Below are 70,538 nucleotides of genomic sequence, written 5' to 3'. Positions count from 1 at the left end.
TCTACACTGGGTGTGGCCCATAATCTGTATCCTGTAACCCCGCCCCTCCAACCCGGCTGTGACTGATTGGTCCAGGAATGCCTACCTGTTCCGAGCGGGCCAATCAGATCCTTAGTCTGGGGATTGTGGATCCGGCTGGTCCCTGACCTAAGAAGTCAGGTAAACTTGTTGACTCTTAAGCAGCTGCCTTCACTTTCACTGCTGTTTGCACAAAAGAAGAAGCAGGAAGCTGTGTATAGGGTAAGAGAAGAATAAATCAGCAATGAAATGATACGTGGAAAGGAGGAGAGGAGCTGGCCGTGCTTCCGGTGATGGCCACGACTGCTTTTCCTCCCATACGTTTATCCTTCGGATCAGTACTAGTTTTGTTTCAGTTGGCCTGAGAAATTGCTGCTACTTGCAGTCAATAGCCTTATTGAAGGCACTCAAACTGAAAAACGTCAAAGGAAAGGAAGTACCGCCAAGCCCCTGAATGTGTTGGTTTTATTGTCATTATTGAAAGTGGCATGTCCCAAAGCACAGAACTGAGTAATGGGAGTGTCCCCAACGGAGGCATGAGGTCATCTGTCACTTTGTCCTGAAAATACTTTGCCTAGTGGAGAGGGTTTTTCCAAGAAAAGTTTTGCTTAGAAAAGGGTTATTAAACTTGGATTTGTCTCTTGGTGTGCTGGCAGATGTTTGTCAACTGGTTCTTCAGAAATCCAAATGTATTACATTAGAGATGTACGTCTGTTTATTATAAATTCTGCTGACATAAAGGATGTGTAGAACACAATTTACAAATAACAGTGTATGAATTTTTTATTTGTAAATTTCATATAACCAATTGGTTTTCACAAAATGCTTTTGTTAGTTTTTGCCAAATTCTTGTATCCATGGGGTCAACGTATGGTTGTAATTCAACAAAAATTTAAAATGGAGTTGCATTCCAGCCTACTAACTCTTTTCCCAGTACATTTACTGCCATTAAATCTAATTCACAATTTACTGTTACACTCGTTCTCACTCTCCTACAAATATGTATATTCATTCAACTAAAACCTCTTTCAGCTTTAGCATTTCACTTAGTCTGCAATATTAACATTTTGTCCATCGCTTTTGTTTGTCTAGAAACTCAACAAAACAATAAAAAATCAAGTTCTGCACACAGAGTTGGGAAGATACGTGCAGAAGCGCTCCCTATGTCCAAGTCCCACCATACAGATATAATATACTGCTCACAAAAATTAGGGGATACTTCAAAATGAATATGAAGTGATAAAATATCCTCTAATTTTTGTGAGCAGTGTAGATGCAGATTACTGGAGTTTTGAGTATTAACTTTATTTTAATATAATTTAATTGTAAGTTTATACAATTTAATTTTTGGCCTGACGTGTGGTGGCGCAGTGGATAAAGTGTCAATCTGGAACTCTGAGTTGCCAGTTCAAAACCCTGGGCTTGCCTGGTCAAGGCACATATGGGAGTTGATGCTTCCTGCTCTTTTCCCCTTCTTTCTTTCTCCTCTGTCTCTAAAAATGAATTAAAAAAATTTTTTAAACAATGACTATTCAACAACTGGTATGCAAAATTTCTGAAACTTCAGCAACTGGCTCTTGTGAGTTGCTGTGAACCAGCTCTGGAGCACTGCTGGACTTGTCCCTACCCCAAGGCATCCCATGGGACAATGTCAACAAAAGACACCCTGACCAGAGAGACTGTGAAGTTCTTTGCTCTGGGAAAGTTTGAGCAGGGTTGTGTCTGGGAGGAGAGGGAGAAACTTGAAACAATGACTTTATCAAATTCAAGGGCAGGACACATCAACATAGCTAGTTTGGCATGACCATTTTGATTCTTCCGTATCAAAGTGTGAGATTGTTATTTTTTATTATTAAGTGCTCAACAGACATCCTGACCCTTGGCCTGACTCTGTGTCTGAGACTCACCCCACTCATGATGGTCAGTGGTTGGCTGTTTTCACTCCAGGCACCCGAGGGCAGCCCTTCTTGTTTGTTAGGTTTTTCCATCCACATCACAACTTGCTTGTCCTCTTCTCCAGGGCCAGGCAGAATTTTCACTGATTAATATTTTCACATAAGTCAATATGACAGGAAAAGTTGTTTAATTTTGTAAAATCTAATGCCACCTGGCCTGTGGTGGCATAGTGGATAGAGTGTCGACCTGGAGTGCTGAGGTCTCACCGGTTTGAAACCCTGGGCTTGCCCGGTCAAGGCACATATAACAAGCAGTCAACGAACAACTAATAAAGTAAGCAGCTATGAGTTGATACTTCTCATTCCTCCCCCACCCCTTCCTCTCTCTGTAAAATAAATATACATAAATAAGATCTTTAAAAAAGTGCAGTGCCTTTTATATTCTTTTTCATCTTAATCACATGTCACCTCCTGGCACTGAGAGTTTTCTCAACAAATACATCAAATTTAAAAATCTGAATATGTGTTCAACACCATGAGCTGATTATGACCCAGTCTTTACTTCAAGAAGGCTCCTCTTGGGGATCCTTGCACCTCCTCTTAATCTCATTAAAGGTATAGTTCCCACTTGGAATCCTGAGTCACAGCCAGAGGTATCTGAAGCCATTTGGTCACATCAGATGGGCAAACTGAGGCCGAGGGAAGGGCAGGTGCTTGCCTAAGCTCACACAGCTCACGAACAGGAGAGAAACCAAGCTTATGCCTCCAAGATCAAGATTCATCCTATTAACTCCCTTATTAGAGACAGGGAAACATGCCTAGAGAGAGGAGGCTGAGCACAAACTCAGCAAGTGAGGGGGCCAGGAATTCTCTTGGCAAACCCAGATCTCCTCAGGACCCCCCCTCCTTTCTCATGAGGCCTGAAGACTTGTGATGCCTCCTTGGTGTACTCACAAGGTGGGGTCAAGACACAGGAGAAGGGCGATTGCGGGGGTCCTGTCTCAGAGCCGGTGGAGGAATGCACCAATTGGCCCACGAGGGGGCACTAAAGAGCCACATAGGAGAGTGGTCAGCTCCCTGAGCCTCCAGCTTTGGTTTACCTTTACTTGGGTCAGACAGAAAATCCCAGGCCCTAGGAAGAAAAGAACTGGCTGAGGTCACCTTGAGAGCCAGAGGCAGAGCTGGCACTTGACCCGAGCCTTCTGACACTTCTCAGGTAAGTGCAGCTGTCCTTGGGTGGCTGAACGTGGCCTGAGATCACGGCTTCTCCGTCCCTTCAGGATCTACAGCTCTCAGTGGAGGACCTCCTGGGTTAGGCTGTTCTGAGCCTCACCCCTGGCTAGCATGACATCGCACCTCTCCCTGGGACACCAGCCAGTGCTGACCCATACCCTGCCTCATCCCTGCTCTAACCAGGGGCCCCCATTTTCCCCGCCGCCCCCTGTCATCAGCACAGGCCTTTGTGGTTATGGAATCGTTTTTGCCTTCTCCGCTTACCTGCTTTGTTTGCGTGGAGAAGAGGCTGGGACTGGGGTTACCCAAGGTGGGCTCCAGTCAGCTGCTTAGCCTCAGACCAGGTTCACGGCTCTTTGTGCGTCAGTTTCCTTATCTGTAAAGCAGAGATGATAGAATCCTTATCTCACGGGGCGTGGAAGATTAAATGAGATGGCACACCAAATCCTTGGGAGCTTTTTAACTTTTTTTTTTCTTTTCATTTTTCCGAAGCTGGAAACGGGGAGGCAGTCAGACAGACTCCCGCATGCGCCCGACCGGGATCCACTTGGCATGCCCACCAGGGGGCGATGTTCTGCCCATCCGGAGGGGGGTCGCTCTGTTGCATCCAGAGCCATTCTAGCGCCTGAGGCAGAGGCCACAGAGCCATCCCCAGCACTCGGGCCATCATTGCTCCAAGGGAGCCTCGGCTGCGGGAGGGGAAGAGAGAGACAGAGAGGAAGGAGAGGGGGAGGGGTGGAGAAGCAGATGGGCGCCTCTTCTGTGTGCCCTGGCCGGGAATTGAACCTGGGACTCCTGCACGCCAGGCCGACGTTCCACTGCTGAGCCAACCGGCCAGGGCCTTGGGAGCTTTTTGCTAGGACTAAAACCTGCGCCAGCATCCTGGGAGAGAGGTGAAATGGAGATACAGAACTGAGGCTCAGAGAGGTCATGTGCTGAACAAAAATAATGTATGCTCTCCAGGCCATGACTCCCAGGTGTAACGCATAGAACTTGTTTTTTTCTTCAATCCGGGGTTGTGTGTAAGTTGGGGTGGGAGATGAATTTATATAGAGCTAAGGCTTGGGAGGGGTCCCATGTGTTTCCCAGTCGTGTCCACGTGGATCACTTTGGCGACACTATTGTTTCTTTTGCTTTGAGTGGCCCTTGCAGGGCCATCTCTCTCCATTTCTGGGTTATACTAAAGGCCACAAATATCATTCTGCTGAGTTGGGGGTCACACTGTGGTTTGGGGTCATTTTGGTAGGTCCCCCTCTGGGCTCTGGCTGCCATCCACAGGGCCCTCACCACTAACTTCATCCCTTTCCCTTCCAGCCTGGGGAGACCTCTAGTCTGCCTAGAGACCATCTGCTTGTATTGGGAGGGGGAATAGAAGGAAAAGGTCAAAATACCAAGAGACACACAAACAGATCAATTATGTCAATACATATTTCTGGGAGGCCTTCTGTGTGCCAAGCATCGTTGTAGGCCTTGAGGTCGCAGCTCTGAGCAAGCAGACATGAGTTCTTCTCTCAAGAGGAGCTGGAGGATGCAGACAGGGATGGGCATAATGGCTACCATTTATGGAGCTCTACTCTGTGCCAGGTCCTGTCTCACTTCATTTACTCCTTCCAACGACATGACATAGTGCTGCTATTATCCCCATTTTATAGGTGAGGAAGTGGAGGCACAGAGAGCTTCCATGACTTGCCCAAGCTAGTTGATAATAGGGATAGAAATCTGACCCAGGCATTCTGAGAATTAAACAAGGCCATGGCGTTGCCCTGGCTGGTTTGCTTAGTGGTAGAGCATCGGCTGGCATGTGAATGTCCTGGGTTCAATTACCGTTCAGGGCAGACAGGAGAAGCTCCCATCTGTTTCTCCACCCCTCCCCCTCTTGCCTCTCTCTCTCTCTCTCTCTTCCCCTCCTGCAGCCATGGCTCAATTGGAGTGAGTTGGCCCTGGGTGCTGAGGCTGTCTCCATGGCCTCTGCCTCAGGCACTAAGAGGAGCTCAGTTGCTGAGCAATAGAGCAATATCCCAGATGGGGAGAGTATCACCCCCCTAGTGGGCTTACCGGGTGGATCCTGGTTGGGGCACATGCGGGAATCTGTCTGCTTCCCTTCCTCTCAAATAAGAATAATAAGAAGAGAAAACCAAGGTCATGGGGTAAAGAGGGTTGGCTTTGCATCCAGCTCAAGAGGACACTTACAGAATTTCCTGGCTCGGGAGCTGGTGTCTGAGCCGAGACATGCCTAATAATAAGAATCAGCCATGCCTAGATCTGGGGGATGAGCATTGCAGGCAGTGAGTACAGCACGTGAAAAGGCTCTGAGACAAGAACGAACCTGCTTTACCAAGGACTGGAAAGAAAGCTGCCATGGGTAGGAGGGCGGGAATGAAGGAGGGAGAGCGGTAGGACGTGAGTGAAGGAGTCGAGGTGCCCTGATTGGCAATATAATAAAACTCCGCGAGGGGTTTGTAGACATCTGAGTCTCTTCCTTTGAGCTGGGCAGGGCCAAGCCCTATGCCTATAAACTCCAAAGTGTCATTATCTCTCTGACCCTGCGGGCAGCTGGGGCATCCCCTTCTGGGCCTCTTCTAAGTTATCACTGGTCCCCTGGTGACCATCCAGCTTTGGGGTGGGGGGGAGCAGGGGAAAGGGACCAAGGGTGTGTGGGAGTGAAGGACCAGAAGTGCTGACCCCTGAGTCAGAGGTCCTGGGATCTGGCCCAGTGGTGGCAAAGGCACTTTGACTGGCATCATTGAGGTCACCCAACTTTGATGGCCTGGCTCTGATCCAAACTGTCCCATTGGTTCCTCTTAACTTCCTGGCTTAATCTCTCCCAACCTCTGCCAGGAGAGGCCCCTGTCAGGGCACTAATTAGCACCTCCTCTTCTGGATTCTCGGGCTTTCTCTCTGCGCCAGCTCCTTCCAGAGACCAGGCATTGCCCCTCCCACCCCTCCCACTTCTCCCAGATGCCGGGTGGGGGTTTAGCTGAGGCGAATGCACCACATTTCCCAGGGTCTCTTGGTCCTGTCCATGAGGAATTTGCACTGATGGGTGTCTTTGCCCAAGCTGCTCCCTTTGCTTGGACTGTCCTTTCAACTTTTGTTAACATTGGAAATTCTTCCTACCTTATTCTTCAAGGTAGACAGACTAATTTCTTTTCATTTTTCTTTCTCTCTTCCTTGCTTCTCTCTCCATCCATCCCTCCCTCCCTCCCTCCTTTCCTTCCTTCCTTTTTATCTATTCATTCATTTCATTTATACATTTTGGGCATTCATTCATTGGACTTCACCAGGCCCTGGGAGCACGGGGGTGGGGGGAGAACAGACCCTGAGGTCGAGGATTGCATTACCCTGTGTGAGAGGCAGAAGGTAAACAAGCAAGATCAACTACATAATTGGCAGATCCCCATGCAAAATAAAAATGCAAGATCCCCTGTTAAAAAATTATTAAGAATTTTAAAACAGCAGAGTGACAACAGAGTATCAAACTAACCGAAGGCAGTTCCTTAGTACGGGGCCCTTCTGCAGAGGTCACACGCCCATGAAATTGTCCCTGTAAAGAAGTGATTCCATCAGGCCTGTGTGGTGCTGTGTGAGTATGGGAGGCATCCAGGAGGAGGAGATGTCCACAAACTGCCAACCTCAGTGTCTTTCAACGGATGAATGAAGAAACAAAATGTGCTATATTTACATAATAAAATATTATTTGGCGACCCTGGCCGGTTGGCTCAGTGGTAGAGCATCGGCCTGGCGTGCAGAAGTCCCTGGTTCGATTCCCGGCCAGGGCACACAGGAGAAGCACCCATCTGCTTCTCCACCCCTCCCCCTCTCCTTCCTCTCTGTCTCGCTCTTCCTCTCTCGCAGCCAAGGCTCCATTGGAGCAAAGTTGGCCCAGGCACTGAGGATGGCTCTGTGGCCTCTGCCTCAGGCACTAGAATGGCTCTGGTCGCAACAGAGTGACGCCCCGGATGTGCAGAGCATCGCCCCCTGGTGGGCGTGCCGGGTGGATCCCGGTTGGGCGCATGCGGGAGTCTGTCTGACTATCTCCCCGTTTCCAGCTTCAGAAAAATACAAAAAATAAATAAATAAATAAATAAATAAATAAATAAATAAATAAATAAAATATTATTTGGCAATGGAATGAAGCACTGATACATGCTATGATATGGATGAGCCTTAAAACATGTTAAGTGAAAGATAACACAAAACGTCACACACTGTATGATTACATTATATGAAATGTGTAGAACAGGTAAATTCATAGAGACAGAAAGTATATTAGCTGTTGTTAGGGCTTTTGGGGGAGGGGAATGGAGAAAGATTGCTTTTTTATTTTTTTAATTAAAAATTTTTTTTTACTTTTATTTTTTTTCTAACAGAGACAGAGAGAGAGTCAGAGAGGGACAGACAGGGACAGACAGACAGGAAGGGAGAGAGATGAGAAGCATCAATCATTAGTTTTTCATTGCGACACCCTAGTTGCTCACTGATCGCCTTCCCACATGTGCCCTGACTGTGGGCCCTCAGCAGACCGAGTGACCCCCCCCCCCCGTACCCTCACCCCCCCACCCCCGCTCAAGCTAAGCTGGTGAGCTCTGCTCAAACCAGATGAGCCCGCACCCAAGCCGGCGACCCTGGGGTCTCGAACCTGGGTCCTCCGCATCCCAGTCTGATGCTCCATCCACTGCGCCACTGCCTGGCCAGGCTATATTTTTTTAACATGTGGAATTCTATACTATATGGGATTCTGGGACTAGTTTTGTTGTTTTTTTTTTCTTTTTAAGATTTTATTTATTGACTTTACAGAGAGAGGAGAGGGTGGGAGGGGAGAGCGAGAAGTATCAACTCATAGCTGCTTCAATTTTATTGTTCATTGATTGCTTGTTGTATGTGCCTTGGCTGGGTAAGCCTAGGGCTTCGAACCAGCGACCTCAGCATTCCAGGTCGACGTTTTATCCACTGCGCCACCACAGGTCAGGTGATGACTGCTTTTTCAAAAAAAATTTTTTAATTGAATTTATTGGAATGACATTGGTTAATGAAATTAAAATTATACAGGCTTCAAGTGTGCAATTCTACAATACAGGGAGTGGCTGCTTAATGGGGGTGCTGCAAATGTTCTGTTATTAGATGGTGACGGTGATTGCCCAACCTTATGCATGTTCTAAAATCCACTGAACTGTGTACACTTTAAAATAGGTGAATTTTATGGTATGTGAAATGTATTTCAATAAAGCTATTTTTTACTTCTTTTTTTTTTAAAGTTGTAAATCTTTATAATGGAATTTATTTATTTATTTATTTATTTTACTGCGACAGTCAGAGAGAGGGATAGATAGGGAGAGACAGGAACGGAGAGAGATGAGAAGCATCAATTATCAGTTTTTCATTGCGACACCTTAGTTGTTCATTGATTGCTTTCTGATATGTGCCTTAACTGTGGGCCTTCAGCAGACCAAGTAACCCCTTGCTCGAGCCAGCAACCTTGGGTCCAAGCTGGTGAGCTTTGCTCAAACCAGATGAGCCCACGCTTAAGCTGGCGACCTCGGGATCTCGAACCTGGGTCTTCCACATCCCAGTCCGACACTCTATCCACTGTACCACCGCCTGGTCAGGCCAATAAAGCTATTTTTTAATTAAAATTTTTTTCCATTGATTTAGGAGAGAAGAAGGGAGAGAATGGGGTTGGAGGGAGAAACATCAACTCATTGTTCCACTTAGTTGTTCCATTTAGTTATGCATTCATTGATTGCTTCTATGTGTCCTGACTGGGGATTGAACTCACAATCTCTCTGCACTAGGAAGATGTTTTATCCACTGAGCCACCCAGCCAGGGCAATAAAACTGTTTTTAAAAAAATCATAGATATAATGTGGCATAGAATTAGGGTAACCAACTGTCCCTGCTTGCCTGAAACTGAAGGTTTTTTTGGGGAAGGAGACTTTTCATGCTAAAATCAGAAAAGTCCCAGGCAAAACAGGACGAGTTGGTCACCTTGCATAGAATGCAAACTTTACATTTATTTTAATGATAAAATATGAGAATTTAGGCCTGACCTATGGTGGTGCAATGGGATAAAGCGTCGACCTGGAACACTGAGGTTGCCGGTTCGAAACCTTGGGCTTGCCTGGTCAAGGTACATATGGGAGTTGATGCTTTCTGCTCCTCCCCCTTCTCTCTCTCTCTCCCCTCTCTCTAAAAATCAATTAAAAAATATATGAGAATTTAAAGGGATTTTCTACTTACAGCCCATTAGAAGTACTGCAGGGAAAATGTTTAAGGAGCACTGACCTAAATTCAAACAACAGGAGGTAAATTCATTCATTCATTCATTCCCCACTAGAACATAAGTTCTATAAGGGCCAGGGTTTTTGTCCATTTTATTCCCAGAGCCTAGGACTACGCCTGGCACTCAGTACATGAATGTTTCTGGGAGGTGAGGAGGCATATGGTGGGTGCCAGTGAGTGGTGCATTGGTTGCTACTGTCCCAGAGGTTAAGCCACCTCGTGGATAGTTTAATAACCAGACAGACAGTACATTAGTGAATGGATAAAGGAATACGATAATTTCAGATAGTAACAAATGTCATGATGAAGATAAACTGATACCGAGCGGTCCCAGGACTTGCTAAGAAGGTAGCTTTTGAGTGGAGGGTGTCCACCAGCAGAATTAAGTTTTAATGGCACACAAAATGCTCATAGTCAGATGTTACATGAAAAAGATGCGACACAGACTAGCCATATAGTGTGAGTCCAGACTGTTTTCTGAAAAGTGTTTAAGTGTTCAAATAGATTAGAATAACATATATCAGAGCATGTTGAGGGTCGAAATCCTTGGGTGATTTCTCCTAATATTTTTTAAAACATTCCTGTGTTTTCCTAATTTCCTAAAATTCATGTACTCCACCTGTGCGATGCCCCACCAGACACAAATCTGGAATATGGGATCCTGTGGTCCCCCTTTCATGGAACAGGTACGATTTTGTATAATTGGGAGAAATAAAACTCAGAGTAAAGTTTTTTTTCAAAAGACAAATAAAAGTCTGTAGGTAGATGTGCCAAAGAACCAGCTGGAAGCTTGTGTCCAGTCGGGAGTCCGCTGCAGCAGCTGGGGAGCCTGCGGGAGGGGTGGGGCGTGCTTGGGAAGGAGCACACCCATTGTGTGCACTGGGTAAGTCCCTTCCCCTGTCCTGGCCTCAATTCCCATTTGTTAATCAAGAAGAGACACTACTTGTGAGGATTTGTTTGTTTGTTTTTAATAACCTCCATCCTACATCTGTTTCTATGAATTTTACTATTCTAAAAACCTCATCTAAGTGAATCACACAGTACTGTATTTGTTCTTTTGTGTCTGGCTTATTTCACTGAGCATAATATCTTCGAGGTTCATCCATGTTGTAGCATGCATCAGAATCTCTTTCCTTTTTAAAGCTGAGTAATATTCCATTGCACAGATATATATATATATATATATCTTCAGCTCTACCACTGTAGAATTCTCAATGCCAATGTTTCTGTCCTTCGTGGGGCTGATAGCTGCCTGGGGTGGGGGGACCCTGGCTTCTGGCAGCCTCTCCCTTCTGCTTGTGTATGAACCCTGCAGCCCTGGGAATGAAAGGCTTTGGCTAAATACCTGCTGCCTGTTCTCCTTCTCTCTGGGGCTTCAGCAGCCAGGCCAAGGCTGGGGCGAGGCAGGTGTGGGAAGCTAATGATGGCTTGCTGGGGGCTTGGTTGTCCTGATGAAACAGGCCCTGTTCTGAGGCTTCTTCTGATTACAGGGATCCCTGTGCTTCCCATCCCCAGGGCTGGCCTCCGGAAGAGCCTCCGCATGCCCAGCTGTTCTACAGCAGCTGAGACAGATTGAGGAATCTGGGTTAGCAGCTGCTGAAATGCTCTGGCTTTGGGGTCTGAAACAACGGATGCGAGTCATAGGGAAGCCAGCGGGCCCACATGTGGTTCTTCTCTGGCGTTAACTACTGATTACAGCAACCGTTCCCTGAAGTTTTAATGCATTTATCAAGTGTCAAGCATTGGACATGAATTCTCTCGTTTAACCTCACACAGCCCTGTGAGGTTGGCATTATTGCCCCCATTTTCAGGGGAGTAGACTGAGGCTTGGAAAGCCTTGACTGGGACCATGCAGCCAGACTTAGGCCCTGGTTCTGTGCCGAAGCCTGGTACTTATCCAGGGGTCTGCGATTGGGTGGGAGTCTTTTTGGGAAGCTTCTCGGTGGAGGGCAGATGAGGAGGCCGAGAAGACAGAGATGACCCGCCTCCCCTACATCGACCAGGGCAGCGACTCTTGTGGTTGCGTGGGGGCTCTGTTCCAGAATATTATGTGAAGGCCACAGCTGTAGTTCACCTCATATATTTTACAAATGGAGGAAGTGAGGCCCTGAGAGGGACAGGGAGCTGTCCAGGGTCTCTCTGACAGTATCTAGGGCAGAGCTGAGAAGAGCCAGGTGCTGCCTCCTAGCCATGTGCTGTTTCTGGTGCCCGTGTGGCCTCCTGGATCTTGTGTGTAACTCACAAAGGCAGGAAGGCAGTCTGGGGCCTCACCTACTGGGTCTGCTGGGCCTGGACCCCTCCTGCAGTCACAGGTGGCAGGCAGTGGGGACAGAATAGAACCTGGGCTGGATCTCAGTTCTGACTCGGATGCTGACTTACTGTGTGGCTTGGGCAGCTCCTCTCTCTCTAGGTCTCAGTTTCCCCATCTGTACAATGAGGGATTGCTGACAGCTTGGGCCTTCAGGCACAGGGCAGGGGAGAAGGAGTGGCCAGACAGGTGGTGATGCGCCTACGGGAGGAAGGAAAGAGCCTCAGGGCTGCCGAAAGGCTCTGCACACCCTGCCTTTGCCCCACCTTCCCCCAGGAAACGCCTCAGTTTCAGCCGCCCACACTCCCGCTGCTGGCCCAGGGACGCCGCTTGGCCTGAGCGTGTCCAAGCCTCGGATTAACAGAGTTCTTGGCCTACAAGGCTGCCCTGGGGCTGATCGCTGCCTTTCCTCAGCCTTAAGGTGTCATCTCATCCCCGGAAGAGTGCTGGCCGTATGGCCACTTGGAGGAGGCTGAGCTCCCCGGGGTGGGCCTGTACACTGGTGTCAGCCTCACCCACCCAGGTGAGCACACATCCCTACAGGTGCACATACGTGCACACCCACACACACACCTCACACAGCAGGGACCCTCATGGGTCATGAGAGGCCCATGCCAGTTCTGTTTTTTGAGGCTCCCAGGACTTAAAATGAAGAAACCTCATAGTTGTGGTGTTTTTTTATATGTTTTTATTTTTAAAATTAACATCTTTAACACACGCGCTCACAAACAAAGCATGCAATTGAGGGATTCAGAGGATAATTACATGAATTATAACAAATATGAGTTCACAGTGCTGTGTGGTCGGCAATGGGATATAAATTTAAACTTGCACTATGGGCTTTCTATTCTTTCCATCCTGAGCAGGGGTCTTTGGGTCTAGACATCCCGTCTCCTTTGAGTTGACATTGTTTCTTAACATTTTACTATGAAAAATTTCAAGCACTCAGAATGGCTGAAAGAATTGTACAGTGAACACCCATATCCTCACCACCTGGAATCTACAACGAACGTTTTATGATATTTGCTTTATAACATACCTATCCCTCGTTCCAGCTTTCTTTCCTTCTGTCCATCAATGCATTCAAATCCATCCACCCATCTATTCATCTATCTGTCCCTCCATCCATCTATTCATTTTTGGATGCATTTTTGAGGTTTATGATTGTGAGGCCTGGGCCAAATGACACTCTCTTCTCTCAGTACAACTTCTCCCCTACAGTAACAGGCCCTGCTGCAGACACACTCACACACACATCTACATGCAAAACCCCCAGGTGCACACACCACATAAGACTCATCCATGTCCCCAAATACATGGCTGTTCCACACACATACCCACACAGATCCACATATGCAAACGCCATACAGAATCACTCATGCACACACACCCACACAGACCCACATGTGCAAACGCCACACAGAATCACTCATGCACACACACCCACACAGCGCCCACATGTGCATTCATGGCAGACCCTTAATGTCTGTGAGAGAAGCATCCAGAGTCCTCTTAAACTTTTAGCCCTGTGACCCCTGTGGAACCCGCTCCAGATCTTGGCTTTTTCTACACCCCTCATTTCTGACTAAGCACCAAGGCTCCCCTGCAGCTCCCCACCCCACCTGTCCCGCCTTTGTCATTTCCACCACAGTCTCCTGTCCTCCAAGCATGTCCCACCAAGAAAACCTCCCACAAAGATTCCTTTCAGAGTGTTACTGCACATGGGCACAAAGCCCATCAAACTGTTACTGGAGGAGGGCAGGGGCTGTGTTGGCCTTGTTCACGCCCCATCCGCAGCACCTGGCACACAGTGGGCCTGTCTAAGTGTTGATTGTGAAAGGAATAAAAGCAGCACAATGGTGCGTGCACCGGGCAAGCTCAGGGACACCCCTTCACACATGCTTACATCCACGCACACACACATACTGTGCGTGCATCTATGCTCACATATACTTCAGGCGTGTGTCTGCCCATGTGTGAACATGCATTGTGTGCACACAGCTGTCTGCCTGACATTCTATTCTCCAGCTGAAGTCAATTCCAGGGCCTGGGTCCTTTCCCAAAGCTTTGGTCACCTAAGAGCACAGTGAGCTCATCTGCTTGAGTGTGGGGTTCAGGTGCGGCCCCATGACCCTGTGCTCAGGACTCCAGGCAAGGTCCTGTGTATCTGGGCGGCAGGGGTTCAGAGTACCATCTCTGGAGTCCAACAAAACCTGGGTTCCATCCTTGCTGTGCATGTAACCACTGTGCATGCTTTACACGGGGTGTATGTGTGAGTTACCTCACTTCTTGGAGCATCAACTTTATCTGTTCAGTGGGGAACATAGTTCTCACCTTAAAAGCACCTTACAGAAGATGCTCTTAGCAGGATGCCTGGCATGTTGTAAGCACTTAAAAATGGTTCCTGTGGATATTCTTATTATCTTTGCTCCAAATTCCCATGCACATTTTGGGAAGGAGGGCAGCCTTGGTGGGGGGCTGTGTATGGAGAAAGTGGGTAGGAGTGGATTGTGCCTTTGTGAATGCCTCTCCCAGATGCTCCTGCAATCCCAAGCCCTCATTATCCCACATGCATATTCATAAGGGATAGCTTCAGCCCTGCTCTGTAAATGCATCAGAAGGGGGAAGTGGAGGCCAGTGCAGAGAGTGAGGCCCCGGGGACAGGAGGCTCAAAGCCAGAGTGCATCTGAATCCCCATGGACGGGAGGATGGTGAGAAGGGATGGGGTGAGAATGGGTTGGGGTTATTGGGGGTCACTGGTGGCTTAAGCAGGGGCTTGTTCCTATACTGCAGATTTGAAAACTGAGGCCCAATGAGAGCAGATTAAAGAACCCTTGGAACGACTGGCCCAAGAAGCCAGAGCCTGCTTCCTTTGGGTCCTGGAGAGCTGAGCATCTGTCTGGGCTGGGTGATGGGCACAGGGGGACAGACTAGGTGACCCCTGTGTGTTTTTCTCAATGGGCACCATTTGTGTGGCAATGCATGGTTGGAAGAGCTGTGGTGTCCTCATTCTCAACCCTCAGTGAGGCTCAGAGAGGCTGATTTTCTAAGAACGCACAGCTAATGACTGTGATCTCGCCTTTAGAGGTTTGAGAGACAGGGATTCTGGTCCCATGCAGGAGGTCCAAGGCTGGGAGAAAAGCTGGTCAGGACACAGAGAAATGAAGCTTCTTTACCACCTCATTTCATCTTCCCGAGAGTCCCCTTGCGATATCTGGAGCAAAAACAATTTTCTCCATTTTACAGATGAGAAGCGTGAGGCTGAAAGAGGCTGAGTCACCAGGACAAGACGACAGAGTGAGTGACTGCAGAACTGGTTGGCTCCTCCACGTAGGGTGACACAAGGTGGGGGGACGTGAGAGCCTGTCACCTCGGTCTTGGGCAGAGTGAGGCCAGGACAATGGCAGTACCTCACTCTGAAAAATTTCTAAAGAGAAGCTGTCTTTTTATTTATTTATTTATTTATTTATTTAATTTTTTTTTGAGAGAGAGAGACAGACAGACAGACATTCAGACAAGAAGGGAAAGAGATGAGAGTATCAACTCATAGTTGCAGCTCCTTAGATGTTCATTGATTGCTTTCTCATATGTGCCTTGACCGGGGGGCTCCAGCTGTACCAGTGACCCCACACTCAAGCCAGTGATCCCACACTCAAGCTGGTGACCTCGTGGTTAGAAGCCTGGGTCCTCAGCATCCAGGCTGACACTATTCACTGCACCACTGCCTGGTCAGGAGAGGGTGCTATCTTCTTTACACTTGATGTCCAGTTAATCTCTCACTCCTTTCAGATAACTCCCTAGGTCTTACATGCTTCCTCAATGCTTACAACTACTCTGCAAGATCAGGCAGGATAACCACCCCCATTCCAGAGGAGGGGATGGAGGTGAAGTGGCCCCCAGGATGGCAGAGGGTTTGAGAAGCTGTGACAGAACCAGTCTCAAGTGTCACTTTGCTTGGTCTTAGGCGCTTTCTTCTGGACCCGCTCATGGGAAAGGGAGGGGTTGAGAGATGGAAAATTTAGCCCTTGGGGCAGAAGTGTCAAAAGGAGCTGATTCTGGAGTGGCAGGCTGTGAGAAGCCTGCTTGGTGGCATTCCAGGCATAGAAGACTACTGGGTGGAAGGGGACCTTGCACGGACTATTTGAGGGTCAGTCAGTCACAGCGAGATGAGGAAACTGGACTTGTGGGAAAAGTTCAGTCACTCATTCATTCAGCAAACATGTACTGCCTTAGTGTCAGAAGTGAGTCACAGTTCCTGGGCAGCTCAAATTTCCCTAAGGGCCTCGGACTAGGGAAGGACTGCTCATATTATTGGAACAGAAAAAGAAGTGGACTGGATATTGTCAACTCTGCTTTCCAAGACAGGCCACAAGATATCAGGGATGGGCCTTGGGTTTGAGATCAAGGACAGGCCAGGTGGTCTTCTAGCTCTGCCCCTCTGAGCTGTGTGAGCCTAACCAACAACAACAGCAACCACACAATCACAGTGTTTATTCAGGGCTCACTTTACATGTAGGCATACCGCTTTACTTCTTTGAGTCTCAGTTTTCTTATCTATAAATTGAGGTGAGGTGGGGGGTGAATCTATTTTCAGGGTTATTGTGGGGCTTGAAGGGACCGTGTAGGGAAAACAGTTGGTACATGCTTCAGCCTTGTGGTAAGGCGTTGTTTGTGAGCCCATCACGGAGACTTATGTTGTAGAAATCCTGGGAAGTTGAAGAAACGTTCATTCCTCATGGGGCCATGTGGAAGTCTGGAGTGGTGGTGCTGGTTCTCTTCACGGAGAAGATACGAGATGTGAGCAAGGCTTCAAAGGGCAGAAATAGGGATAAGGAGGAAAAGAACTTTCATAGAGAAGGATATCATGTGGGCACAAGCATGGAGGAGGGAAAAGTGTGGGGAGAATTTGCGGGACAGACCTGGCACAGTTAATGGCTTAGCCTTGTGCCCCATGAATTACCCATGAATTACCCATGAATGCAGTCAGGCCCGACCTTTAGCCCTGGGGCCATTGGCGTGGCAGCTAGATTTCCTTTTCTAACATTTTTCTGTCTGGAGTTGAGTGAGGAGAGGGCTGAAGGGTGAACCTTGAGTAATTACAGAGCCTGTTCCTGGGTCTCTCCCACTTACCCCTTTGGGACTGGACAGTCTGCCAGGAATGTGACCCATCCACTCTTTCTGACCTTCTTAGCTGGAGGCCAGGGTTTGGGCATCCTACGGAGGGATGAGCCACTGAACATGGTGGCTCTGAGCCGCGTGTAGCATGTGGCTTCATGGAGTTAGTAGAACTGGAGGAACAGGAGGATGAAGGGGAGGGCAGCTGAAAGTGCAAGGCCCGGGTCTTAGGTGAACCAGGACAACGGGGAGCTCACATTTGTTAAGCATCTATTATGTGTTGTAATAGCCCTGAGAGGTATGTTTCCTAACTGTTCGGATGAAGGAACAGGCTCAGAGAGGTGAAGTGACTTGTCTGGTTCTTTATCATATCGTTCATCCTTCAACACCTATGTGCTGGGCAGAGGCTCGGCGCCAAGCACAGAGGAGTTAGGGGTGATCACCTCTCGGCTTCTGACCCCTTCAGAGGGACAGTGTTGTGAGTCACATTGTGGCTTTGTTGGGACTCGAACCCAGACCTCAGGATTTCGAAACCCTCTCTTGGGACCAGCACTCCAGCCCCCGCCAGAATCAGGTCCTGTTGCTGGCTAGCGCATCTGCCCGAACCACTGCTCCACCCACTTTCCCCACAGGTTCCGCCCCGCGCACCTGCCCTAGGTAAGTCCCGGCAGGCGCGCCAAGCGACGCCGGAAAAGGGCGAGCGGCTGTGGCAGGTGGGGCGGGGCCGGGGCGGGGCCACTGGGGCCCGGGGCGGGGCCAGGCCAGGGCACCCGAAGCCCGACCGGATCCCCCGGCCCGCGCCCCTCTGCCGCGCCCCGCGCCCCGCGTCCGAGCCGCCGCCGCCGCCGTCATGGGGGCCTGTCTGGGCGCCTGCTCCCTGCTCAGCTGCGTGAGTCCCCATCCCGGCGCCCGCCGCGCGCCGCCTGCTCACTTTTGTCCCGTCTTCTTCCTCCAAACAGTTTCTTCATTTCCCTTCCTCCAAACTTGTCTTTCTGGGCCCGCACTTCACCTCCTCGCCCCTCAGTCCCCTGTCACTCGGTTCTCTCCCTCCACCCCAACCCCCAACCCCAGCCCTGGCCTCGGGCGCCGGGGACAGCTGCTGTCCCGGGCTCGGGTTTCCGTGGGGGAGCGGTTGGGGCACTCGGGGCGGGGAGCTGGAGCGCCTTCGGCGGGCGCTCCTCCCGGGAATTGGGGAGACTGAGGCCCGAGGCTGAGGCTGAGGGCGTTGCGGCCCTACCGCGCCCAACTTGGAGCCGTCCTCGAGGTGCGCCTTTCTCTTGTCTCTCTCCCTGAAGCTCTGACTCTTTGTGTAGCCTGCCTGGTCCCTGCCCCTTTTCGTCATGGGTTCTTCTGTCCCTCTGGCAATCTCTCCATCAGTTTGTTTGCCCCAGACTGTCCATTTGTATTTGTCTGATATCTGTCCGTTCGTTTGTCCGACTTTCTTTGTCTGTCTGTGGCTTCTCCATCTCATTGTCTATCCACATTTCGGTGTCGGTCCGCCTGTCCGCCTGTCCAGTCTGTCTCTCTGCATCCTTGTCTCTGCCTTATTCAGTTATGCTAACTCCTGGGCACTTCTCCAAGAATCCACAGACCCTTCCTCTCTGGGCCCCAGAGCCAAAGTGGGGAGTGGGAGGAAGCCCCTGTCTGCCTTTCTAAAACGCCCTTGAGTGAGGTCTGTTAGGGTTGCCGCCGGGCCCAACTCTCGGTTGGAAGACCCAAGAATTGGCGGAGGTTAGGGTGTGTGAGGGGAGAGACTACCTGGTCGCTTAGGCTTAGGGCCCCGGTGGGCAGCCAGCATAGGGGAGGAGCTTCAGCCAGACCCCAGCTGAGAGGCGCCTTCTTTTCCTTTTCCTTTTCCCCTCATTAAATCTGAGGTTCATTCAGGCAGCCCCGCCCCCTCTGCCCCACACAAAGAGGAGCAGAGAAGAAGGGGGGTCTCCTGGCTGCTGAATCTGGGGACTTGCTTTTCCTTTGTCCCTGATGTGTGTGTGTGTTAGGATGAAGTGTAGGGGTGGGAGCTGGGGGATCTAGAGATTTACTTTACAGCCATTTTTTTGAGAATGATATCTGAACAGAGAGGCTGTAGAGTGGGTCCCTGGACAGCCTTTTGTCTCTTGTTCTCTGGGCCTCCATTTCCCCATCTGTGAAGTGTGTGTGTGTGTGTGTGTGTGTGTGTGTGTGTGTGCAGGAGGAGGAATCAAGAACTGGTCCCAGATCCCTCCCTGTCCAATGAAATCAAGGCTATGGCCAGGAAGAGTTTGCTTACTGGTTGGGGAGGGAGACTTTTCTCAGAGTTGACCGGATTTCCATCTGGCTGGGCTAGCCTGGGGGTAGGGGATGTTGAGTGGAGACCTACCAATTTCCTGTGCGTCTGTTGCCCCATCTGCGTCCCTCATAATGTTGGAAAGATTAAAAAGTGCCCCGCCCAATGACTGGCAGATAGTGCTCTAAATGAGAGCTATGGTTATTATTGTCTTGGAAAGGTAGGCGGAGAATTTCCTCTGGAGCCAAGTGCTGGTCTCTGAGTCATCAATTCCTACCATGCTGGGACCAGAAGGCACCTGACAAGATGGCTCAAACCCTCAGTCGTGGATGAGGAAACTACAGCACAGAGAGGGTAGCCGACTTGCCTAAAGTTGCACATGAAAGGACGGGAATGGCAGTCAGGATTGGAATCTGATTCTGTAATCCAGGCTTCTTCCCACATCCTGGGTACCTGAGGGACAAGGCTGGCCCAGGATAGGATTGAGTTTCATTTAGTGAGTATCTAATATCTGCAAGGGACCTCCTTTTAGTGGCCTCCCCTGGGGGTTCTGACTTCTGACATTTATTGTGTACCTACTGCATACCAGGCACTGTGCTGAGCCCTTAACCTGTGCCATTTCATTGGTTCCCCCTCAGCCCTGTGACATAGTTATCCTATTACAGATAATGATACCAACAATAACCACCATTGACCACATCCTCACACTCACCGCCCAGAGCTGCCCAGTGGTGGACCAGGCCCAGCACTGTAGTGAGCGCTTTCACTCAATGCATCCCTTCATTGACTCCTCACAATGACCCCTATGAGGCAGTTAATATTATTCCCATTTCAGATGAGCAGACTGCAGCAGAGAGGGAAGATGAATCCAGAGAACTGATACCAAGGAAGAGTCAGATTCTGGAATTCTCACTGTGTGCTTTTGCTGATATTTATTCCTTCTGACAATACCACTCATTGAGATTGGTTTCGTTAGGGCTGTATTTGTTAGATACCTATTTTAATATAGATCGTATTTCTTAAATTACAAGCCCCTTGAAGACAAAAAAAAAATACCCTGTTACAATAGTAAGTTTTATGTTATGTCTGTTCTGCCACACAGTGTTACATGGTGCAGGTGGTTGCTATTGGACACCAGTAACAACCTGTTTCAGCGGAGATTTGCCCACAGAAGTAGAGTTCCAGTGGGGGGTTTTCAGGCATCCTTAGCAGGGAACATGGGTTGGTGGGGAAGACCTTTGTGCTCTTCTAGCATCAGGTGTTTGCATCTGCCAGCTGGGTTCTCTTGGTCAGCATTTGTACTGGGCTGAAGGTGAGCCCTGGCCAGGAGGCAGTAAGATGGGCCCACAGGCGTGGGAATCACCAGGCAAGCCAGCACATGGTAATATGTATATGAGCAAATACATATTTAGGGTGAGCCTTCTATATGCGAGGGAGTACAAAAGACCTTTGGGTCAGATTGGTTGGACTCAGGTCCTGGCTTGGCCTCTTCCCAGCTATGTGACTGTGAGCAGTCACTTCCTCTCTCTTCTTGTCTGTAAAGTGGAGAAAACAATGGTACCTGCCTCTCAGCACATTGTGAGGATTAAATGGGACTGAGCCGAACATGCCAACAGCTTTAGCATGAAGCTGGCAGGCAGTGGCCACTCTGTAAACACCCCTGAGTGGTAAGTTGTTCTAGTCCACATGCAAGGAAGTGGTGAAGCCGGTAGAACTCAGGGCTGTCTGACTGTAGAGCCTGGGCTCTGAGCCACTTTCCTCTTCTACCCAGGAGTCCATTTTATGAAAGAAGAAACTGAGTCCCACAGAAGGGAAAAGAGTCTTGTCTACAGTCATACTGCAAGTTGGAGGCCAAGCCAAGACTATATAGGCCCTCTATTCTTAGCACTGCACGGGGGACGTCATTGTTCTTGCGTGCTTTGGGGCTGACCTCTTCTCCCTGCAGAGTGTCTAGTTCTAGCTGGCTCAGCCAGTGATGGAGTTGCTCATGCATTCTCCAAAGTGCATTACACCCTTGCTGGGGCCAGTTTTTTGTTTAATTATATAGCAAGATAGATATAACGTAAAATTTACTATTTTAACTTTTTTTAATTCTTCAAGAAACTTGTAATTTATTTTAAGAAACGTAATATATATTAAAATGGATATCTAACAAATACAGCCCTAATGATGTTAGTCTCAATGAGTGGTATTGTCAGGAGATTGGCTAAAGCACACAGTGAGAATTCTAGAATCTGACTTCTCCTTGGTATCAGTTCCCTGCGTTAGTGAAAACAACCCCTGACTCTCTCCCCCTGTTCCCAAGGATACTGAGCTCCACTCACTCCCTTGATCTGTCCTCCATTCTTTGACCAAGCAGTATTTCTGAAATGCAAGTGTGATACAGCTCTTCTTTAGCAATGGTCCCCCCTTGCCTTCAGGATAAAACCCAGACTCCATGGCCTGCGGGGACCAGGGCCATCACTTCTATCACCGTCCTAGCTTCTTTTACTGTCCAGCTACCTTAAAATACAATGTTCCTCTGAGCTTTGCTTGTTAGTCCCTTGGTGGGAATACTTTCCCCTTCCTCTCTTTTTTTTTGTATTTTTCTGAAGTTGGAAACAGGGAGGCAGTCAGACAGACTCCCGCATGCACCTGACCGGGATCCACCCGGCATGCCCACCAGGGGGTGATGCTCTGCCCATCTTGGGGCGTCGCTCTGCTGCAACCAGAGCCATTCTAGTGCCTGAGGCAGAGGCCACAGAGCCATCCTCAGCGCCCGGGCAAACTTTGCTCCAGTGGAGCCTTGGCTGTGGGAGGGGAAGAGAGAGACAGAGAGGAAGGAGAGGGGGAGGGGTGGAGAAGCAGATGGGCGCTTCTCCTGTGTGCCCTGGCCGGGAATCAAACCCGGGACTCCTGCACGCCAGGCTGACACTCTACCACTGAGCCAACTGGCCAGGGCTCCCTTCCTCTCTTAACTAACTTACTACTCTTCCTTGAAACCCCCCTGCCCCCTCCTTATTTTTACTATAGTAAAATATACATAACATGAAATGTACCATTTTAACATATGAAGTGGCATTATTAAGTACATTCATGTTGTGCAGCTGTCACCACCATCCATCTCCAGAACTTTTTCATCTTCCCCCAAACTGACACTCCTTACCCATGAAATAGGAATTCCTCATCCCCTCCCCTCAGTCCCTGGTTACCCCCTTCTACTTTCTGTCTCCAGAAATTTGACTTCTTGAGGTACCTCATGTAAGTGGAATCATATGGGATTTATATATTTTTTTTTTTTTTTTTTTTTGTATTTTTCTGAAGCTGGAAACGGGGAGAGACAGTCAGACAGACTCCCGCATGCGCCTGACAGGGATCCACCCGGCACGCCCACCAGGGGCGATGCTCTGCCCACCAGGGGGCGTTGCTCTGCCCCTCCGGGGCGTCGCTCTGCCGAGACCAGAGCCACTCTAGCGCCTGGGGCAGAGGCCAAGGAGCCATCCCCAGCGCCCGGGCCATCTTTGCTCCAATGGAGCCTTGGCTGCGGGAGGGGAAGAGAGAGACAGAGAGGAAGGAGGGGAGGTGGAGAAGCAAATGGGCGCTTCTCCTATGTGCCCTGACCGGGAATCGAACCTGGGTCCCCTGCACGCCAGGCCGACGCTCTACCGCTGAGCCAACCGGCCAGGGCCGGGATTTATATTTTTGTGATTGAGTTACTTGATTTAGCATAATGTCCTCAAGGTTCATCCATGTTGTATCATGTGTGAGAATTTGATTCCTTTTTTAAACTTATTTTTTAATGTCTACTTTATTGATTTAGAGAGAGAGGAAGAGAGAGAGAGAGAGAGAGGGCATCAGTCTGTTCCTGTGTGTGTCCTGACGGGAGATCAAACCTGCAACCTCTGTGTTTCTGGACAGTGCTCTAACCAACTGAGCTACTCGGCCAGGGCAAGAATTTTATTCCTTTTTAAGGCTGAATAATATTTCATTGTATGTATTTACCACATTCAATAGTCAGTGGACGCTTGGGTTGCTTCTACCTTTTGGCTATTGTAAATAATGCTGCTATGAATATGGGGGTACAGATATATGTCCAAGTCCCTGCTTTCAGTCCTTTTGAGTAATACTCAGAAATGGAGAGCCAGTTTATTTTATTTTTGTTTATTTTTTCTTGTGAGAGAGACAGAGAGAGTCAGAGAGAGGGACAGATAGGGACAGACAGGAAGGGAGAGAGATGAGAAGCATCAGTTTTTCATTGCGACACCTTAGTTGTTCATTGATTGATTTCTCATATGTGCCTTGACCGCGGGCCTTCAGCAGACCGAGTGACCCCTTGCTTGAGCCAGTGACCTTGGGTCCAAGCTGGTGAGCTTTGCTCAAACCAGATGAGCCTGTGCTCAAGCTGGCGACCTTGGGGTTCTTGAACCTGGATCCTCCACATCCCAGTCTGATGCTCTATCCACTACACCACCACCTGGTCAGGCCCAGTTTATTTTAGACAAAACAGCTTTAAACTGTGGCCCCAGCCCTCAGCTGCCGACCCCACCCACCCAGTGCCCCAGGAATGGTCTGAGAACCTATATCCCCGTCTCCAGTGATAACCAGGAGAGTGTGAATGACTCAGTGACAGCCATTTTCCACCATGCCATACCAGGTATGACTATCCGGAGAGAGAGTCGTGCCCAGCTAGGCAGCTGGTCATTGACAGGGTGCAAGCGCAGAGAATAGCCGGCTGCCTTACCGGTGATTCTGCATTAGAGAGTCTGGACTGGTCGAATGCCAAGCAGCCTTGCAACTGGAAGATTCTAAGACCCAGGGCTTCCTAAGTTCTGAGTTCATCGTTCAGAGAACCGGACTACTGCTAAGGCTAGTATTATTCCGGTGCTTTTCCGTTGCTGCCTTTCCCCTGAGGGCACTTGGTGGAGGAAAGGTAATCCCAGAGGGGGAAGTTTTATAGTCGGCCTTTCCCATTGCATCGTAAGCATTTAGTCCAGTTTGTTCTGTAGCCTGGTGACTTTCACCTTTCCTGCCTCTATAACATCCATGGAGTAAATGGGCCACCACTGGCCCCTGGGCATTTAGGTCATTTGCAGTCTCTTGAGATTCTAATAAGCTCATAAAACCTAAAGTGTTTGTGCCTGTTTTAGTGTTGTTTTTTTACTTTATTGAAAATTTTTATTTTTAAATAATAAAACCAACTGTATTGGGGATAATTTAATTGTATTTAGTTACATGTATCCATTTAAGTGTTCCCTCCCTATCTACTCCATTTAGCAGTGATGTCCCTCTTAAGAAGTACCATGATAGATTGCTAGGCATTTATTTACAGTTTCTCCCTACTGTTTCTCTGGTGTAAGCAATGTCACAAGGGACTTTCGAGTGTACAGGTGTGCGCTCGCTCATCTGCCCTTCCTCCCACGCTGGTTCTTCTGTAGGAAGAGGTTCTAGTAGGAGGGACTGTCAGAATGAACGTTCCAGGGCTGCTCCTCCGGAAGTAGCAAGGAGTGTGTGTGTGTGTGTGTGGGGGGCTGGCGTCTCTTCTTCTCTCACTGACCTAGTCTTTCTGGCTACTGGGTAGGCCCTTGGCATTCCTGAGGTTTCAGGTGTCAGGAACACGTGGATTTTCATCTCCAAAAACCAGGATGAATTGCAAGGCCAGGATCCCTGTATGCAGCAGGGCAGCTCTTCTTGCATCCAAAGTCTCAAACTGATCTGGTAATAAGCCGGAGCTGGGCCCTCCCCTGGTGTTGGGCGGATAAAATGTATTATGCTCACTTTGTTAAAGATGCCATCGCCCAGGTGATATTAATGTGTGTTGAGAATTGTTGTACCCTGAGGCTTGGTTTTAGGATTAAGCCTGTCCCACCCTTTTTGGTGTAAGGTGGTACAATCCTATCATGCCTCAGAGAAGTGACTTTGTATTAGAGACTTCCCTATTATGTATATTGGATTAAGGGTTTGGATTTCTACACTATAAAATGGGTATGGAGCGGGAGTTTGGCTCTTGGTTCCTGAGATTAGCATGAGAGAGTAGAGAGAGTAGAGCCAGCAGCGGGAGGAGGCCAGGAAAAGCAGCCAAGATGGCGGAGAGCTGAGTGAGATGCCAGTTTGTACAGAGTTTGTATCTGGGATAAGAAGGAGATGGGGAACTGAGGAGAATAGGGCTGGTGAGCTAGAAACCTTTGATTCTAGGAAACTCGGATAAATCAGTAGCTTTGTGAGCACTGAATGTGACTGGGTTTTGGAGCCCAGTGTGTATTTTTACTTGCCCGCCGGGTGCAAGCTAGATTAAAGACTATGGCCCACCAGTTTTTGGCTCCATGGTTTCTTTACCGACTGTCCGAATCCAATGCGAACCTGCATGGGCCGGGCGGCGGCTGCTGTGATAGTGGCCCTGGCCGTGTCTGCTGGCTTTACACCCGGGCACTGGGATACCTGGTTCCTGAGGTCCGTGCCTATGGGTCTCCCTTGGTTTTCTCTGGCATCGACAGGATTGTTTTCAACGCTGGAGTCTTTTTTTTTTAAATTAATTTTAATGGGGTGTGTAAAGCCAGGAGTCAGAGCCAGGGCCACTTTCAAAGCAGCCTCCTGGCTCATGCAGGTTCGCATTGGATTCGGACAGTCGGTAAAGAAACAACGGAGCCAAAAGCTGATGGGCCATAGTCTTTAATCCTAGCTTGCACCCGGCGGGCAAGCAAAAAACACACACTGGGCTCCAAAACCCACTCACATTCAGTGCTCACAAAGCTACTGACTTATCCGAGTTTCCTAGAATCAAAGGTTTCTAACTCACCAGCCTTATTCTCCTCAGTTCCCCATCTCCTTCCTTATCCCAGATACAAACTCTACACAAACTGGCATCTCACTCAGCACTTCGCCATCTTGGCTGCTTCTCCTGGCCACATGGCCTCTTTCTGTTCTCTGCTCTGCTCCCTCTGCTCTCTCATGCTAATCATCCCAGGAACCAAGAGCGCAAGCTCCCACTCCGTCCCCATTTTATAGTGTAGAAATCCAAACTCTTAATCCAATATACAAAATAGGGAAGTCTCTAATACAAAGTCACTTCTCTGAGGCATGATTGGATTGTACCACCCCACATCAAAAAAGGGTGGGAAAGGCTTAATCCCAAAACCAAGCCCCAGGCTACAAGGATTCTGCCTGCCCAGAGACACACATTAATATCACCTGGGCAACGGCCTCCACGTGGGCAGCGTCACTTTAACAAAGTGAGCATAATACATTTTATCTGCCCAACAGGGTGACATTGATAAATCAGGGTACATATGTTCAGAAAAAACATCTCTAGGTTATTTTGACATTTGATTATGCTGCATTCCCATCACCCAAAGTCCAGTTGTCTTCCGTCACCTTCTAACTGGTTTTCTTTGTGAATGCTTGAGTCTTTTGAAATTAAACCAGACTGCCATCACGAGTTAGTGAAGCCTTCGCGCAGCCTGACCTCTGCTGAATCCCAGCTCCTCAGCGTACGTGCTGTGTGACTGGCTGTGTTGCCTCTCTGAGTCTGTTTTCCCATTTGTAAGTGGGAGGTTATAACACGCTTGTATCGCAGTGTCAGTGAGGCTTAATGTAGGTAAGGTGCTTACCACAGTACCTGGAACTAGGTAACTTTTTTAAAATTGAGTTTTAGAGAGAGGAGAGAGAGATATAGAAGGGGAGCAGGGAGGAGCGGGAAGCATCAACTTGTAGTAGTTGCTTCTCGTATGTGCCTGTGTGTGCCTTGACCAGGCAAGCCCAGGGTTTCGAACCAGTGACCTCAGCATTCCAAGTGGATGCTTTATCCACTGCGTCACCACAGGTCAGGCATCAAGGAAAGCTGTCATTATTATTAGTTGAATCTCAGCACTGCTGTCCCCTTGCTGTGCGACTTCTGGCAAGTTTTTTTAACCTTCCTGATCTCAATTTCCTCATCTGCAGAACAGGAACTAACAGCCAGCTCTGTCTGATAACCAGAGTGCTCTGTGTGGTCTACAAAACACTTTTCTGGCCTTTGCCTATCCCCTCAGCCCCAACAGGTGTCCTTGGATAGCAGTCAGGGCTTGGTGGTAGCTGCATGACATAAGCACAGGTTGCTGGACAGGTAAACTCATGATTTGGACCACAAGGGAGAATTTCATCCTGCAAGCATTTCATTTAGCATTCATGTCCTTGACTTTGCAGGGGAGAGTTGAGTGAGAAGGAGCACTTGCAGGGATATTTCTAGTCTGGGGGAGAGAGAAGGGAAGCCGGGAAGGCAGGTACCCCTCAAGCGGAGTATGCCTTATGCCTTGTGACCAGTCCAGAGAGCAAAAGGCTGGGTCTCAGAAGAGCAAGGTCCCCTTTCAGCCTGTTTTCCACAAAGCTGACCATTCAGCATAAGGCTGTTCCGGCTCCTCCTTTGCTTCACACCCTAGTGGATGCCACTGCTATTAGGACAAACACCAGGGGCCAGCACAGGGCTGCCAGGCCCCGCCAGCCTGGCTGACCTCGTCACTCACCACTCACCACTCACCGCCTGTCATGAAGTTCTGGCCACAAGGTCCTTCTTTTTGTTCCTCCATCGCCCAACCTCTGGCTGCCCAGAGCCAGCTCAGACCCTGTTCCTTCTGTCTGGAACACTCTTCCTTTCCTTAGTCAGGAAAGTGTACCCTTGTTACTCATGGTAGCAAGCACTTAAAAAAACCAACACGATTGATTTTAGAGAGAAAGGAAGGGAGAGAGAGAGCAAGGCAGAAATGTCAACTGTTCCTCCTGTATGTGCCCTGACTGGGGACCAAACCCACGACCTTTGCATATCAGGGTGATGCTCTAACCAACCAAACTATCCGGCCAGGGCTGCACTTTTTCTTCTTAGCACCTACCGTGATGGGTGTAATGATTTGTTGAGTGTCTTTCTGGCCCTAGGAAACTCCACGAGGGCAGGCCTGTGCCTTTCTAGACTCTGCTCTCTAGACTCCTAAATACCTGGTGAGGAGTGGAGGCTGCTTGGGGGAGGATGCACTGTTTACCAGCAGTACGTATATGGATGTGGGCCCATCTCCTCACAGGCTGGGCTGGTAGACGCAGCTCCCAAAGGAGTGAGGCTTTTTTGGGGTGCCAGCTATGAATGGTGTGGCATCACCAGCCCCTAAATGATTTCAGTCAGCCCCAGATTGGGAAGGGACTGATACCAGCTTGGGCAGAGGAGCCCAGACAGGGAAAGGGTTGGACCGCCACTGCTGTCCAAAACCAGTGCAGCCCCAGAGCGGGAAATCCCAGCCGCTCACAATTCCTCATTCCAGTTATTCACCAGGTATTTATCATAAGCATACTCTTCCCTGAGGTCTTAACATGTGTCTGGTACTACACCAAACATTTCCCATTCATTCAGCAGACAGTCACTGAGCTCCTACTATGTGCGAGCACTGTTTCAATTTCTGGGAATAACATAGCAAAAGAGACAAGAATTCCCACCCTAGTGGAGCTTACATGCTAGAAGTGGGAGGAAGCAAACATAAGTAAAATATGAAAAATTTTTTTGAGAGAGACAGAGAAGCAGGAAGGAAGAGAAATGATAAGAAGCAACTACAAGGTGATGCATTTTAAGCACTTTAGTTGTTCATTGATTGCTTCTCATGTGGCTTGACCAGGGAGCTCCAGCTGAGCCAGTGACTCCTTGGTCAAGCCAGTAACCTTGGGCTTCAAGCCAGTGACCTTTGGGCTCAAGCCAGCGACCTTTGGGCTCACGCCAGTGACCATGGATCATAATGATGATCTCACGCTCAAGCCAGTGACCCCATGCTCAAGTTGAATGAGCCCGCACTCAAGCCGATGACCTTAGAGTTTCAAACCTGGGACCTCAGCATCCCAGGTCGATGTTCTATCCACTGTGTTACCAACGGTCAGGCTAAAATATGAATCTTAACTGATGATAGTAAGTTTTATGGAGAAGGTGAAGCAAGAAAGAAGAAAGGGAGTCTGAGGAGGTTACAATTTAAAACTTCTACTATTTCATTCTTACAGTTGCTGTGCAAGAAGTAGGTACCCTTCTGATTCCTGTTTTATAGAAAAGAAAACTGGGGTTCAGACAGGTTGAATGAGTGTATAGGGTCACCCAGCCATTCAGTGCTGGAGCTAGCCCTCTGGATATTTAAATTTTTATTTTATTTTTTACTACTCTCCCTCTCCCTAAGTAAGAAACAGTGTGACCCACGGTAACACCTGAGATAGATCCAGGTTTGAATCTGAGTTCTTTTCCTTGCCGGCTGTGTGGCCATGTGTGCCCCAGCCTCTTCCAAGCTTGGTTTCCTTGGCCTCTTCCTCAGGCTCGAACATTAAGTGAGATGACCCTTGGCTGGTGCTGTAGATAGAGGCCAGCTCAGTGCACATTTGGAGACATCGAATGGGCGGTGGTGGGTGCTGGCTGCTTGGGCGTGGAAGGGGAGAGGAGGCAGAGAGTGAGGGTGCCGCCCCTGCTGTCCCTACAGGCGTCCTGCCTCTGCGGCTCTGCCCCCTGCATCCTGTGTGGCTGCTGCCCCTCCAGCCGCAACTCCACCATCACCCGCCTCATCTTCACGTTCTTCCTCTTCCTGGGGGTGCTGGTGTCCATCATCTTGCTGAGTCCTGATGTAGAGAGTCAGCTCCACAACGTGAGTAGCCTTGGGGGGTGCGGGGCGGGGGTGCCGAGGGAGCGGCCTGTGGGACCAGGTGCCTGGTACAGGCTCAGCTGCTGAGAGGCTTAGGCCCCGAGTCCCAGCTGACCAAGAAGTGGGCAGGAGTGTTCCCACCTATTTCTTTAAGCAGGGAGGAGGGTTTGAGCCTTGCATGGGAATTCTCAGTTCTCGTAAACCATGGTCTCCTTGGAAAATCATATTAATCATTATTGCCCTAAGGGCCCACACAAGCTCTCCCCTCTTTAATGTGCAAACCCAGTATGGGGGTTTCAAGTCTTCCCTTCCTCTAAGTGTTTCGTGGCCCGGCATAGACCCAGTGGGACATTTAGGCCAGTGGTTGTGACATTTTAGTGTGTATAAAGGTGTGAATCTCCCGGGGAGAGTGCTGGAAATGCAGGCTCGGATCCCACCTTAGAGACTCCAGTTCTGTAGGAGACGGGCCTCAGAATCTCAGTTTGGGGAGGGGGTTTGGAGGACTGGATGAAAGAAAGTGAAGGGATTAGCCAAAAAACATATACATATAACACGTAGACACAGACATCAGTGTGGTGACAGCCAGAGAGAAAGGGGGGGTAGGTGAAGGTGGGCAAAGGGGGGTTGGGGACCAAGAGAAACTTTGCTTGGGGTGATGGGCACATGATACCGTGTGCAGATGATGTTTATTGAGTTGTACACTTGAAACCTGCATTTATTTTATTTTATTTTGCAAACCAATATCACCTGAATAAATTCAATTAAAATAAAAGAGAACCTCAGTTTTCCCTAAGAATCTCAAGGGAGCCTGGTATAGGGGGTGAGAGCACTTCGGGAAATCCTGCTTTAGACAGTGCCGTGTGTTCCTGAGGCTGTGGGCGTGATGACAGGGAAATAAACAGAGTAACAAGGTGTGACTAAACCGTCTGCCTGGGGTGGGGGCGCTCCTAGGACTTCAGCCCCAGAGGGGCCAGCGGTGGGGATGGAGGGATGATGGAGGCAGAAGGCTCGGGCTCCTGTCCTGGTCCAGCCCCGCTGGGAGAGCCTCTTTCCTGGCAGCCTGGGCAGAATCAGGTTCTGGGTGGGGCAGGGCCAGCAAGCTGCTCTGTCTGCCTCCACAGCTGCCCTGGACCTGGGAGTGCGAGGAGGGGCCCGTCCTGCAGAGCCACATCGACTGTGGCTCCCTGCTTGGCTACCGCGCCGTGTACCGCATGTGCTTCGCCATGGCGGCCTTTTTCTTCCTCTTCGCCCTGCTCATGGTCTGCGTGCGCAGCAGCCGGGACCCCAGGGCTGCCATCCAGAACGGGTGAGGGAGGGGCCCCGCCTGCACTCAGACCCTCCCCTGACCGTCTCTGGACAGCTCCAGACCCCACCCTCACACTCAGGAGCCGAGAAGCCAGGGGGCCCAGCACAGAGGTCAGCTGCCTTAGTTTTCCATCCTCAGATGAGGAAATAAAGCTCAGCAAATAAAAGATAACAACTTGCTAAGGCCACACAGCATTTAGTGACACAACTGGTGAGGACAGAACCCAGGTGTCCACCTTTACCCCTTCTTAGTCCTTCCCTCTGCCCCTTGGGGATTTTTCTAAGTCCAGGACAGACTGTCCATGCCCCTCAGACCGTCGGAAAGCCCCTCTGCACCTCCCCCAGCACCCGCCCTTTGGGGGTGAGGTTCTGGAGTGAGGCCTGCTCCTCGACCCGTTCCTCAGCTCTTGTTTGTCCTAATCACCACCCCCACAGGTTTTGGTTCTTCAAGTTCCTGGTCTTTTTGGGCATCACCGTGGGCGCCTTCTACATCCCTGATGAATCCTTCTCCAACAGTAGGCGGTCTTGGTGGGGGGGGGTTGGGGGCTACCAGGAGGGAAGCTGGGTGTCCAGAGAGAGGAACGCTGCGGGGGCTGCTCTTTGCCCTGGGTCCTCAGCTCCTAGTCAACGGACAGGGCTCTGGTGCTTGGCCATAGGGCGTTAGGGCACTGCAGGGTGGGGGAGGGAACAGAGGGAACCTGCCTCCCATGACCAACTGGACCCATTCCCTGCCACACTACCTCTGCGCATGGCCAGGGCTCCCTGAGGGCAGGGACTTGGCTTTTTCTGTATCCCTAATGCCTGGCATGGCACAAATGATCGGTGACTGAATAAATGTGTGTGTGAGAGGGAGCCCGCGAGAGTGTGCCTGCCCCAGGAATCCCCAGGAGCCCGCTGGGTCAGGAGCCCTGGCGCTCAGGCTTCTGCCCTGTGGCCAGACGGGCTCTCCTCACTCCCCTCTCCCCAACCAGTCTGGTTCTACTTTGGCGTCGTGGGCTCCTTCCTCTTCATCCTCATCCAGCTGGTGCTTCTCATTGACTTTGCACACTCCTGGAACCAGCAGTGGCTGGGCAAGGCCGAGGAGTGCGACTCCCGGGCCTGGTACGCAGGTCAGTGCCACCGGCAGGCTGCTGCACCTGGGCGGCGGGTCTACCCGAGGAAGCCAGGGGACTGAAGCTTGTTGCAAGCCTGGAGGGCATCTCAAGTAGCCTCGGGCCTTAGTGCAGGAATTGAACCATCAAGGACAGATGGAGGGAAGGGGGTGTGTGGGGGCAGGGCGACAGCAAGGGATTGGAGGAGAGGAACTGGAGAGTCCTGGGAGGGGTCTAGTTCAGCGGCTGCGGCTCTCATAGAACGGGCCAGCCGGGCACAGCCAGCCCAAACCAAACTTCAAATGATACTTGATCGTTGAAACCCCGGTGGCGGAAAGGGTCTTTGTTCAATTCTCTTTTGGTTCTTCTGACTCCATTAAAAAGAAAAAGAAAAAAAAGGCTCACTGAGGTTCGGGCCTGGTTTTCACACCTCTGTAAACTTGCTGGTCCCCCGACAGAGCAGGGCTTCTGCAGATCACCACGCAACTAGTTCACTTTTTAAGCAACTTGTTTTGGATTCATTGTGTTCATTTTTACGGTTACCTTATTTATGGAAAGTGAATCATTTTAGTTCAGGCTGGGGCAAAAACTCACAAAAGGTGAATGATGAAAGTTTAGGAGACACTGATGTCATTCCTTGGATGATAAAAGCTAAGGCCTAAGACAGGCTTGCCCAGTAAGCCCCCTTGAGGGAGTGGGGGTCCCTGTGCCTCCTGACACCCCTGCTTGCTGCCCTCCTGCCCAGGCCTTTTCTTCTTCACCTTCCTCTTCTACTCGCTGTCGGTTGCGGCCGTGACCCTGCTCTTCATCTACTATACCCAGCCCAGTGCCTGCTACGAGGGCAAGGTCTTCATCAGCCTCAACCTCGTTCTCTGTGTCTGTGTCTCCATCATCTCCGTCCTGCCCAAGATCCAGGTGAGCTTGCCAGCCTCTGCCCGGCCTGAAACTAGGCCTGTTGGTGTGTGCAATGTCTTGTGAGAACCTTGGAGTCTTGACACAGAGCTGTTAGTCACCGAGGCTTGGACTAGGAGGGTGGGCTCCCAGGTCAGCCTGCATGGATTAGTCTTGGCCCTCGCATCTACTTGCTGGGTGTCCTTGGGAAGGTACATTAATAACCTCTCTATGTCTTTCTCATCTCAAATGTAAAACAAGGAGAATAATATCTATTTGGAGTCAGTCTCAGGATAGAGATCACATTTGAACATTTCACAAATATATGATGTGCCTGGCATATAGATATCCATCAGACATTGACTATTGTTATTAAGATTCTTAGACACCTTAAGAAGTGGTATTAGGAGATGCAATTCCACAGTTTCTAATCCCTGACTGTTTGAGATAATAGGTAGGGCTCCCAAGTAATTATCTATTCTTCAGAAAGAAGGCCTTTTGAGGCCAGTGGTACTTCCCAGTTTGGGATCTCGGCCCACCAGGGGTTTCAAAGGTAACAGGTAGTCTTTGCAGGGGGGCAGGGTGTCTTTTTTTTTTTTTTTTGAGAAAGAGAGGGAAAAGGAAGAGAGAGAGATGAGAAGCATCAACTCGTAGTTGCGTCACTTTAGTTGTTTATTGATTGCTTCTCATATGTGCCTTGACCAGGGGGCTCAAATGAACCAGTGACCCCTTGCTCAAACCAGCAACCTTGGGCTCAAGCCAGCGACCTTTGGGCTCAAGCCAGCGACCTTTGGGCTTAAGCCAGAGACCTTGGGATCATGTTGATGATCCTGTGCTCAAGCTGGCAAGCCTGCACTTAAGCTGGCAATCTCAGGGTTTTGAACCTGTGACCTCAGTGTCCCAGGTTGATGCTCTATCCACTGTGCCATGCCACCATCATGTAGTCTTTGAGAGGGGTTCTTTAGCAGAAAGTTGGGGACCCTCCCTTCTGGTCAGAGCCTCCATTTCCCAATTGAGAAAATTAAAGCCCATAGAAGCTGATGCCTCTCTCCCAGGTCACACAGCAATTAGTATTCCTGCAGCAAATACCTCTTGGGCACTTACTGGGTACCAGGCACCCCTCTAGTAGTTGAGGATACAGCTGTGAGGAAGAACAAGAAGAATAATTATAATCGCTAACAGTTAATGACAGCTATAATGTCATTTAGTCCTTGTACCAACATCATTCCCACTTTGCAGAGGAGGAAATGAGACTTGCCTAGAGGCTTAGAGGAGTAAAGAGACTTGCCTAAGGTCACATGGCTATACGGGTGGAGCTGGACTTGAACCCAGGCAGACAGGTTCAGAGCTTATGCTGTTAATTACAGAGTTTAGATCCGTATTTTCAAGTACATGTGGTGAAGGATGGGGGAGAATAGTCAACAGACCAAGCAAAGTAAGGTAGTTTTAGGCCCTGGCCGGTTGGCTCAGTGGTGGAGCGCCGGCCTGGCGTGCGGAAGTCCCGGGTTCAGTTCCCAGCCAGGGCATAGATGGGTGCTAAGTGGGAAAGAAAAGAGGGTGTGAATTAAAAGGTAGTTGGGGCCAGGGCTGCTATAGGCAGGTTTTCAGGGCCTTGTTGGGAATTCTGTTGGAGCTGAGGCCTGAAAGCTAAAGAGGGGCGTCTGTGCAGAGATATGGAAAGGAACATGTCAGGGAGAGGGCGCAGCAAGTACAAAGGCCCTGGGGTGGGACAGGGTCCAGCACGTTCCATGGACAGCAAGGAGACCACTGTGGCTGGAGCGTAGTCTGCAGGGAGGAGCATGACAGTGGGGTGGGGGCAGGTGGAAATGAAGGAGGGACAAACCAGGGAGGGCTTTAATTCAGAGTGTGAGGTATGCCATCCCTGAAGGGTTCTCAGCAGGGGAGCAAGGGGGTAATCTGTTAGGAGAAAGAATTAGGACTCCACTTTTGGGTGGGGTAGGTGGGCCGTGGGTGGCCTGGGTGGTGTGTTTTTCCAAAGGGCATCGGGAGAATGGTGTGAGGGTGGTGGGGGTTTCTGAGGTCCCCTGGTTGGGTGTGCTGAGTGGGGGTGGGGTGTCCCCAGGTCTGTCAGGGCTCATACTGATGGACTGCTCTTACCAGGAAGCCCAGCCCAACTCGGGTCTGCTGCAGGCTTCGGCCGTCACGCTCTATACCATGTTTGTCACCTGGCTGGCCCTGTCCAATGTCCCGGGTGAGTACAAGCCTGGGGTGGAGGAGGCCTGGTCTTGTTCTTTGGCTAGCAGGAGTCCTGGGGGGGGGGCTGGGGATCCTCACAGGTGACAGGAACATCCCAGCCCCAGCCCATTCTGAGGCTTAGTCTTTCAGGGAAGTGGGAAGACCCTGTGTGCTCTGGAGCTGTCTCTGTTGTTTTGTCTGCTAAGTGCTATTTGTCTGCTAAGGGACTTGGGTGGTGGATGGAGTGTTTGTCCGTCTATTTGGGTTGGCTCTCTGCCCATCTTCAGGGCTAACTGGCTCCTCAGACCTGGCCTGCATGGGCTGAGGGTGACCGTTCTTCTATCCCCAGACCAGGAATGCAACCCCCACCTGCTGACCAACATTGACAACCGGACAATCCTGGCAGGCCCTGAAGGCTACGTGACCCAGTGGTGGGACGCCCCAAGCATCGTGGGCCTCATCGTCTTCATCCTGTGCACCTTCTTCATCAGGTACAGCGGGGTCTGGTTCCTGGGGTGGAATCGTGACTGGGGGCCCAGAGCCGGAACTGAGGGGAAGAAGTGGGAGCCAAGACACCAGGCTGGGAGCAGCATGTCCAGCTCTTGCATTGTGCTGGTGGGGAAACTGCGTCCCTCAGAGGGCACGGTGTGACTGGGCAGCCGAGGCGGGGCTGAACCTGGCCTCTGGGCCCAGGGCTCTTTCCTGCATACTGGGCTGCTGTGTGCCCAGCCACGTTGGGCGCAGGCAATTGTGGGGTCAGGGAAAAAGCATGGGCTGGGGTCAAGGGGTCCAGGCTCCGTCACTCACCTGCTGTGTGGCCTTGGGTAAGTGGCTTCACATTTCTGAGCTTCAGTTTCCTTCTCGGTAGAAGGAGGATGATAACCTCCAATGCCCAGGGTGGCTGGGACCCCACCATCTCACCTGAGAGAAAGCAGCTCATACTTAAGATCACATGACAACTTTTTTAAAGGGGCATTTTAGAAGCTCTGGCTGGATGGCACCATTGGTTGGAGCATTGTCCTAAGTGTGGAGATTACCAGTTTGACTCTGGTCAGGGTACCTATAGGAGTAACTTGATTATCTGGCCTCTCTTTCAACAACGGGGGCCATCTGAGCAAGTGCTTATCAGTGTGAACTCTGGAGCCAGACTGCCCGTGGTTGAACCCAACACGGCCACTTACTAGCAATGTGATCTCGGAAAAGTGACTTAACCTTTCTGTGCCTCAGTTTCCTTATCTGTAAAATAGGGAGAAAAATAGTACCTACCTCATTGGACTGTTGTAGGATTATAGGTGACTTACTATGTATAAGGCAGTTAGAAAAGAACTTGGCAAGTAAGTGTTTGCTCTTATTGCAAATTACTGAGCAGCAGGTGGCCGTGAGTGGTGTTTGTGAGCTCACTGATGGCAGACTCCAGTGTCACTTTATTTACGCTGACCCTGGCAGACTCCATGTTGCCACTCTGTCTGCCCTTCAGTCCCTGGAGGGAGCCTCTGCCCGGCCCCTCCGGCAGTGCCACACCTGCCTCCCACCCCCGGCGAGAACATTCTGAGGCTGTTCCCCATTCCGCTTTGTTTGGGCCTTTTTCAAAACATTTTCTCCAGGTCAAGTCTGGACAATTTCCAGTCATCTCTCATTTCTGTCACTTTGATTCCTTTTCCAACCTGGAAAGGCCCGTATCACCTCCACTTTAGAGGAAGCTGGGACGCAGTGTTGAGCGGCCACTTGTCCCAGTCTGTGGGCAGCAGCGGCCGTGGGGCTTGGGCACATATCCCTCCCCAGCTCACCAGGACCCTGTGCTTCCTGGTGCTCTGCAGACTCACACCGCCCTGGCCCGGCGTCACTGGGCAGCACCTCTGAGAGCCCAGGGGGGCTGTGTGTTCTTAGCTCTTAAAACACAGGAAGCAAAGAAGCAGAAGCAGCCAGGAGGGCAGGGAGCACGGGTGGTGGCTTCCAGCCTGATGTGGGCTCACGTGGTCACAGTGTTATGGTGAGTGCAGTCAGCGGCAGCTCAGCAAGGCGGTGACCTCAATTTGACGGAGTTGGGCTAGAATCCAGGTCTCCTTTGACTTTTTTTGTTTTTCAAAATATAAGTTGTATTTTCAAAACTGTGTGTCTTAACCTGTTAACTGCTATAAACATCAAGACCTCCTTATAGACAAGCGATGACTGAAAAATCATTATTATTATTTTTAAACTTATAAACATGAAGAAAGGGGAAGTAATTGATAAAACCACTTACCTAAAACTAGTAAAAAGAAAACAAAACTTAATGTCAAACGAATGTTGTTAATTATTAACATTATTAAGAAATGCAGTGCCTGGTGTGGCGCTTCACAGTGCTCGGCGCTCAGCGTGTTAGTGGGGTGGCCAATGAATAACTATTTGATGGCTTATCTGGTTTACACTCTGTTCTGGACACAGTGCAGGGGCTTCACGTCATTATTGCATTTAATCCTCCCAACAACTCTGTAAATTTTTTTTTTAATTTTATTGATTTTTTTTTAGAGAGAGGAAGGGGGAGAAGGGGGGGAACATCAGTTTGCTGTTCCACTTATTGATGCATTCATTGGTTGATTCTTGTATGTGCCCTGACCGGGGATCGAACCCACAACCCTGGTGTATCAGGATGATGCTAAAACCAACTGAGCTAACTGGCCAGGATGTTGACCCTGATTTTACATAAACAGGAATCAGAGGCTCAGAGAGGTTAAGTCCCTTGCCCGAGTTCCTACAAGGAGTGAGGGTAGAGTTGGAAGTCAAAGCGGTTTTTTAACTCCTGGGCCCAGGACCTAACCACCCCAGGTCACTGGCTCTCAAGGCTCTGGGACCATCGTGACCATTGTTATGACCAGTGCTGTGGCTCCTGAGGCCCGCTGGCACTACACACCTGCCCACCTCGGTGGCGACAGCCCTGAGTGCCCCCTTCCTCCCCCTCCCCTGCAGTCTGCGCTCCTCGGACCACCGGCAGGTGAACAGCCTGATGCGGACTGAGGAGTGCCCGCCCCTGTCGGAGACCACGGAGCGGCAGCAGGGCCGAGCCTTTGACAACGAGCAGGATGGCGTCACCTACAGCTACTCCTTCTTCCACATCTGCCTGGTGCTCGCCTCCCTGTACATCATGATGACGCTCACCAACTGGTACAGGTGCGTGCAGCTGGCGGGGCATGGATGGAGCCTGCAGTGCCTGAGGGGTATGCCACACATCTCCTCTCTGCTGGCCTCTCACTGGGGTTTTTCTGATGCCTGCTCAAGGCTTGGGCTTCGTGGTGTCTAGCTAGGAGCCTCCATGGAGCCTGCCCCCTCCGTGACCCAGTTTCCCTGCAAGTGCTTTAGACTACCCAGCTCCTGGTGCCTTCACCAAGGGCCTACAAAGTGGGGATCACAGGAGGTGGGGCTGGGCCTGTGCTGGGCAGACTGGGCCTACAGATCAGGCGTGGTGATTTGGGTTATGGAGTCAGATCTGGGATTTATGGTTGGAGGGTTCGGATTAGGGTGTGGAGGTCAGAATCCAAGTTGTAGGGTTAGGAATAGGAGTCATGAAATCAGGAGTTGGGATTGAGGCCACAGACAGTCCCAAGTTTGGTCATTTGATTAAAATTGGGGTTAGGAGGCCATAAAGCCAGGATTAAAACTGCCAGGTCAAGGGGCTAAGATCAGAGTAACAAGGTCAGGGGCCAGGACTGTGGTCACAGGCTAAAGGGTCAGAATTGAGGTCCGATATCAGAACCGTGGTCATAAGGTCAGGGGTCAGGAATGGGGTTTTAGGATTGAGGGTCTGAGTCAAGGTTAGAGGTCAGGACTAAGGTCTGCAGCTCCAGGGTTCCAAAGTCAGGGACCAGGAGTCAGGTCACAGTACAATAATCTCGGCCTGAGGTCAGGGTCAGGTAGGTGGTACAAGGTCAAGAGCTATGTCTAGAGTCTTAAGGCCAAGTGTCAAAAACGCCAGAGATAGGGACAAGAGTTATAGAATAAGAGCCAAAGTTGAAGTCAGGGGTCACAACTTGGATCCTAAGGTCAGAGCCAGGACTGAGGTCACAGGACAGGGTGCCAGGCTCACTGGGATGATGGTGTGTTCTAGGCCCAATGAGACCCGGAAGATGATCAGCACCTGGACCGCCGTGTGGGTGAAGATCTGTGCCAGCTGGGCGGGGCTGCTCCTCTACCTGTGGACCCTGGTGGCCCCCCTCCTCCTGCCCAACCGTGACTTCAGCTGAGACAGCCCCCTGCAGCCTGCCCACCCCGCACCGCGGGGCTCAGTGACACTCAGCCAGGCTGACCCCCACCCTGCCTCCAGCACATGCCCCAGAGCTGGGTGCCTTATTCTCAGTGCCTTCAAGGATGAGGAGTACAGGCTCACACCTGAGTCCCGCCCTCTGCAGCCCCCAGACCACGGGGCTTCCTCTTCCTTGCTCTTGCCCCCAGTCACCCACACTTACCTTCTTGGGGAAAAAAGGGCCTCTGTTCCAGGCTTCCCAGGAGAGGGACCTGAAGGAGAGAAATGCTCAGAGCCGCTTAGAGAGCGGGAGCACTTGCCATGATGGGATGCCCAGCACTGGGCGCTGGGGTTCCTGACTGTAACCCTGCGGCGCCCCGACCCCTTCCTAGACTCCGTGCCTTACCGAGTCTCTAAGGCTTTGCCCAATAAAGAAGCCAGAGCGTGTGCCTCCCTTGTTCTCTGCCCCCTACCCTGAGTGTAGCCCCTATCCCATCCGGGGCCAGTGTGGAGGCTGGGAACGGACTGTCTGGGCTGAGGGGCTAACAAGGGGCCTGAGCATGTGTCCTCTGGGTCAGGGGGAGCCTGGGGGCGGGGCTATAAAGGAAGGAAGTGCTTTGAATAAAGAGACTCTGGGGGTCTGAGAAGGGAGGCCTAGAGCAGCGCTCACGTGAGGAGTGGGGAGGCTGGAGTCTGGGTGGGTGGGTGGCGCTGGGCAGGGAGCTGAGAGGGCCGTCTTACCGGTATCCCTGAGGTCCTGTCCACCTCTGGCCTGCCTCCAGCATCCTGCTGGGCAACTTGTCATCATTCTCTCCTGCCCTCTGCATGGTCATTGGCACCTGCTGTGGGCCAGGTGCCACGGGGAATGGGGAAGAGCATGCTCAGGAGCAGCCAAGCTGGCCTGGACCCCACTGAACCACGGAGACCGTGGGCCCCTATGGGACTCTGGTCGCGTCCTCCCTTCCTCTGGGCCCTGGCTCCTCATTCATCAGATGGGGGGAAATGTCACGCCCCCCCCCGGTGTTGTAGGGCTCTGATGACACTGCCTGCCCGTCCCCCAAGGCACACAGTGATGTGCAGGGGGAGGAGGGTGGCGGGCAGGCCCTTGGCTGGGGCCCCAGAGCCTGGTCCTGACTTGACGTTGTGACGACGGGCCACAGGCCATTCACCCCTTCCGTTTGTGAGTATGACAAATAGGTATTAATGTGACTGGGGGTTTTTGGGTGGAAGGAGTCCTGGGTCATGGTTGGTGCAGTGGTGGAGGCCGCACCAAGAAGGCACCTGAAACAGGCCAGGAGTCAGGATAGATCCTGGAGAATGGGCGGGAGTCACCCAGGTCAGGAGGAGTGCTCAAGGCAGAGGGGACAGCGTTTGAACAGGAGAGCGGGGCAGCCGGCACCAATGAGAAGTATAGGGTGGCTGGGGCGCCCCACCTCTCCCCAAGGAAGAAATAGTCTGGCCTCATTTCATAGATGAGAACAGCACGCGAGGAGAGGCCGTTAGCTCACCATGGCACATAGCCAGTAAGGGGCTGAGTCTAGGGTTTGGGCACAGGTCTGGGGGACACCTAAGTCCATGCTCTCTGCTATTCTGCCTCCTGTATTCTAAAAGCATAGGTTTGGATTCAAATATAATGGGTTAAAATTCTGGGCTCAACCACTTATCGACTATGTAACCTTGGCCAGGTCAGGGATCCTCTTTGAGTCTCAATTTCCTTATTGACAACAGTTAGGATGTCCCCTCAGTGCCCCATCCCTTGTGTTGGGCTCCTAACTCTGTTGATATTATTTACTAGAGGGGAGGAAACATACCTATGTGTTCATCCACTTCCCACCAGCCACACTGCCTGGCAGAGCAGGCTTCTGTAAATGTTTGTCATTACTGAAGTGCACGGGGCCGGCTGCTGAAAGACCAGCAGCAGGTCCTGTTGAGCGAGCAGACGGCTGGGCGCCCAGTGAGGATCCCTCACGTGAATTCCTCCCTGGAAGCCTGGTCACATACCATGTGGAAAACGTGAACCTTACCCTTGGGGGACCTGGCTGGGTTTTAAGACAAAGTCATGACTTGCAGTGTGAGATTGGGTAGGAGACATAATTCCTCAGGCCTTGCTTTTCCCATTAGGAAAATAAAGGAGTGAGATTAGACTGTTGGACAGTTAGAGCCCATTTTCCCACCTTGGCCCAATGGCCCTCAGAGCTCTGGTCCAGGTCCTCACAGAGGGAGTATCTGTGATGCTTTTTTTCCCCCTTTCTTTCTTTCTTTTTTTTTTTTCCCCCAAGAGTAAGAGACAGGAAGGGGGAGAAAAAGGAGAAATGTCAACCCGTAATTGCATCACTTTAGTTGTTCATCGATTGCTTCACCTGACCAGGGCGCTCCAGGCAAGCTAGTGACCCCTTGCTTAAGCCAGTGACCTTGGGCTCAAGCCAGCGACCTTGGGCTCAAGCCAGCGACCTTGGGCTTCAAACCAGCAACCTTTGAGCTCAAGCCAATGACCATGGGGTCATGTCCATGATCCCATACTCAAGTCACCAACCCTCTGCTCAAGCTGGTGAGCCTGTGCTCAAGCCAGCAACCTCAGGGTTTTGAACCTGGGTCCTCAGCATCCCAGATTGACACTCTAACTACTGTGCCACCACCTGGTCAGCCTGTGATACTCTTTTTGATAATTCCCCCTTCTCTGGTCTTGATGGCCTATTACTTTCCCAGCTTCCCCCCATCATACATGTGCACATATGCACACAAGCATGCACACATATGGTCCACAAGCACAAATGCAGAGACATGACAATATGCACACAGCACATACATATGCATGAACAGACATGTGTGCACACAAGCACACGCATGCATGTGGTGATGCATACAATGGACTGCCGCTCCACATCCATTCACCCCTCCTCTCTGGGCCTGCCTGGGTCTGGAAAGCTGAACTCATATTTCCCAGACTTCCTTACAGTTCTGGGTGTGACTTAGGTTCAGCCAATTGGAGGAACTTACATGACCTTTGGAAGGTATGTGTTTCTGCCGACAAATATTGTGTGCAGAAAAGTCTGTTTTGTTCTGTGGCCATTTCCAGGGTGTGGGAACCAGGTTCAGGAAGATAAGAGGTGGGGCTGGCAGTGGATCTATTGGCGGTGCCCCTGGATTGGGGCAGGTGTGGCACTGCAGTGGCAGCCACAGGGCCTCCCTGCTCCTCCTAGCTTCCGCAGAGGTGGTGAGGGTTTAGAGCCAGGGGCAGCTTCCATGGTAGCCCTCTTCTGTGGTGATTTGAGGAGTTACTCTGGAAAGCTCAACCTTAAATTTGTTTCTTTCAAGCCCTGGCCGGTTGGCTCAGTGATAGAGCATCGGCCCGACACATGGATGTACCAGGTTTGATTCCCAGTCAGAGCACACAGGAGAAGCACCCATCTGCTTCTCCACCCCTCCCCCTCTTGCTTCTCTCTCACTCTCTCTTCTCCTGATGCCATGGCTTGATTTGAGTGAGTTGGCTCTGGGCGCTGAGGATGGCTCCATGGCCTTGCCTCAGGTGCTAAGAAGAGCTCAGTTGCTGAGCAATGGAGCAATGCCCCAGATGAGCAGAGCATTGCCCCCTAGTGGGCTTGCCCTGTGGATCCTGGTTGAGGTGCATGCAGGAGTCTCTCTCTGCCTCCCCTCTTCTCACTGAATAATAAAAAAACACATTTGTTTCTTTCAGGTCTTCAGATTATTTAGAACACATAACACTGCAACACATTTCTTCCTGTTTAAACCAGCTAGGGTAGTGTTTTCTGTTCTCCACACCTAAATCCTTCAGGTTTTAGCTCAGGTGTCCTGACCTCTAAGCTAGACTGACATCCAACATCTGACCAAAGTTTATCCTCCCAAAGTCTGGATTGTATTCACATCCTCTCAACATGTATTCACATCTTCTTGGTGCTGGAGATTATAGCCATTCATGTGATGGGTTGGAGTAGAAGCTTAGTGAACAATAAGGTGAAACATATTAAATAGGTCAACAAATTAATAAATAAGGTAATTTCAGATCATGAAAAGCAGTAAGACAATAGAACATAAGGGAATAGAGAGTTGGAAAGATTTCTACAGAAGTAAGGGTGGTTAGGGGAAGCTTCTTTGATGGGTTGACATTTGAGCTGAGACCTGGAAGAGAAGTAGCCATGGAAATGGGGAAGAGAATTTCAAGCAAGTGCAGAGGCCCTGAAGCTGAAAGGGACTTGGACTATTTGGAGAAGAGCAGACAGGACAGTGTGAATAACTGGGAGAGGGGGAAGACATAGACTGGGTTACATCTTGTAGGGTGTGAAAATTAATAAAAGGAAACAGCTAAAATGGAGTAGGGAGGCCAGTAGAGGGAGCCCTCACACAATATCATTTCATGTCAATTGCAGAAAGAATTTTTTCAGTGACATACTCCAACTAAAGAATAGTCAATAGCAAAGAATCATCAGTTATAGGACCAAAAAGCAAAGATACATGGCATCTCCTACAGACTTGCCATGTATGAACTTGACTACCCCACAACTCAGCCATAAGAAGCCATCACCTCTCTGACCTCTTGTTTTTCTCCAGTGGACTTTCTTCCAGAACAACCCTTCCCGGGTTTGAATCCTGCGACTAGCACTAACTACTGTGTGATTTTGGGTGGACGTCTTTTTCTTTTTTTTTTTTTTTCAGGGACAGAGAGTCAGAGAGAGGGATAGATAGGGACAGACAGACAGGAACGGAGAGAGATGAGAAGCATCAATCATCAGTTTTTCATTGCGACACCTTAGTTGTTTATTGACTGCTTTCTCATTACGTGCCTTGACCGTGGGGCTACAGCAGACCAAGTAACCCCTGCTCAAGTCAGTGACCTTGGGTCCACGCTAGTGAGCTTTTTGCTCAAGCCAGATGAGCCCGCGCTCAAGCTGGCAACCCCGGGGTCTTGAACCTGGGTCCTTCCGCATCCCAGTCCGACGCTCTATCCACTGTGCCACCGCCTGGTCAGGCTGGGTGGACGTCTTGATCTCTCTGGACCTCTGTTTCTCTATCTGTACATGGTTTGGTAACAATTCCTGCTTCCAAGGGCGGTGGTGAGCATCCAGTAGGCAGGACTGTGACACTGCTTAACCCCAGCCCTGGCACACGGTAGGTAGGTGCTGACGGTGTGAGGGTCTGCCCTCCCGGGAAGCCCCTTCTGGCAGTGGCAGGGGGCCCGCTGTGGTGCTCGGAGGCAGGTGGCCCTTCCCAGCTGCCCCGCCCCACTTGTGAAGACCTTGCTCCTGCCTGTCTGCGGAGCAGGAAAGAATTGAGGAGGGCAGCCGGCAGCTTCCCCTTTTCTGTCCTGCTCCAGGACCGGGCTTCTTCCCCCTCAGTGCCTCGGAGGAGGGGACAGCAGCACCATGGCTTCCAGCACGGCCATCCGCCAGACTTGCTGCTGCTTCAACGTGCGCATGGCCACCACCGCCCTGGCGATCTACCATGTGGTGAGTGCGGGGCCGGCCCAGGGAGACCGTGCGTGCGTGTGTGTTTGTGTGTGAGAGAGAGGGTCCCGTTTACTGAGCCCCCTCCTACTGGACGGCCACTGCTCACCACCTTTCTGTGGGATCCTGCTTGAGTCTCAGTGTCCCGCACTGTCACTGCGGGGGAGGGGACCGTGTAACAGCCACCTGGGCAGAGCAGTTTGGCTTGGCTTCCATGAAACTCAGATCTGAGATCATTCTTTGAGATGACTTCTGAGTTCCGGAAGCCATTTGATTTGGATGAGGTCCTGCCCGTCTCTGACCTTCAAATTTCCATCTGTAAAGCAGATATAATATTCACTTTGCAGTGTTGCTGTGACAATTCAGTGAGTTCATTAACTAGGAGTGACAAAAACCTCAGCTCTGGGATCAAACGGACCTCTGTTTGAATCCCAGCTCAGCCACTTACTGAGAGCCTTGGGAATACTTGAAAAAAAAAAAAAAGATCTGTGAGCCGCTGGTTCCTCTTCCATAAATAGAGATGATAATTAGTACTTCATGAGGTTGTTATGAGGATTAAAAGAAATGGTGAAATCATGCAATGCAATGCATAGTAGGAGTTTCATTAATATTCATTAACCCAACCATGGGAAACACAGAAATGTTGGGCTTGATTTATCTCTCTTTGATTCTAGACTTGCTACAAACCTGATAATTTTAATATATTTAAGGCAAAAGAAAGTGGGCACGATGCCTGAAGCTTCATGACCTTAACAGCACAGTTACAAAAAATCTGAGCTATCTTGGCATTTGTTCACATAGCCACTCCGGGGTCTAACAGAATCTAACCCCAGCTGTTGACCAAAGTCACACTTTGCATTCTAATTCCACTCATAGTTCAAACTTGTTTCTTTATTCACAGCACTGCTCCAGGAGAAATGAGAATATAATCCGGCAGCCTGTGCCGAGAGTAACGGGCTCACCTGACCTCTGCACAGCCCTCTGGGAGAGGCATAGCTGTCAGAGCCATCTGCCGAGAACTTACCCTGTGGTGTCAAGAGGGGCCAGGTTATGACACAGAAACAATCCTCAGAGCTCAGATCTTTATTTGGATGATCTCATTCAATCCTTTAAACAGCCTTAGTGTCATATACTAATAGGATTTTCGTTTTGCAGATGAGGAAATGGAGGATCAGAAAGGTAAAATAATTTGACAAGGAGCTGGAATTCAGAGGAAAACCTTAATCTTTGCATAATACTGCTTTTTGGGTGTGAGAGTTGAGGAGGCAAAACCTGAAAGGGCAGCAACTTGCTCAAGTCATCCTGCCCCCCCTGATACCCTTGCCCAGGTCAGCGCCACCTCGCAGCTCTCCTGACCCAGAAAGAACTAAGTTCTGCATTTACAAATGTCTATAATTTATAAACCAGATGCCATCAAATTTGTTGATTTTTCACCCTGTGATCTCTTTTGTCACATTCAAGAGTAAACTATCATCCCCCAAAGATAGGCCATATAATCAATTCTATACTTTAGAATATATCCTATAGCTTGTTTAAAAACATATACAATGGTATGGCAAAAGTAGGTTTAATTTATTTATTTTTTACAGAGTCAGAGAGTGAGTCAGAGAGAGGGATAGACAGGGACAGACAGACAGGAATGGAGAGAGACTAGAAGCATCAATCATTAGTTTTTCACTGCGCGTTGCAGCACCTTAGTTGTTCATTGATTGCCTTCTCACATGCGCCTTGACCGTGGGCCCTCAGCAGACCGAGTGACCCCTTGCTGGAGCCAGCAACCTTGGGCCCAAGCTGGCGGGCTTTTTTGCTCAAACCAGATGAGCCCGCGCTCAAGCCAGTGACCTCAGGGTCGCGAACCTGGGTCCTCTGCATCCCAGTCCAATGCTCTATCCACTGTGCCACCGCCTGGCCAGGCGGCAAAAGTAGGTTTACAGTTATAAGTACACAACACGCAGAATTTATTCTTGTACTATTATTCATTGATTATTGTATTATTTTTCATACAAACAGCTGTAAACCCACTTTTACCCTTTCCTGTATTTAGCTCTAAATCATGTCACATTTATTTTGGTGTGAAATGAGATTCCAAACATATTTCGTTTTCCCAATCACTCATCTGTTGTCCCAACACCATTTGTTCTATCAATTTCTCTTGTTTGTTTGTTTTGGGTGATTAGTGATGTGTTAACTTCTTTTGTTCTGAGCTCTGTGTCTGGGCTGTCAGCTCAGCCCCATTGATTTTTCTCTTCAAGGAACAGCCCTTAGAGGCAGGCAGACAGACCTTCATCTACATCCTAGATCTCACATTTACTAGTTGTGACAGCCATTTATTTGTGTATTCTACAAATATTTACTGAAGCAAGTTTCAGTACCAAGTCTTTTTTATACTAATGTGCATCAGTGGGGACCCAGAAATGTAGATGTGGTCCCTGTCTCCAAGCCACCATAATCTGATAGGGATGATCTCCCGATCAGAGATGCAAATACAGATACCAGCAGTAATCATGAGGCACTGTATGTATATTATTCCACTCCATCTTCATTACTGCCCCTCGAGGGCCCGTTTTCCAGATGAGGAAGCTGAGGTTCAGAGCAGTCAAATAACTTGCCCTTACTACACAGTTAGTGAGTAGTAAACCAAGGTGATTTTGAACACATGGGATTATGTTCTCTGCTATACCAGGGAGAAAGAGCGTGAAAGAAGGGCCACTTGGCAAACTGGAGGAAAGAAAGACTGGTCCAAAGTCATACAGCTAGACCCACTTCTCTGCCACCAAGCAGATCAGCTTCCATGTGAGCTCTGACTGCCAGATGACCAGAGTCTCATGCAGGCCATCGCTGCTCATTCAAGATGGGCCGTGGGATGGGGCGTGACATGAGCCTCCTGGATATAGGAGGAGGTTTCCCGGGAGTGGAAGGTGTTGATGTAAGAAACATCCAGCCTGACCTGTGGTAGCACAGTGGATAAAGCATCGACCTGGAAATGCTGAGGTCGCTGGTTTGAAACCCTGGGCTTGCCTGGTCAAGGCACATATGGGAGTTGATGCTTCCAGCTCCTCTCTCTCTGTCTCTCTCTGTCCCTCTCTGTCTCCTCTCTAAAATGAATAAATAAAATAAAAAATTTAAAAAAAAAAAAAAAAAAAAAAAAAGAAACATCCAAACCTGGAGAGAATTTTTATAAGTTTATTTGAGCCAAACTGGTGACAGTGTCAGGGAGCAAGATTTCAGATGCTCCAGAGAACACTTTTGCAGCTTCTTTTATGCATTTGGAATTAAGGAGGATTACCTGAGGATGGGATAAAGGAATGTGGGGATCAGATTACAAAATAGTTAGTAAGATTATGCACCTTCTTAAAGTTATTCCTTTGAGGAATATTCTGTCTGACATCTCAAAAGTGTGTTTAATTTACACACAAAAATGGGCAGAGCTTAAAAACCTCTCACTAAGGAAGTTATAGGCCTGGGGCCTGACTACTCACCAGAACCTGCCCAGTTAGGAATTTATGATCAGGTCACCCTGTGAGGCTACTTTTCCATAGAGCCCCCCTTTTTTTCATCCACAAGGGCTAGGAAAGGGGGTAAGTTTGAGGAGGTGAGCTGACCAAGGCCTTGTGGATGGTCCCTGTGGTCAGGGAGGTCACAGCGTGCCAGGCCTGTGTGTGAGCTGAGCCTGATTGTCCATGTCCCTGCTGCTGTTGGATTCAACCAGGTCCCCGGACATTCCCAGGTTCCCTGGTGCTAAGAGGGAATTTCCCCTGGACACCTGGGGAACAAAGGGCGGATTGGGGTAACAGAGGAGTTGGACGAGTCCAACAACCTCTCCTGAAGTTCATCCCATCTCAGAACATAAAGTCCTTGTCTGCTACATGGTCTCGGTTACCCCCACATGCTCGAGTGTATGAGGAGTTCAGAGTACGGCTTGACACACAGGTTAGGAGTAGGCTTTGGAGACATGTCAACCAGATCCAGATTTCAGCGAATTTTCTTAGCCTGGAAAGGATGGGCAGGTTTCAGTATGTGTAACTCACAGGGCACCCAGGCCTAACCAGCCTGTGACAAACACTAAACAAGGTGACTTTTGCTTTTTATTATTCAAAGTAATTTATCACCTGAATCATGGGAACTTCTTTTCTTTTCTTGTTATTGATTTGAGAGAGAGAGAAGCATCAATTTGTTGTTCTACTTATTTATGCATTCATTGATTGATTCTTTATGTGCCCTGACTGGGGATCAAACCCACAACCTTTGCATGTGGGGACAATGCCCTAACCAACTGAGCTACCTGGCCAGGGCCCATCCTTTTCTTTTTATCTAGGTTTCCATCCTTAAGAAAATATCGGGAATCGAGGAGGAGTGGCCATCCCATGTTCTCTCTCCTGTGACATAACGAGAAATAGATTGAAAAGAAAACAGAAAGAAGAAATAGCTATTTGGTCTCTGTCCTGTTTTTGGCACACAACTCCTAAAACCTTTGGAATTATCAAAGTGATATGTTCTCTGTGTGCTAATAAGATGGGATGGTTGCATGCTAATGAGGTAGTAGCTGGTTGCCAGGGAACCAACCACTGATAAGCGGGTTAGAATCTTGAGACACCCCCCCCACTTCCTGGCAGAGAAGAGGGGCTCAGAGATTGAGTTAATCACTCACTGCCAATGATTTAATCAACCATGCCAACATAATGAAGCCCCCCCCTAAAACACCCTAACTGAAGGGGCTAGGAGAGCTTCCAGGTTATTGGGGGGGTGGGGGTACACCTCTTCCATCTGCCTGTTGGTGAGTTGGATCCTTGTATAAAAAACCGGTAATCTTTATTTATTTATTTACCCCCCCCAAAGCTGGAAACGGGGGTGGGGGGGTGGGGAAGGCAGTCAAACTCCTGTATGCGCCCGACCGGGATCCACCCGGCATGCCCACCAGGGGGCGACGCTCCACCCATCCGGGGCATTGCTCCGTCACGACCAGAGCCACTCCAGCGCCCCAGGCAGAGGCCAAGGAGCCATCCCCAGCACCGGGGCCATCCTCTGCTCCAATGGAGCCTCGGCTGCGGGAGGGGAAGAGAGAGACAGAGAGGAAGGAGAGGGGGAGGGGTGGAGAAGCAGATGGGCGCCTCTCTTGTGTGCCCCGGCCGGGAATCGAACCCAGGACCTCCACACGCCAGGCCGACGCTCTACCACTGAGCCAACCGGCCAGGGCCAAAAAACTGGTAATCTTGTAAGTAAATTGTTTTATTGACAGAAACACAGGTGACAACCTAGACTTGTGATTGAGGATCTTAAAGTTAGGGTCAAGAGGTGGGGGCTCTTGTGGGATTAAGTCCTTAATCTGTGGGATCTGAGGTTATCTCCAGCTAGATAGTTGAGTTCATTTGTAGTTCAATGTTGGATGTCCATTTAGTATCTGCAGAGAACTGGAAATTGCTTGGTTAGGAAAAGCTACACATCTGCCCACAGAAGTGTTCTGAGAGTGCAGAGAGGAAGATGGTGTGCTTTGCTTTCACCTGCCCCCTGCCCGCTCTCCTCAGCTGGACCCTGTGGCTCTGGGCTCAGCAAGAGCACCCCTCAGCCCACGTCTCCTAACTGCTGCTCAGGGCTGCCCTGGTTTCCTGCACTCCATCACTCTGGGTCTCCCCACCATCCCAGGGTATAGCTCAGGTCCAGTGGTGGGACTCAAATAATTAACAACCGGTTCTCTGCCCTAATGACCGTTTTAAGTATATAAAGACAATATACTGAAAGATAGTTTATTATTTCACACATTTAATACTTAAATAAGAACAATAAAAGAGGTACACAAAACTAGATTATGTTATAAGAAAGTTTTAGAATATTAATGAAAACATATTAAATAACACCTGACCAAAAAAACCTGTTATTTAAGATATTTTCATACTGCTTCTTGATTGGCATCCTCACTTGCAACTTTTTTCACCTGTGGATGGAATGAACATTACTACGGGCGCTTAGACTATGGTGTTGCACAGGTGAAAGTTAAAAAAGAGTGAGGAATGTAAATTTGTGATTTCCACATTGGGCAGCCGCCCACCTTAGAGAGAACACTGATCACAAGTGCCATTTTAACAACCAGTTTGCCAAAATCAACAAAAAACTAGGTATTGGTTGTACCAAACCATTGCAAACCAGCTGAATCCCATCACTGCTCAGATCACACCATGGCGGTTTACAGGCTGTTTCTGAAAGTTTGGTGATGAGCAGAATGACAGCGCAGAGAAGAAAACTTACATGAAGTTTCTAGGCAAGGGGCTTGGGTTTTCTGAGCCTGTTTCCTCATCTGTAAAGTGACGATGTGACAGTGCATTCCTCCTCAGATGGATGAGACAAACCAATGACAGCCTGTACGGCAAGCATAGTGAGCACCGAACAAAAGTCTCATTTCAGATGCATGTCTGTCAGGAAGGATTTATTAAGCACCTACTGTATGCTGGGCCCTGTGCTGGGGCTTCCCAGGTGATAACCAGGTGGCTTGGCTTTTCATAGCCATCTAGATATTAGATATGAGATGCCTGGCTAGAAGGAGCTAGGTATTTGGATCTGAGACTTCCCACAGGAATTCAAAACCACTGTAAAGCCACAGCCTCAGATAGACAGTGGGCAGGGGGAAGAACGGATACCAGGGAAGGAAGCTTGTTCATCTCGACTTTTGCTCTGAATTGGAAAATGAAAAAAATTCTTCTTTGAGAATTCACAATCACAGGCCAACGCTGCCAAAGGTTTAGAATTTGAACTTACATTTTCTTTGTGGTCTGAGAAACCCTTAAATTGAGAAGTCAGCCTACAAAGTGGTCCGTGGCTGGTCCTAACCTGGGGGTGGGCGCCTGGCAGAAGCAAATAAAACTTGCTCTGGAAACTCACACTCTCAACCCACTGGTAGAGTTGAGTTCACAATCCCAAATTACAAAACGCACAAAGAAACGGTGCACCGTAATCAACCCCGCTCAATCTCTTAGAAAATAGAATTGGTAGAAATAAATTGTTACATCTGTGCTGAAGAAGTGTGGAGAAGTACAGGGTGTGATGGGTAAAAAGCTGGCTTTGCGTGCTGGTAAGAGGTGAGGGTCGCCTGGGTCAGGTGGGGAGGTACGGGATGCTCCTGAGAACAGCATGGGGAGCAGAGCGGAGGGAGAACGTCTTGTGGGAACATACCTGCAGATTCAAGCTCCCCACCCCACTTCTCACATGTTATCCTTTGGCAGGGCTGGAGAAAGCTCTCAAGACAGAGGAGAGAGCCGCTGTGTAGGCTCTAAAGCCTGGAGAGTTTTCAGACTGTGAGGCTGGAGCTGATATCTCAGACCAGGGCTGCCCAGTGTCTGCTCCCCCTCATCAGGAATCCATTCTCCTCCAGTGACTCCAGTTTCTCTCCTGAGCTCTGGTCACACAGGCTGTGACAGTCTACACTCAAGCCTCTCGGCAATTATGCTGTCTCACATTCCCCTAGCCTCCCTCAGACATGGGCGCAGGGTTCTTTCCCGAGAGCCTGAGGCTCCGCCCTGAAACCAGGGACTACCCTCCAGGGGGCAGCAGCGAGCACAGAATGCCAAGGCCTTCTTTCAGACCCTGCTGCTTGCTGCTTGTAGACCGGAGGCAGGCAGATCATGAAGCGAATGAAAACTAAACCTCCAAGGCTATCACTCACTGTTAAGTCCTATTTGAGGCCCAGGGATGGCCTCACAGCAATTTTTGTATTAGCAATTTTGCATTTCCCCCTTCCAAAACTATATGTATTTTTTAAAGATTTTATTTATTGATTTTTAGAAAGAAGACAGGGAGAAAGAGAAAAGGGGGAGGGAGGAGCAGGAAGCAGCACCTTGTAAGTATCCCATATGTGCTTTGACTGGACAAGTCTGGGTTGTTTTTTGGGTTTTTTTTTTTTATTCTTTTTTTTTTAGAGAGGAGAGAGAAAGGGAGAGAAAGAGACAGAGAGAGAAGGTGGGGAGGAGTTGGAAGCATCAACTCCCATATGTGCCTTGACCAGGCAAGCCCAGGGTTTTGAACCGGCGACCTCAGCATTTCCAGGTCGACACTTTATCCACTGCGCCACCACAGGTCAGGCAAACTGTATTGCTTTAGATCTCACAAAACCTCTCAAGGCTCCAGGGGACGCAGGAGGAAAGGAGGTCGCTGTAGGCCTGCAGTTGAGCCTCTAGCGGCCAGAGAACTTCCTGGTTGGTCAGCGCACTCGTCACAGCCAGAGCCCACCAGTCAACATCAGCTTCTGACCTCAGGGGCCCCTACACTGAGGACCCTCTATCCCTGATGTGGCACCGCGCCTAACGGACTCCTAATGGACTATCGGCCCTGAACAAGCCATTTTCCCACCTGGGCTTTGGTTTCCACTTCAAAGTAAAGCCAGAATAAAGATACGAATCAGAGAGGTGACCACCTCAGCTCCTGACATCTTTCCAGTTCTTGGTTGTTTCTCCTGGATTCTCTGAGATGCCCCTCTTTCTTGCCAAGAAATCTCCTTTGAGTGTGAGTATGCAGGTGGTTTTTTTATAACCCAAAGAACAAAGAACAAACAAAAGCAGTGCTGTATCTTTCAGCAGATCTCTGATGCTGCAGAATGTGTTGGACGGAGCCCACATGAGTAAGGCTGCCCAAAGCCCAGGTGGTGGGAACATGAGCTGATTATTCAAGCAGTGGCTTTTTAGGAAACCAGGAGGAGACTTTTAAGATTTGAAAGGATTTTAAAACTTGAACTGCCTTATCCCATATTGATTTGGCTTGAACCTTTTTGAACTGTTTTTCTCCGATTGGACTCAGTTCAGTACAGACTCAGCTGACAGAGGCAGGTCTGGGCAAGTTTGGACCAATTTTTGAGGTGAGAGCTGACTGCTTCTCCATCACATCAGCAAAAAAATGTTTAAAGTGAGACCCCTTGGAGAGGGAGACAATCTGGAAATATTTATTTGCCAAAGCAACTTGGCAATATTTATTAAAATGACAACTGTTTGCACTCTGGGGTCTAGCAATCCCACTCTACAGAAGTGAAAACACACCCGTGGGAGGGTTTTAGTACAGAACGTTGTTGTTGGCAGCACTGTTCATGATAAACAAATAAACAAACAAAAAGCTTGAGACAAAATACATGCCCATCTAGAGAGAAAGAGTTCATAGCTAAATTGTAGATCTCTCTGTGGAATATTATGCAGCCATTAAAATGATAAGTCAGAGCTAGATCTGTTGATTTGAAGGAATTGTCTTGCTGTACTTGTAAGAATAGCAAGACACAAAGAAATGTATATATATATATATATTTATTTTATTATTATTTTTTTTTTACAGAGGCAGAGATAGACAGGGACAGACAGGAACGGAGAGAGATGAGAAGCATCAATCATCAGTTTCTCGTTGTGCGTTGCGACTTCTTAGTTGTTCATTGATTGCTTTCTCACATGTGCCTTGAACGTGGGCCTTCAGCAGACCGAGTAATCCCCTGCTGGAGCCAGCGACCTTGGGTCCAAGCTGGTGAGCTTTTTGCTCAAGCCAGATGAGCCCGCACTCAAGCTGGCGACCTCGGGGTCTCGAACCTGGGTCCTTCCGCATCCCAGTCTGACGCTCTATCCACTGCGCCACCACCTGGTCAGGCAAAGAAATGTATATTTTTAATATGATCTTGTTTTTATTTTTTAAAAAGGCCAACATTTTTAATATATATATATATATAATTATAATACAGAGTGCAGACAGTCCTAGTGAAGAAATAATTAAGTATCTGGGTGTGTTAGATTCATAAATAGATACATGTAAAGCTAGTCCCAAAACATGCAGGGTTTTTATTGGGAAGGGGCTTTCAGGGGCTTTTTACTTGCTCTTTTAATTTTCTGTATTGTTTAAATTTTTTTTTTATATATTTTTTTATTTTTTTACAGAGACAGAGAGTCAGAGAGAGGGATAGACAGGGACAGACAGACAGGAACGGAAAGATGAGAAGCATCAATCATTAGTTTTTCGTTGCACATTGCGACACCTTAGTTGTTCATTGATTGCTTTCTCATATGTGCCTTGACCCTGGAGCTACAGCAGACCAAGTGACCCCTTGCTTGAGCCAGCGACCTTGGGTCCAAGCTTGTGAGCTTTGCTCACATCAGATGAGCCCACGCTCAAGCTGGCGACCTTGGGGTCTCGAACCTGGGTCCTCTGCATCCCAGTCCGACGCTCTATCCACTGCACTACCGCCTGGTCAGGCCTGTATTGTTTAAATTTATTACAATGAGCATGTGCTATTTTCATGAACCAAAATAAATAAGTAAATACATAAGAGAGGGAGACCTACTTTGCTGTGGAAGAAAAAGAGATGCTGTAGTTTTAAATTCAAAGACTATCTTCAGGGAGGGCCAAGATCACACAACTGAAAGAGGTAGAAACAGTGGTGGGATTCAAGTAATTTAACAACCCATTCTCTGCCCTAATGACCGTTTTAAGTATAAAAAAGACGATATACCAAAAGGTAGTTATTATTTTGCACATTTAATACTTAAATAAGAACAATAAAAGAGGTACACAGAACTAGATTATGTTATAAGAAAGTTTTAAAATACTAATTAAAAAATATTAAATAATACCTGACAAAAAACAATAAAACTGTTATTTAAGATATTTTTGTATTGCTTCTTGATTGACGTCTTAACTTGCAATTTTTTCACCTCTGGACAGAATGAACATTACTATGGGCACTTAGAATAAATACACTGTTGCACAGATGAACATTAAAGAAAAGTAAGAAAACTTGTGATTTGTGTACATTTGTGATTTGCATATTGGGCGACTGCCCAGGCACCCACCTTAGAGAGAACCCTGATTACAAGTGCCATTTTAACAATCAGTTCACTGAACTCAACAAAAAATTAGGTGTTGGTTCTGCCGAACTGATGCGAACCAGCTGAATCCCACCACTTGGTAGAGGGACTCGAGCCCAAGGTCCAACACTGAAGTTCCGACCATCCCCACTCTCTGCCTCTCAACAGAATAAGTTCTGGTGTCAGGCTGGGTTTAAATCCTGCTTTGCCATTCATAGCTGTGTCACTTTGGGTTGTCACCGTGGGCAGGCTGTGGTTGTCTCAGGATGAGAATGGCTATAACTTCCCATGTCCTTGACACATGGCTAGGTCATAAAAGCATTGCCAGCAGCAAGACTTCCTCCTCCCTGACCTTGGCCTCACCTGACCATGACATGAGCTCTGGCTAGCCAAGTGGCCCTAACCTGGAGGCTGCTCTTCTCAGGATTTTGTACCAGAGGAGTTTCCGCAAACTATTTTAGCCTGTTTCAGTTCAAAGTGATCTGGGGTTTATTTCTGTCTCCTCTGTGATTTGCAGAGCTGATTTTATCTCTCTGTGTACAGGCATATCATATGCAAGGCGGGCATCTCCTCTGTTCTCCCCAGATTGTAAACGAGGCCTGCTTCTGCTTCTCAAAGGCTAGGGCAACTCACGCTGTCTCTGAACACCCATCTCAGAGGCATCTGTTGACCTTCCTGAGATGGAAGGGAGTTAAATACAGAGAGATAGACATGAAGCCAGGCCCTGTCCTTGGCCCTTTATGTGTATTGGCTCATCTGATCCTCAGAACAGCCTTAAGCAGTAACATCTGTTAGTGCCCCTATTTGACAGAGGCACAGAAAGGTTAAGTACTTGCCCGGATTGACAGCAGAGCTGGCTCAAACCTTGGCAATCTGGCTTCCCCACTACACTCCACAGCAGTTGCAGAACCGTGGGCAAGTCATCTAAAAACTTGAACTTCAATATCCTCATTCATGAAACAGAGACAATAATATCCTGCCTTCCACTGCCCGGTGACTGTGTACATCTTTGATGGGGTACACAGACTTGGGGGCTGCTAAAGCCAACTCCATTCATTTCTCTCCACCTGACCCTGCATCCCACGCTCTGGTGCAAAGTTGTAATACCTCGTGTTTAGTGATATTGAAGTCTGCAGGTACATGCCCCAGAAAGGCCAGGACACAAGTCCTGCCTGGGGTAGGACGGGAGAGCAGGCTCTGCCTCAGTGGGACGTTCTAGGCAGGGGCAGTGTGGGACAATCCCTCTGGGAGGGCTTTGTTTGCAGCCTCCTTGAAAGGTCATCTCATGGGATGACGTCATAGCATTTACAGGGAATTTACAGCCCTCGTCCTGAGGGCGTCTCTGTCCTGCTGTCTGTCAAAGGAGTGTGACTCTGGACTGTGACACCTTCTCTCTTTATGACTTTGGGCATGTTTCATATCCTCCCAGGTATGAAGGAGGAGGCAGGGCGATGGGAGGGTGGGGTGTGGAGGCACTTGGCCCCAAGGAGAGCTGGCTGGGTGATGTGAGCCTTGTCTGCAGATTTCTGAAGGGCTGCTGTGGGGAACGGGGATTTTTCTCTTTGCAGTGCATTCATTTTTACCTTTAATTTGCTTTTTTTCCTTGCCTTCTCAAAAACTTAAATGAAAATAATAACAGATATACAACTAAAAAAAATTGTAATGAAAGACATGACGAAATCAGCAGATAATTGCTCCACACTCTTCATTACCTGGGGTAATGGTTCTCAAACTTGTCTGCACACTTTGGGAGAATTTTATTTTTTAGCACGTGCATGTGCGCACACATGAGAGAGAGACAGAGACAGAGACAGAGAGACAGAGAGACAGGAAGAGAGAAAGATGAGAAGCATCAACTCATAGTTGCAGCACCTTAGTTGTTCCTTGATTGCTTTCTCATATGTGCCTTGATTGCAGAGCTCCAGCTGAGCCAGCGACCCCTTGCTCAAGCCAGTGACCTTGGGCTCAAACGAGCAGCCTTGGGCTCCAAGCCAGTGATCATGGGGTCATGTCTATGAGCCCATGCTCAAGCCGCCAACCTCTGAGGTTTGGAACCTGAGTCCTCAGCATCCCAGGTTGATGCTCTATCCACTGCGCCACTACCTGGTCAGGACGATGAAATTTAAAAGTCCACATTGATTTAGATTTACCACTTTCATCTGTCTTCATTTTTTTAAAACAGATTTTATTTTATAATTTTTATTTATTGATTTGTGAAAAGAGAGAGGAAGGAAGAGAGAGAAAGAAACATCGATCTGTTCCGCTTATTGGGGCCATCACTGGCTGATTCTCACATGGGCAACCTGTGGGGGTAGGAACGACGCTCTGACCAGCTGAGCCACCCTGCCAGGGCCTCGCCATCGTTTTTTGCATCTAGACTTTTCACCTGGGGTCATTTTGTTTCTGCCTGAAAGATACCTTTCTTTTCTTTACTGTGAGGTCTGCTGGTGATGAACTATTACAGCTTTAGTTTGTTTGCAAATGTCTTTTTAGCCTGACCTGTGGTGGCGCAGTGGATAAAGCGTCGACCTGGAATGCTGAGGTCACCGGTTTGAAGCCCTGGGCTTGCCTGTCGAGGCACATATGGGAGTTGATGCTTCCTTTTCCTCCCCCTTCTCTCTCTCTCTCTCTTTCTCTCCTCTCAATGAATTTAAAGAAATCTTTTACAAAATATTAACCTTTATCTTGTCTATTGATTTAAAACTCTTTATTATGAAGATTTCCAAACATCTACAAAAGTAGAAGATATAAAAATTTTCACAATCCATCATGTTTTGGACAACTGTAACCGTTTGTCAGACTTATTTCATCTATGCGCTCTTCCCACATACAGTTTGGTTTATTTTTTGCTAAAGCATTTAAAAGTAAATTAAAGATGTCATTCATTCTAAATAATTTCCAGTGTGTTTCAACAAAGAATATTTTCTTACATAATCAGAATGTCGTTATCACACCCAAGATTTAAAATTGCTTGATATAATTTAACACCTAATCCCCATTAAAATTTCCTTGTCTAAGAAAATGTTTTTCTATAGTTGGTTTCTTAGAGACAGAATTTAAATAAAGCTCGTTCATAGTATTTTGTTTTGTGAATTCTAATTCTCTTTAACTCTGTCTTGACATGTTAGTCCCCTTTCCTGTATTTTTTCTCAATGTTGCTGACTAGCAGAAGAAACTGGGTCAATTATCCTGTAGAGATTTTACATTTCAAATATGACTAACTTTGTTAACCGGTGTCACTCCAATAAATTCAATAAAAAGGAAAACCAACAAACAAACAACAAACCCACAAAACACATATGGCTGATTGCTTCCTCACGTTGTTTTCTGGTGTAGTACAACTTCCTTTTTTTACTTCTCATATTTTTTGTAAACTAGAAGCTAGAGCTAAAGATTCCTTTATGGGTGGTGATTTGCAAGTCCCTACTGCATTATACCAGGAGACACATGAAGTCTGTCCTCTTGTTTTTAATGATGCTGAAGTCTATCTCCAGGTTTAGGCTGAAGTCTACCCCATTCACTGAGAAGTTGTCCATCAGTGGGGTATTGTGAGCACATGCTACAGGCGTCTGCAGGGCTGGCTGCCCTGGGGAAAGTGGAATTGTAAGGAGAGAAAACCTCCGTAAGACATTTATAATTTTTTAACATTTAACTTCTTAAGACTTTCAAATCTGAATGATGCCTGATATGGTTCGGGTTCATCAAAAAGAGACTCCTGAGGCCCCTGGCTCGACTTGAATCCAAGGTTGCTTGGTCTGATCCCTGGTCAAGGCACATATGAGGAGCAATCAGTGAACAACTAAAGTGCTGCAACCATGAGTTGATGCTTCTCATCTCTCTCTCTCTCTCTCTCAAAACAAACAAAAGCAAAAAACAAGAAACATTTTAACTGAAACCTATCTAATACTTTTATTGATCAATGTGACCCCATTACGCTTAATTTCTAAAAATGAACAACAACAAAAAATAAACACACCAGACTCCTGAGCACCCCCCTCCTCTTGGCTTTGCCCCAGAGGGATCACATTAAATTCTGGCAGGGTCTTTGTGGTATTTACCTTGTGATGCCATTTCAGGATTTATTTTTTTATTTTATTTTATTTTATTTTTTTTTAGGATTTATTGTTTTAAAGATTGTATACTCACTGAGAATGAATTCTAGTTCTTTTATATCTTTCTGTTTTCTTCTGTTCTCCTGATATATTTTATCACAATTTTGGTTAAATTAATAATCGATCCTTACTTTGTTTGACTATACAAAATATTGTTCTTGTCTTTTGCCTATTATTTTTATTTATTTATTTTTATTGTTTGTTTATTTATTTTTTACAGAAACAGAGAGAGAGTCAGAGAGAGGGATAGATAGGGACAGACAGACAGGAACAGAGAGATGAGAAGCATCAATTACTAGTTTTTCGTTGAGCATTGCAACACCTTAGTTGTTCATTGATTGCTTTCTCATATGTGCCTTGACCGCGGGCCTTCAGCAGACTGAGTAACCCCTTGCTCAAGCCAGCAACCTTGGGTCCAAGCTGATGAGCTTTTTTGCTCAAACCAGATGAGCCTGCGCTCAAGCTGGCGACCTCGGGATCTCGAACCTGGGTCCTCCACATCCCAGTTCGACGCTCTATCCACTGCGCCACCGCCTGGCCAGGCTTGCCTATTTTTTTAAAAGTCATTGGGTATACCTACAGTTTCCTGTTGTGTTAAACAGATCAGATGTGATCTCAGTAGGCTGAACACCTGTTTTTTGTCCTAGAGAGCCTGTGGTCCGTTGGCCACACTGTTGAGTCCTACAGACCTACCCATTCTGATTCCACCAGTGCCGGCTGTCCACTGTGGTAACCGTATAACTTCTGGGACAAAGTGCTGTTACTTGGCCTCTACAGTGTTCCAGGACATCATCTCGTCTTTCCCGTTGAAACCAGAGAGTCCATTTAAAGGGGCACAATTTCCCTTCTTTATCTCTGGTTCATAGAGTGTTTTCAAAGATACTAGTGCTCCTTTTCCTGATGTGGCTTTCAGTGCATTTCCCAGTCTTTGCAGAAGCTGTGTTTTCTGAATGCCGTGGTTAGGTGGTGAGCGAGCTGTTTGAATATTCTTTCTAAATCTCTGGATTCCTTCCTCTGTATGAAACCAGGGAGTTTATGGCATTCATGCTGCCACTGAGTTTGGATTCAGCTAATCAATAGAGCAAACATTTAGAACCACTCGCAGATGTTTGAGCCAGCACCTGGATGGCAGAGTATGGGTAAGAGCCCAGATGGAAGAATTGGTCTGACCTTCAATGATAGTCCTCCCTTTTGAGTCTAACACCCTCAGACTTTATTCTCACTCAGATTCTACAGCTGTTTTTTTTTTAATTTTTTAAAATTTATTTATTCATTTCAGAGAGGAGAGAGAGTGAGAGAGAGAGAGAGAATGTGGGGAGGATCAGGAAGCATCAACTCCCATATGTGCCTTGACCGGGCAAGCCCAGGGTTTTGAACCGGCGACCTCAGTATTCCAGGTCGACGATTTATCCACTGCGCCACCACGGGTCAGGCAGATTCTACAGGTTTTGTTAATGTGAGTTAATTAAAACCTTTAGAGTATATTGGCATATCAGTTTTCCCCGCTAGTTTTGAAACCAGAGGTCAGCCAAGTCTGGGGCTCGTGCTGCCTGTCACGGCTCAGCTAAAAAACAGAGACAGGCATTGGGTTATAAGCGCACTTTTGTTCAGTATCAGAAACCAGCATCTGGGAAGGTGACAGGTAAAAATCCTAATCTCCTCTTTACCTTAAACTTGTTAAAAGCCAGTTTATATAGGGGGAATGTGGGAGGGGACACAAAGGGAGTCCTGGTGGCAGGTCTTGGCAGTTTGTGGTCCTGAGGGTCTTGATATGTTTCTTCCTGGGACACGATGGTCAGCACAGCCTGGGGGTCCACTGAAGAGAATCTCAAAACTGGCCAGGCAAGGGTCTGAGACTCCAGTGTACGTTTCAATTAGTCTCCGAATTCCTTATGACTGCGGGTTCAACATCCCTTTGTTTTTGCTTGATCAACTGTTGACTATAATGAGATCTCATTATCAAGTTGATATATATTTGATTAATCAGTTACCTATTCTGTTTATAACTATCTAAAGCTAAAATGGGGGAAGCAGAGAAGAAAAGATGGGAGAAAAACAATTTTTTTCCACCCCTGCACCCCTATCATTTGACTTGGTAATTGGGGTGCCCAGAGTGGGGGGTTCTGTTAAATAACCCAAGGCAACAAGGGTGCGGTGTTCTGTGAAGAGAGTGGCTACTGCTTATACCTCGGCAAAGTTTATAACAGATATCTTTAGACAGTTGGAAATAGCCTCATCAGTCGAGGAATAAAAGGTTAGTTATGCTGATAAAAAGGATTTTGTGGGTTTAAGATACTCTGAGATTTCTGAAACTTCCCATATGTCTTCATTACAATTCTTAGGATGCTGTCTTTCAAAGTCAATCCTTCAACTTTCATGTGAGACCAGAAATCTGATACAGCTATATATACTTTCTGTAAGTGTACAGCTGAGTAGATATATATACTGTATATATACACACATGACTATATGTATATGTAAAAAGATGAAGCTATGCATACACATAAATTTGGTATTACCACTGCCCAGAACAAGATATAAGATATAAAATATTTCCAGCACCCCAGAAGGCTCCCTCATACCTCCTCTTAGTCAATAACTCCTACTCAGAAGTTTTGTTTTAAACTCTTTTTTTTTTTTTTTTTTTACAGAGATAGAGCAGGACTCAGAGACAGGGACAGACAGGAACGCAGAGAGATAAGAAGCATCAATCATTAGTTTTTCGTTGTGACACCTTAGTTGTTCATTGATTGCTTTCTCATATGTGCCTTGACCGCGGGACTTCAGCAGACTGAGTGACCCCTTGCTTGAGCCAGCGACCTTGGGTCCAAGCTGGTGAGCTTTGCTCAAACCAGATGAGCCCGTGCTCAAGCTGGCGACCTCGGGGTCTCCAACCTGGGTCCATCGCATCCCAGTCCTGTGCTTTATCCACTGTGCCACCACCTGGTTAGGCTTGTTTCATTTTTTTGTGTGTGTGTGTGTGTTTTTTTTTTTTTTGAGAGAGAGAGAGAGAGAGAGACAAGGAAGGGAGAGAGAGGGAGGAAAGAGAGTGAAAAGAATTAACTTGTAGTTGCTTCACTTTTGTTTTCATTGATTGCTTCTTATACACGCCTTGACTAGGGAGCTCAAGCCAAGCCAGTGACCCCTTGCTCAAGCCAGCGACCTTGGACCTAAGCCAGTGGTCTTGGGGTCATGTTAATAATCCCGTGCTGAAGCCACAGACCCCGTGCTCGAGCTGGTGACCTCAGACTTTTGAACCAGACCTCAGTGTTCTGGGTTGACGCTCTTTCCTGAGGGCCACCACCGGTTAGGCATCAGAAGTCTTGACCCTTTGGCTACCGTCAGCATAGATTACTTTGCTTATTTTTGAATTTTATATAAATAAAGTCTTAAAGTATTACATAACATTATGTTGGGTCTGGCTTCTTTTCAACATTAAGTAGCTGAGACTCACTCACATGGGGTGAGTGACTTATCCTGACTTGGGAGTCTGGGGAGGGTGTTTCCAGGTTGGACCCCTGCTTTGTGCAGATCTGGGCAGGATCAGCTCTAAGTATATGGATTTGCCTGATGTAAAAAAGTTGGAGACAGGCATGTGGCCCCACAGCTTAGGGCAGGGCAGAGTGGCAGCTGTCCCCACCCTGGGCTGGCAGCTCCACAGTGCATCGGGCAGGTGACTCAGGAAGAGCTTCTTGTCCACCCTTAATCCAGATGCTGAGCTCATCCTGGTGCCAAGGTTGCGATTCCCCGGGGGTTACCAGTCTAGCACAGGTTCAGTTTGGCCTAGGTTCCACAGATTATGTACCTGGCCCTGGGTAGAACCTATCACCTTAGACCAAGTGAGTTACCCACATAGAGTACTTGTCATAGTGCCTGACACTTATACAGGGTTTGGTAACACAGGCCATTGTTGTTGTCACTAATCTGAGTGCTATGATTTACTGGCACGTTGCTAAACTCTTCACAGGTATTGTTTTGTTTCATCTTATTTTATCCTCCCAACCACCTGTGAGGTGTTGTGGACATTAACCCTCATCTGGAAGATGATGAAACAGAGGCTCCCAGAGGTGAGGCCATCTGCCCAAAGTCTTAGAAACATACAGAGAAGTCCTACCGAGGCAGGTGTTGGTGTGGGTCTCTATAAAAGCCATGGGCTCTCTCATCTTGTTTGGCATCACAAACCAGAAGGCCATATCTGGCTCATCCCCCCCCCCCCCCATTATTCTAGAAATGGAATTTAAGAGGCCCCTGGAGGTTAAGAGACTTGTACCAATTCATAGATTTGTCCCATGTTCCGATGCAGGTACTTTCTGTTGCCTCTTCCCGGACTTTCAAACCCCCAGAGCCCGAGGCTGGTGGTCAGATGGGGAAGGTGGGAGGAAGCACGCCAGGCAGGGCTGGCAGAGGAGAGTCTTGCTGCTCTTCCTCCCAGAAAAAGAGAGAGGAGGCTCTGGGTCATCACAGAGGTGCGGTGTAAGCCTGCAGGAGGCAACAATGACCTCCCAGAGGCGGGGTTGCCCCAAGGTGGTGGGTGGCTTGATCCTGGGTGGGCCAGCAGATTACAGAGTGAAATCTCAGCCACTCATATGGGGAGAAAGGGTGGGGAGAAGGTGGGGGGGGGATGTGACAGGACACCAAGTGACTCAAAAGGCTCACTTTTCCAATCAGAGAAACTCCCAGCAAGACATTTATATGCGCAGCGAGGGCAGAGACACAGAGCGGGAGGGACCAGCTCGCGCGCAGCCCGGCTCTGGAGTCTGTGGCTTCACTTCCAGCTCCGCTCCCGCTTTGCGGATACAGCTGCAGACCTCTGGGCACCACGGTTTTTCCATCTTTGAGGTGGGAAGGGTCGATGACTGTTTCTGGGGTCCCTCTACTCTGATCATCACTGATGTTCACTTATAACAGAAGTCTGACTTCACCCGTGGGCCTGTTGTGTGGGTGACCCAGGGCCTGGGAAGTTTTGGCTGAGCAGGTAGTGGCAGCCACATTCCAGTCCCAGCTCTGCGCTGACCACCTGGTGACCTTGGACAAGTCTTTTCTTCTCTCTGGGTCGCTTGTCCATGTGTGTGAAGTGGGATATTGGACTACATTATTGTCTAGGTGCTAGCTAGCCCTACAGTCTAAAGACCGTAGACTCTGCATTTATCCTTTCTGTGGGTCACTTTTCTCATCTGTGAGTGGGAACGTGTGTGGCGGAGCCTGGAAGAGGAGGCCAACCACTGTTATAGGTGCGCGTTTGAGCATCTTGCCCGGTCCCTCACTAGGTCTCTGAAGCAGGCCGGACCTGGCCAGCGGTCCATCCTACAATGGGAAGGTTCACAGGGCTCTGTGAAGCTCTATGTGGCTGAATGGGAGGGCCGAGGCCTTACTGGCTGAGGAACCCTGGTTCCATGGGCCGGCAAGCTGGGAGGAGGGAAGAGGGAGGAGGAGAGTCCTCAGAGCAAGCCCTTTCCAGGATGCTGGGAGTGTGTCTGGCAGAGGGCTCTGGTGGACTGTCAGGGAGGAGCACCACCCTAGGGGACCCAAAGGAGAACAGAGGACCCCCGGGAAGTTTGTTGCTGAAGGATATCATCACCCTGAGGCCAGGGCAATCTGCCAGGGAGGTGGTTTTGAAGAAGATCCAGGAGCTCTCAGACTCGGTATGGAGGCAGAGGGAAAGGGGGGGGAGGGGTAAGGGGAAGAGGGGGGAGTGAAGTGGGGAGTGGAGAGGGTGAGGCTCGGACCCTCGTTAGGTGGGCACAAAATGAGACTTTGTGTTTTATAAGTCAGTAGACTAGATCTTCCTGAATAGCTGTGTTCTGTGCTGGTCATGGAGTAGTTCTCTGTCCCCTTCCAGCCCCCCACCATCACTTGGGGTTTCACCCTGTGCCAAGCTGTCTGGCTGAGGGTTGGAGCTGTCCTGGCCCCCATTTTAGTCTACAAGGCTTGTTGCCCTCTTGTCTTCCCGTTGGGAGAGTTAGAAGACCAGGGTTCAAATCCCCTCTTTGCCAGGTACTTGCTATATGACCTTGACGAAGAGACTCATATTTCAGAGCCTTGGTTTCCTCTTTCCTAAACTAGCAATAACGATAGTACCTACCTCATGGAGATCCTGTGAGGATTCAATGGAACAACGCGATACCCAGCCTTCCTCCTTCTCTCCCCGCCTTGGCAGGACCACCGCAACCCCTTCATGGTGACCGACCTGGGCGTGCTGGCCAGCCGCCATCAGGCCTTCTGCCAGGCCCTGCCCAGGGTCTCGCCCTTTTATGCAGTGAAGTGCAACAGCAGCCCTTGGGTGTTGCGTGTCTTGGCCACTCTGGGCACCGGCTTCGACTGCGCCAGCCAGGTGAGCCTGGGCCTGCTGCCGGTGGCCTCATTCATCGGCCTGACACTTCTTGGGTGGATAAAAGCCAATTGCCAGGGGTCCTGAAGTGGCCACAGCAACCCCTAAACAGTGGCTGATATGCATGGTGCTCAGTTGTCTGTAAAGGAGTAAATGAAGAGAGTAGGAGCGGTCAACCTCCCGCTGGTCTACATAACAAGGGCAGTCAGCCTGAGCTAGTGTGGAACATACTTTAAGCCACGGACCCTGTTCTGTCTTGGCCCAGCTATTTCACCTGAGTCTCAATTTCTTCATCTTTAAAATGGGGCCAGTTAAACTTTTCTTAGTGTCGCCTGGAAGCTTAAATAGCACAACATGTGCCCAGCACCATGCCAGTTGCACTGTGGGGGTTCAGTTTAGGTAAGCCCCTTATCAGCATGGCTCTCATCCCAAAAGAGTAGCCTCTCTATTCTGGCTGTCGCCGACGGCAGGTGGAGCTGGAGCAAGTGCTGGGCCTGGGAGTGGCCCCCTCACGCATCATCTACGCCCACCCCTGTAAGCCTGTCTCGAGCATCCGGTATGCTGCCTGTCTCGGGGTGCAACTCCTGACCTTTGACAGCGAGGAGGAGTTGACCAAGGTGGCCCAGCACCACCCTGGGGCCAGGTGAGACCATCAGAGTTGCAGGCAAGTAGGAGCAGGTAGAATAAGGGATAGCAAGCCCGCAGCTCAGACAGATGGACGTGGGCCTCAGCAATGAGGTAAAAGCTGTTACATGCAGTGATGGGAAGAGGCTCACAGCAAAGTACAAGATTTTGGGTCAGGTGGTCCAATGCCTTCCCTGGTGTCCATTGCTGTCAAATACACATTACTCATATCTGCATAGACACTGGGCAGAGCCTGGCATCATGAGGTCTGGAGTCAGGCAACCTCGTGGAAAAAGCACTCACCTTAAAGTCAGGGAGACCAGAGCTCACACTCATCTGTCAAATCTATGTGGTCTCGGGAAAGTTGCTTAGCATCTCTGATCCTGTAACAGGGTCAGAAGGTAGATTTATAATTTTATCCTTTTCCTGCTTTTCCTTGCTGGGCAGAAGTCTGTGGGTAGTGACGTGTTTCCTTTTTGGGATTCGTGGCTGGACAGTTCAGCAGAATGAGGCAAGGGTGAGCAGGAGGGTGGAGGGAGGTTGGATGGGAGTAAAGCATCCAGGCCCCGGGGCTTTAGTGCCTAAGAATCCCTCCTACCTCTGTCCCAGGCTGGTCCTCCGGCTATGGACCGAGGACAGCAAGAGCATCTGCCCCCTAAGCACCAAGTTTGGCGCCAGACTGGAAGTGTGTGAGCATTTGCTGCAGTCTGCCCAAGACCTAGGGCTGGCTGTGGTTGGAGTCAGGTAAGAGCACTGACATTCCCTGCGAGGCAGGGTCCTGGTCTGCACCATCTGTCCACAGCCTTTGACTCACTGAGTGGCCTCTGGTCAGCATGGCCCCTCTGGGCCTCCTGAGGCTTCATTTGTCCTCAGCAAAGGGGCTGGGTGTTCTTGGGTCTGGGTGGGGCAGCCAGACACTGGTCTTGGGTACAACTTTTTTTTTTTTTTTTTTTGTATTTTTCTGAAGCTGGAAATGGGGAGAGACAGTCAGACAGACTCCCGCATGCACCCGACCAGGATCCACCCGGCACGCCCACCAGGGGCGAAGCTCTGCCCACCAGGGGGCGATGCTCTGCCCCTCCGGGGCGTAGCTCTGCCTCGACCAGAGCCACTCTAGCGCCTGAGGCAGAGGCCAAGGAGCCATCCCCAGCGCCCGGGCCATCTTTGTTCCAATGGAGCCTTGGCTGTGGGAGGGGAAGAGAGAGACAGAGAGGAAGGAGGGGGGGGGGTGGAGAAGCAAATGGGAGCTTCTCCTGTGTGCCCTGGCCGGGAATTGAACCCGGGTCCCCCGCACGCCAGGCCGATGCTCTACCACTGAGCCAAAAAGCCAGGGCCTTGGGTACAACTTTTAAGGAGATGCCAAAAAACTTTGTACTCTAGATAGTATTTTAATGTATTATTTTTAAAAATAAAGCGTCGGACTGGGATGTGGAAGGACCCAGGTTCGAGACCCCGAGGTCGCCAGCTTGAGCGCAGGCTCATCTGGCTTGAGCAAAGAGCTCACCAGCTTGGATCCAAGGTCCCTGGCTCCAGCAGGGGGTTACTCGGTCTGCTGAAGGCCCACGGTCAAGGCACATGTGAGAAAGCAATCAATGAACAACTAAGAAGTCGCAACGCGCAAAGAGAAACTGATGATTGATGCTTCTCATCTCTCTCCATTCCTGTCTGTCTGTCCCTGTCTATCTCTGCCTCTGTAAAAAAAAAAAAAAAAAAAAAAAAAAAAATTAATTTAGAAAAAGTTTATGATGAGAAAATACTGAAATTTTAAATCAAGACAGGGTTGGCATTTTTTATTTTTTCTTTTTGCCTCGTGGTCCACTTACTATCACCTATCTTGTCTTTATTTAAAGTTTATGTATTTCATTCATCATGGACATTTTGGTATCAATTTCCTGTGTTAAAAATATTGCATAAATGTTACTAATCTTGACTCCTCAGTGTTTCGGTGCCCCCTTACATTTTGCACCTGAGGAGAGTGCCTCACTCACCTCACCCTACCTGCTCCTAATTGCATCCTCAGCCCTCCCTGCTGGGCAGCTCTGGGACCCCAGGTTTTGATCACATGCTTTGTCAGGTGAGAAGAAGGGGAGCCCCTGCCACGAGGCTTTGGGAGGGGCCAGCTAAGAGAGCTGGCCACTGCAAAACTAGGAGAGCTCCAACTCAAGGATGGCCACGTGGGATGTGTGTCTCTGGGATCCTGACGTGTACAGCCAAGGTTGCGGGCTCCTGTGGGTGCCCACGAGCTCCGGTGTAGTCACTCATGTCACAGTGTCTGTGTCCGCACTGGCTCCACAGTTTACCTGTGTGGGGGTTTCCGAACGTGTAGCCTTCCCTCCTGACCCTTGCATTTCCTTGTGTGATTCCCCACCTGTCACTCGACATGCGTTCAGCTTCCACGTGGGCTCGGGCTGCCAGACTCCCCACGACTTCACAAAGGCCATCACCGACTGCCACCGTGTGTTCGAGATGGGCCGTGGGGTCGGGCACGACATGAGCCTCCTGGATATTGGAGGGGGCTTCCCCGGAATGGAGGGCTCCGAGCCTGAGTTTGAAGAGGTAAGAGGGGAGAAGAAGAGGGAGTCCGGGTAGCCCAGCCTGGGTTTAGCGGACAGAGTATATGTTTGTGTACAGGGAGCTCCTGGAACTGAGTCATGTGCCTGCATGTAGCTGGGTTTGTTTTTGTTGAGGGTTCTCTGACTCTATGTAAGTGACTTGTGCACATATGCAAGTGCGCGTGTGTATGGCTCTCTGTCTTTCTTTCCTTCTCTCTCTCTCTTTTTTGTTCTTTTTAGTGCTGAAACCCAGGAATGATCTGTGTCCTTCTTTAGACGTGTTAGTTACTATCCCTGGTTAAGCTACAATCAGAAAGGCATTTACTTACTATATCCCCACACCCAGGGAAAAGTCCTTCTTTGCTGATCATGTATTGATTTCAATAGATCCAAGTTCAGACTCTCAGGGTACTACAGCCTATATACATACTTCCTCTGTGCCCTTGGAAAACTGCCCCTCTCTGAGCCACCTGTTTTCTCCCCAATAAAATGGGGATGATGACACCTTCCCACAGTGCTGTCATGGGAATGAAGAGAGATGATGCAGGTAAAGACCCTGGCTAGGAATTGGCCTCAGAGGGTTTGGGGTCTGTCCCTGCAGATGGTGAGAGCGATCAATGCTGCGCTGGCCCAGGACTTCCCTGAGGGGACTGGCGTTGAAGTCATTGCAGAGCCTGGCTCCTTCTATGCAGCATCTGTCTGCACGGCCGCTGTCAACATCATTGCCAAGAAAGCTGTGCTGGAGCCTGGTGGGTGGGCCAGCACTGGGCAGGGAGGGCACTGTCCAGAGAGGGGTGTCCCCAGCCCCTGGGGTAGAGAATGGGCAGAGGGCCTGGGTCCCACCCCAGGGTTCCTCATTGGCAGGAAAACAAGTTTAGAATTAACTACAGAAAAGAACCTGTTAGTGTCATTATTTTGTTTTTCTCAAATAGACTGGGAGGGAGACAAGGAGGGTCTTAATTCTTCCTGAGCAGACGATAAAATTTATAATCTGTTTCTGGAGGGGAAGTCACAGAGTACAGCTCATGAGGCACAGATGCCCCTGTGCTGGTATACACCTCAACATTTTCAAGCAAGCATTTTCTAATAGGTGCAAACTTTTATGCTCCTGATGCACATTAAGCTGGGATCACCTACGACCTCAGATCCTTTGGAAACAAACTACTACCAAGCCTGTTTCTAAACAACCACTTTTAGCCTGTCCTTAGGACATTGATTTCTTTAATCTTTTAAATTGA

At 49.1% G+C, this 70,538-nt stretch overlaps 2 protein-coding genes across 2 annotated transcripts in view; both read left to right on the top strand.

The window, feature by feature from the left end:
* The first annotated feature begins 17,579 nt into the window (after positions 1-17,579).
* Positions 17,580-39,858, top strand: SERINC2 (serine incorporator 2). The gene is made up of 10 exons (XM_066269828.1): positions 17,580-17,737; positions 29,554-29,715; positions 30,834-31,018; positions 31,453-31,532; positions 31,989-32,126; positions 32,854-33,023; positions 35,121-35,211; positions 35,545-35,686; positions 38,142-38,342; positions 39,277-39,858. The coding sequence occupies exons 1-10, from the start codon at positions 17,699-17,701 to the stop codon at positions 39,410-39,412; spliced, it is 1,344 nt and encodes a 447-aa protein (XP_066125925.1). The 5' UTR covers positions 17,580-17,698; the 3' UTR covers positions 39,413-39,858.
* Positions 39,859-64,516: 24,658 nt separating this feature from the next.
* LOC136329157 (ornithine decarboxylase-like) overlaps positions 64,517-70,538 on the top strand; it is a 9,923-nt gene continuing 3,901 nt past the window's right edge. The window contains exons 1-7 of the mRNA XM_066265103.1: positions 64,517-64,635; positions 65,255-65,438; positions 65,954-66,127; positions 66,595-66,767; positions 67,358-67,492; positions 69,139-69,304; positions 69,902-70,049. Of these exons, the coding sequence (XP_066121200.1) occupies positions 65,256-65,438; positions 65,954-66,127; positions 66,595-66,767; positions 67,358-67,492; positions 69,139-69,304; positions 69,902-70,049 (979 nt within the window). The 5' untranslated portion in view covers positions 64,517-64,635; position 65,255. The remainder of the gene's footprint in view (positions 64,636-65,254; positions 65,439-65,953; positions 66,128-66,594; positions 66,768-67,357; positions 67,493-69,138; positions 69,305-69,901; positions 70,050-70,538) is intronic.

The sequence above is a fragment of the Saccopteryx bilineata genome, chromosome 3 (genome assembly GCF_036850765.1).
Source record: "Saccopteryx bilineata isolate mSacBil1 chromosome 3, mSacBil1_pri_phased_curated, whole genome shotgun sequence".
In the NCBI taxonomy this organism is placed as follows: Eukaryota; Metazoa; Chordata; class Mammalia; order Chiroptera; family Emballonuridae; genus Saccopteryx; species Saccopteryx bilineata.
Note: the sequence above shows the minus strand (reverse complement) of the source record. Positions and strands in the feature narration are given on the sequence as shown.

Coding starts and splice junctions, on each gene's coding strand:
- SERINC2 (XM_066269828.1), top strand. CDS start 17,699: ATGGGGGCCTGTCTGGGCGCCTGCTCCCTGCTCAGCTGC. Junction 35,212..35,544: donor GGCCCTGTCCAATGTCCCGG/GTGAGTACAAGC, acceptor TTCTATCCCCAG/ACCAGGAATGCAACCCCCAC. Junction 35,687..38,141: donor CTGTGCACCTTCTTCATCAG/GTACAGCGGGGT, acceptor CCTCCCCTGCAG/TCTGCGCTCCTCGGACCACC.